The sequence below is a fragment of the Nicotiana tomentosiformis genome, chromosome 5 (genome assembly GCF_000390325.3).
Source record: "Nicotiana tomentosiformis chromosome 5, ASM39032v3, whole genome shotgun sequence".
Taxonomy (NCBI): domain Eukaryota; kingdom Viridiplantae; phylum Streptophyta; class Magnoliopsida; order Solanales; family Solanaceae; genus Nicotiana; species Nicotiana tomentosiformis.
In genome coordinates, this window is record NC_090816.1 from 18,073,792 (window position 1) to 18,145,880 (window position 72,089).

The 72,089-nt window shown below is 37.0% G+C and overlaps 1 protein-coding gene across 1 annotated transcript; it reads right to left on the reverse strand.

Moving 5' to 3' along the window:
- Positions 1 to 17,904: 17,904 nt before the first annotated feature.
- On the reverse strand, positions 17,905 to 29,540 carry LOC104095485 (putative late blight resistance protein homolog R1A-3). Its single transcript, XM_033655924.2, has 3 exons — positions 29,329 to 29,540; positions 27,924 to 28,056; positions 17,905 to 21,796 (listed from the first exon to the last, which is right to left on the reverse strand). The coding sequence occupies exons 2-3, from the start codon at positions 27,981 to 27,983 to the stop codon at positions 18,101 to 18,103; spliced, it is 3,756 nt and encodes a 1,251-aa protein (XP_033511815.2). The 5' UTR covers positions 27,984 to 28,056; positions 29,329 to 29,540; the 3' UTR covers positions 17,905 to 18,100.
- Positions 29,541 to 72,089: the final 42,549 nt, after the last annotated feature.

Here is a 72,089-nt window from a genome sequence, read left to right on the forward strand (position 1 = left end):
CCGCCAAAGAGATAAACAAACGAATCGTCTCCATGCTGGTAATAGGGGCATAGACTTCTTCATAGTCAATGCCTTGCCTTTGCTTATAGCCTTTAGCCACAAGTCGTGCCTTGTATCTCTCCACATCTCTATCAGCATTCTTCTTTGTCTTGTATACCCATTTTACTCCAATTGCGCGATGACCCTTGGGAAGAGTTATTAACTCCCAAGTGTTGCTCTTCTCTATTGAATCGATCTCCTTCTTCATGGCTTGTCTCCACATTTTATCTGTAACATTTATAAAAGTTCGTTGGTTCACTTTCAGTAAAGAGACAATATAAAAAATCAAAATTAGCAACTTCTTTTGTGTCCTCTTGAATACTCCTTGTCCTTTGCGGCTATTCATTTGAACTTTCTTGAGAAGAGGGAGATGCAACATTGGTTGGAGAAGGAGATGGAGTTGTATCTTGCATAGGTTCCACGGTCTCTGGTTCTTCTTCATCACCAAAGTATGGAAGAAAATCATATGAAGTTTCTTCTTGAGCTTCCAATTCCATGCCAATTCTTCATCAAATTCAACATCACGTCTTATCACCACCTTGTCGCTACTTGGGTTGTATAGCTTGTAGCCTTTAAACCAATATCATAGCCAACAAGCACATGCTTGACACTTCGATCGTCAAGTTTTGCTATCCCTTGATGTGGCACATGAGCATAGGCTATGCTCCCAAAGATTCTCAAGTGCTTGATACTTGGATTTCTTCCACTCCATGCTTCTTGAGGGGTTTGATCTCTAACATTCCTTTTTAGAGACCTGTTGTTCAAATAAACTGCACAAAACATAACTTCGGCCCAAAGTTCCTTGGGCATACTTTTAGCTTTCAACATACATCTAGCCATATTAAGAATTGTTCGATTCTTTCTCTCTGCAACTCCATTTTGTTGGGGTGAATAAGGTACTGTTAGAGGGCGACGAATTCCATGAGACTGACAGAAGTCATTAAATTCCTTTGAAGTGAATTCACTTCCTCTATCAGACTTTAAAGCTTTTATTTCATAGCCACTTCCTTTCTCCACCAGTACTTAAAAAAATTTAAAAGCAGCAAAAGCTACAGATTTTTGGTTCAAGAAATAAACCCAAGTCTTTCTACTAAAGTCATCAATGAAAAGTAGAAAGTATTTATTTTTACCAAAGGAAGGTGGATTGATTGGCCCACACACATCAGTGTGAACAAGCTGGAGCGGTTGGTTGATCTTGACATGTCTTCCTTTGGAAAACTCCTCCTTGTATGTTTTTCAAGAAGACAAGCTTCACACAATTGATTGGTATGGTTGATTGATGGTATCCCATGCACCACGTTCTTTTCTCCCATTGATTTGAGCGCTTCAAAATTTAAGTTCCCAAATCGCATGTTCTAACACCATGATTCATCTTGCACACTAGCCTTCAAACACTTTGCATCAATTGTTTTAAGATTTAGAGAAAATAATCTATTCTTTTTCATATGCACTTTAGCAATTAGAATTCCACCAGAATCTCTAAGCCAAAGATGCATATTTTTCATGTGGATGTCATATTCCTTTTCAAGAAGTTGGCCCAAACTCAAAATATTATATTTTAATTTTGGGACATAATAAACATCTTGAATTAACTTGTGGTCACCATTTTTACAGGAGATCAGAATCGTACATATTCCTTCGATTTGAATATTTGAGGTATCTCCAAAGGACACATTACCTCTCACCATTTTATTGATCTTCACAAACTTCTCTTTGCATCTACACATATGATTGCTTGCTCCATTGTCCAAATACTACGAGCTGCAATCATCCTTGTCTTCTTCCTTGAGAACAACGTTGACTCATATTCTTCTTTCTTCCCGTCAAGAAGGTTAGCTTTTTCTTCAACATTGCTATGACATTCCCAAGAGTAATGGCCAAATTTATGAAAATTATAACACTAAATTTTTGATTTGTCATACATTTATCCATTATTTTCTTGGCAGTAGCCACGTCCTCTTTCTCCTTTATGTCCACGACCACGACCTTTAAATGTTTGGTGGATTTTAACTTCATTGTTGAAGTTGTTACCGTTACTTCTTCCTCTACCAAGACCGCCACGGCCTCGTCCTCGTCAATTCTCTCGACAACTCTTCTCACCTTCATAATTCTTAAAATATGTCTGAGTTTTAAGAAGCTTCTCCAATTGCACTTCTTGTCTCTTCTTGATCTTTTCTTCATGGGCCTGTAAAGAGCCCTCCAATTGCCCTACCATCATAGAGTTTATATCTTTAGACTCCTTAATAGCACACACCACAAAATCAAATTTAGGTGTTAAAGTGCGAAGGATCTTTTTTACCACACGGACATCTACTATGTCTTCCCCGTATCTTCGTAGTTGATTTACAATAACCTTCACTTTTGAACAATAATCTGAAATGCATTCGGATTCTTTCATTTTTAATACTTCAAAGTCAATCCTTAGAGTTTGAAGTTTTACCTTCCTCACCTTGTCAACTCCTTGAAGAGAAATTTGTAAAATATCCCAAACTTCCTTTTAGGTGGTAGCATCTGCCACCTTCTCAAATATGGCATCATCCAAACATTGGTGGATGAGCGTGAGAGCTTGTTGATCCTTCTTCCTTGCCTTCGCCAAGACATCTTTTTTTATTTTAAGGCAGAGCTTCTTTATTATCGGGTTTTGCATACCCTCTATCTATGATTTGCCACACATCCTGGGAGCCAAGAATGGCTTTCATACGTAGACATCATTTCTTATAATTATCTTTTGTGAGGCGAGGGTACTGAAAAGACAACATACCATTATTTGCCATGGCTCTGATACTACATTGTTAGTAAAATAAATATATCCCGCCCAGGAATAATATTCACGAATAATAATAATAATACAAGAGAGTAATAATAATACCAAATCTTTTAACAAGGTAAAATATAATACTCGAGCGGAGCAATATTATCACTATAATATTATAACTTAGTAGTGTCAAGAGACTACTACAACTTCGAAAGAAATAACATTCTTTATTTAAAACACCTCACTACAATATTACTCACTCATTATTTATCTCACAGACTACAATCTGTGGATTAATCTCTCTAACTTCTATTGTTTCTCTCTTATTTTTGGTGTGCTTACAATGAGGAGGAAGCATCTGTATTTATAGAGTCTTGTTGCTCACCAAAACCAATTAAAATTGGTTCGGCTACTTTGCAGATTTGCAAGATTGAAAAGTTGGTCTTGCTCCACCGAGCAAGCATCAAATCAAACCAATTTGATTTTTGCTTCCTTTTTTTAATTTCTTTTTATTCAAATGGGCCCACAAATTGCATTTCTTTTGCTTTTTCTTTTGCTTTTCCTTTCCGGTTTCTAAATCATTTTATTTATTTTCTTTATTTCTTTTTTATTTAAATAGGTCCCACACAAATTACATCATATAGTACTCTGTTTTGCTGTTTTTTGGCTAGTCACTACACTTAAATGTCGTCGTTATCGCAGCCAGAGCATGCATGACATTATATTGAGTCATTGAGTACACTTTTGAAGAATCAAACACATTCATAATTGGGATTTTTTTCGTATATATATATATATGAGATTTTAAACTTATTTTTCCAAGTTATCTCAGTATTCTTATTTACAGAAAGTAAATAAAATTTTTTACAAAGTATATACAAATACGATCAAAAACTACAATTTAGATACAATTTATATAGAATTTTATTAGTTGTATATATTTTTTATGCTATTGCTACAACCGACATACAAAATATATACAATTTGTTTATGTTTTTTTTCTTCGAGTTTCAATATAAATGGAAATGGTCTTTGGCCCATTCTATGGAGATGTTGTGTGCATGGAATTTGGGGAAAATAAAGATGTCGAAAAGCAGATGTAGATCTAGAATTTTAATTCTCTAGGTTCAACCTTTAAAGGTTTTAGCATTGAGCTCGTATATTTTTAAAGTTGGAGGTTCATAACTCCATATATACTATTTATTAGAATTTTAATAATTTTTAAACATAAATTTATGTTCATCGTCGAAAGTACGGGATTCAATTGGACGGTAACTATGTTTCATCCGCAACTACCGAAAAGTGTGGAAAGGCCACGCTGTCTGATAGTTTAAGATAACACTTTTTGGGTGTGGTGATAGTAGGCTATAATTATGTAGTATAGCCACTATTTCCACTCTACATTGGCTATACTTTATTGATGTTTGAGCGTTAAATGATAATAAATTGCTCTGATTGAGAACTTTATGCTTTGCAGGAGCAATTCCGGGCTATGATGACGTTAAAGAGCATTTTGGAGCTAATATGGAGCATTGAAGGCCAATTTAAAGCTTATGGAATAAATTGGGAACCCATTGGAGGATCGAAGGAGGTTAGCGCGCTTAAAAAGAAGAACGAAGAAGACTGCAGGAAATTGGCCAGGTGCGCGGTCGCGCGCGTGCTTCCGAGAAAAAATATTCCAAGGCTAAATTTGTAATTCCAGAGGCGACCAACCTTGATCTATATGAGCCCAGCTCGCCCAAAAAGAGGGTATCTCTATTTTTAGAAGAACTTGGGAGGTAAGAACATGCAAGGAGCGAGACGGAAGATTCGGAAACAAGTTTTATCTTTCTTTCTCCCTTGTTTATCATTGATGATGAATTCTTATGCTGTGATTGTGAAAACAATTATGAATAGCTAAATTCTTTATTTTAGGGTTTGATGGAACCACTTGGAGGATGAATCTTTGTTGTGTATGATATAAATTTGCCATTGAATTTTCTCTCTACTTGTACAACTACGTGATTATTGTGGTTGATTGAAGGGCCCTCAATCGGCTGTGCCTATTTAATGTGTATTACTTAGAAAAGGGTACATGTTTAGGTAGTTGTTGAATAACATCACTCCTAACATATATGAGGGATCAATACAGAGGATTTAAAGGTGGGTTTAGGAATAACGAAACCTTAGTGCGAGTGTAGTGAGCGGTAAAATAGTGCTACCTAGCGTAATTCAGAAGAATATGTTTAGTAAATTATTATATTTACTCAGAAGATAAGTACGACACCTAAAGTGGTCATAATCGGTAGAGAGTATTTAGGCGAATTTGTAGTAGACACACCAGGGGGATTCCGATAAGAGGGAAAGTCATAACTCTAGATCTTCCTAATGTTGTCTACAACAGTTGCTTTGTTAGTAAATGAATTATAGTTTTAAATACCATGTTATTAGTTAGTAAACACTCGAGTTATTATTCAATCTTGTTGGAAGTTGATTATTTGGATTCTTGCTGAATTAAAAGTTATGAGAAGTACGTTAATTCCATGTGGGATTCGACTCCGGACTTGTAAACCGGATTATATTTACAACGACCGCTTAGTCCTTTTTATAAGGCATAGTTGGGTGTGATCAAATTTTGGCGCCATAGCCGGGGACTTAACGGTGTTATTAATTGCAGCAAAAGAAGAGCTAGAATTCTTAGTGTAGTCAATTTTCTTCATCTTAAACTAAATACATTGAATTTCTAATGTTTGTAGTCTTGGGTGTTACAGGTGCATGCCTAGAAACTTCTCAAGAACTAGTGAATTGCTCGACGCATTATCAGATCATAAGAAAGTTTTCAAGGCATTGAATCATGCGAACAAGAAAGACAAACAACAACAAAATTCAACAGAACAAATCAAACCAGAAATAGATTATGGAATAGAAAATCCAAACAACAACAGAAACAATGCGAATGAACCAAACAATCAGGGTATGGTGCCTCTTATACCAGAAGTAGCCTTGTATGATTGGGCATAACCCACCACCGAAAATCTGGCAACATCAATTGCAGTCCCTCGGATACAAGCGAAATCATTCCAAATCATGAACAACATGCTACATTTGTTACAGAACAAGGGACTGTTCTCGGGGTCGTACATTGAAGATCATTAGCAGCATCTGAAAACTTTCCTATCGATATGTGTCACGCAAAGGCAACCAAATGTTACACCTGAAGAAATACAATAATGGTAACAATCTTGGAACCATGAGACCACATGGTCAAGTTGTGCCGTACCAAAGACAACAGGGCTACAATCAACAAAATCAGCAGCTAGCTTATCAATAGCCTCAACAACAACAGATTGTGAGACAAGATGATGGGTTTGCTGAACTTAAGGGAATGCTGGACATCAACAATAGAATGTTGTAACATCTGATTGGGTCCACTGGAAAAATTCAAGAGAGAGTAGACTCACATGAATCAACGATAAATGGTATTGAGATTCAGTTAGGGCAGATCTCTATGGCTCTAAACAATCATCCCCAAGGGACGCTACCTGCAGACACACAAGTCAATCCAAAAGAACAGGGCCCGAAGCAGCTTATGGAGGTGAGTTTAAGAAATGGTAGGGATCTTGATCTAGAGCAAGAAATTGCTCGCGAAAGCCGACCAATAGAAACACTTATACCAGTACCAATCGATATAGATGATTCGACAGGGTTAATAGAGGTGACGGTACAATATGCACTAGCTGAATCTAGCAAAGAAAAAGATATTGCGAAGGAAACTGAGTTAGTGAAAGAGAAGGCAGTCGAAACAGAGCCCGAGCAGGTTCAAACTCAAACCACAGGAAAGAAGCGGCATCCAACACCCTTCCCCCAGAGATTGTCCAAATATCAGAAAGATGAGCAGTATAAGAAATTCATGGAGATGTTGAAGCAAATCCAGGTGAACATCCCTTTGATTGACGTCTTGAAGGAAATGCCTGGTTATACTAAAATGATGAAGGACTTGATGTCTCGTAAGTTTGACTGTCAAGACTTGGACACAGTTACACTAACTTATACATATAGTGTTGTTGTGATGAGACTCATAGCTGAGAAGCTGTCGGACCCCAGGAGTTTCACAATTCCATGCACAATAAGCAATTATGCTTTTGTTAAGGCACTTTGTGATTTGGGGGCGAGCATAAACCTGATGCCCTTGGCTATTTATAAAAGGTTAGGCATTGTTAGAGCAAGACCCACATCCATGTTACTACAGCTAGCTGACTGAACTATGAAGAGTACCTCAGGTATACTTGATGATATGCTGGTGTAGGTTGGAAAGTTTGTGTTTCCGGCAGATTAAGTCATTCTGGACTGCCGGGTTGACGAGAAGATTCCCATAATTTTGGGGAGTCCATTCATGGCCATTGGAAGAGCCCTAATTGATTGTGAAACTGGGGAGTTAAAGATGAGACTGAACGATGAAGAGGTAATGTTTAATGTGCAGAAATCTATGCGGCGACCCAGTGAGTTTGCTAACTGCTCTCTGATAGAGATTGTGGATGTGATTTTGGAGGAGGAAGATGAGACTCTGAACGCAAAAGACCCTCGAGCAGCATGCCTCATGAACTTAGAAGAAATGGATGGCGAGGACTTGGCACAGTGGGTATTTGCCCTTGAAGGGCGAGGGTACTGGAAAAGAGATCTCGAATTCGAGCCCTTACACTTAGAATAAAGAAAAACACCTCCAGCTAAGCCATCAATTGAAGAGACACCACAGTTGGAGCTAAAACCGTTACCGTCTCACCTCAGGTATGCTTTCTTGGGACCTAAAGCCACTTTACCTGTTATTATCTCATCCAGTTTATTAGATGTGCAGGCAGAACAACTTTTGCAGGTGTTAATGAAATGCAAGACTGTAATTGGCCGGACCATTGCAGATATTAAGAGAATCAACCCGGCATTTTGTATGCATAAGATTCTACTGGAAGATGGGCACAAACCTTCTAGAGAACATCAAAGAAGGCAGAACCCTAATATGAAAGAAGTGGTGAAGAAAGAAGTGATCAAGTGGTTAGATGCGGGAATCATCTTCCCCATCTCTGACAGTAACAGGGTCAGCCCAGTTCAGTGTGTGCCAAAGAAGGGTGGAATGATTGTAGTGAAAAATGAGAATAATGAGTTGATCTCGACTCGTACAGTTACGGGTTGGCAAATTTGCATGGATTATAGAAAACGGAACACGGCCACCCGGAAAGACCATTTTACCTTGCCATTCATTGACCAAATGTTGGATAGATTGGCAGGGAGGTCTCACTTTTGCTTTTTGGATGGATATTAGAGGTACAATTAGATTTCAATAGCCCTTGAGAATAGATAGAAAACGTCATTTACTTGTCTGTATGGCATCTTTGCCTTTCGGAGAATGCCGTTTGGCCTATGCAATGCACCGACCACCTTTCAGAGGTGTATGATAGCCATTTTTACTGATATGGTTGAAGATAATATGGAAGTATTTATTGATGATTTCTCAGTGGTGGGGGATTCACTCGAAGACTGTCCTCACAATTTAAGAAGAGTGTTGAAAAGGTGTGTGGAAACAAATTTAGTGTTAAATTAGGAGAAGTGCCATTTTATGGTACAAGAAGGTATAATGTTGGGGCATCGAGTGTCCAGTAAGGGTATTGGGGTTGACCATGCTAAGGTTGACGTGATTGAGAAGTTTCCACCGCCTACTACGGTCAAGGCAGTAAGAAGTTTCCTTGGGCACGCTGGTTTCCACAGGCGATTTATAAAGGATTTCTCTAAAATTGCTAACCCTTATGTAAACTCCTTGAAAAGGATCATTCCTTTGTGTTTTCTGATGACTGTAGGTTAGCATTTGAGGAGTTAAAGAAGAAATTGGTGATTGCAACAATCATCGTTCCACCCAACTGGGAGAAACCGTTTGAGCTCATGGGTGATGCGAGTGACTATGCTGTATGAGCAGTTTTGGGGCGGCGAAAGGACAAACTGGTGCACCCAATTTAGTATGCAAGTAGAACGCTAAGCGGTGCACAACTCAATTATACCGTGACTAAGAAGGAGATGTTGGCTATGGTGTTTGATTTGATTAGATCAAAAGTGATTGTTTATACTGACTATGCAGCACTTAGGTACCTGATAGCAAAGAAGGAGTCAAAGCCATGCTTGATCCATTGGGTTCTTTTTCTACAAGAATTCGATTTGGAGATCCGCAATAGAAAAGGGGCAGAGAACCAAGTGGCAGACCACCTTTCAAGGTTGGAGGGAGTTGAAAAGAAAGTAGAGGTAGAAGATATAACTGATACATTCCCGGATGAACAATTTCTACCAGTGGCAATGGAGGAGGCACCATAGTATGCAGACATTGCAAACTACCTGGCGAGTGGTATTGTCCCCTATGACCTTTCCTCTATCCAAAAGAAAAAGTTCTTTCGTGATTGTCGCATATATTATTGGGATGAGCATTATCTGTTTAGGATTTGTGTTGATAACATGATCCGGAGATGTATCCCCGAGATAGACCAATCTTCTATTTTGCAGGCTTTCCACGCATCATCATATGGTGGCCATTTTGGGGGAGTAAGGACAGCTGCGAAAGTGCTGGAGTCGGGCTTCTACTGGCCAACATTGTTCAAAGATGCACACTTAGGGGTGAAGGGGTGTGATGAATGCCAACGAACCAAGAATATTTTCCGCTGACATGAGATGCCTATGAACCCAATTCAAGATGTAGAAGTGTTTGACGTCTGGGGAATTGACTTCATGGGGCCTTTCGTCAGCTTATATAGCAACAAGTACATACTCGTAGCGGTGGACTACGTGTCAAAATGGGTGGAGGATGCAGCGCTCCCTACAAATGATGCAAAGTGAGTAATTGGTTTTTAAAGAAAGAACATATTCACCCGATTTGGCACCCCAATGGCAATAATCAGTGACGGAGGCACGTACTTCTGTAATCGTACCTTCGCCAAGTTATTAGAAAAGGATGGTGTGCGCCACAAGGTTTTCACCCCTTATCATCCCCAAACGAGTGGGCAAGTGGAAGTGTCGAACAGAGAAATAAAGAGCATTTTGACAAAGACTGTGAATGCCACAAGAACAGATTGGGCGAGAAAGTTAGATGATGCACTATGGGCTTATCGTACCGCTTTCAAAACTCCGATTGGTATGTCACCATAAAATTTGGTGTTTAGGAAGGCGTGTCATCTACCATTGGAGATGGATCATAGAGACTTGTGGGCATTGAGGCAGTTAAATCTCGACATAGAAGAAGCGGGTACAAGCAGAGTCACTGAGTTGCACTAGCTTGATGAGTTTCGCTACCAGGCTTTTGAGAGTGCAAGAATATATAAGGAGAGAATAAAGATGATGCACGACAATGATATTATTGATCAGAACTCTAAACGTGGAGATATGGTGTTGCTGTACAACTCAAGATTGAGGTTGTTTCCAGGCAAGCTGAAGTCAAGATGGTCGGGACCATTTCGTGTGATAGAGACGCATCCAACTGGAGCTGTTGAGATTGCTTCGGAAGATGGTGCTCGCAAGTTAAAAGTTAATGGACAAAGATTAAAACATTACCAGGGCATGGTTGAGGACGATAAAATGATCTCGACAATGTACTTTAAAGGTCCCTGATAAGGGATAACCCGCGTCATGCCGCGATATTAAATCAGGCGCTTTTTGGGAGGCAACCCAATATTTTTTGTATTTCTTATTTTTCGTGTTTGATTTTGAACTCTGGAAGTGTTGACAGGTCTATCAATGTGAAGGGATGAATTTGTGCACGCTGGAATGACTCGGGGTGAAGAAATCAATCCGGAGAAGGGCGAAAAGTGGCTCACGTGGAAAATTTTGGAAAGCCAAACGTGTGCGGCCGCGCATTTTTGGACCCCCACTGTCATACATGCGTGACCGCGCACTGACCATGCATTTTTGGTCCCCCACTATCACACATGCGCGGCCGCGCATTTTTTGACCTTCACTGCCACACGTGCGCGGTCGCACATCAACCGCGCACTGTGCATCGTTTTGTAGGTTATTTAATTGGTGTATTTTTTTTCTTTATTCTGTATTTGTTTTTCTTTTATTAATACCCGACCCCCCCCCCCCCCTCCTCTCCTAAAACAGAAAACCCTCCCTCTAAGAACAAACGCCCAAACCCTCCCTTCTACCCAATTTCAAAAGCAAAAACCTACATCTTTTCCCTCATCTCCCCCACTCAATCACTTCCCATCCCAAATCCTCACAAACTTCTTCAGGTAAGTGTCATGGCTTATCTCTCCCTTTTACTTCAGTTAGTTTTTTTTTTATTTTTTTTTATTTTTTTTCTTCTTCTCATTTATTTGTATGGTAGTAGAAGTCATTGTTGTTCTTTTTTTGTCTTTGTATTACTAGTATACTTGTTGGTATGTGAGGTGATAGTTGAATTTCATCTTATTGGGTTGGATTAGACATGGGTATGTTTGTGGTGGAATTGAGGTTATAATTGGGTGTTTGGGGAGTGTGGGGTAAACTTGCACATCAAGTGTTTATTTAAATGCCACAGTGAGTTCGTGTATGTAATTTTGTGACTAATTATCCTTGTGAAGTCTGAGTAATCGCTATTGGTTCATACATCCTGCCTTTTTACTGATAGTGGTATTTGTTTTGCAGGTACTATGACGCCCTCAAAGAAAAGATGAACCACAGGTGCCTCTTCTAGTGGTCATGCAGGCTCATCCCGGGTGCGAGCCTCGACCAATGCGCCTTAGTTTGATAGCACAAGTTTTGTATCAAGCTCAGCCCAGGAACGCTTTAGTCAGATGGCTCCTAAGAAACCCATACCGGAACGGGGTATTGATAGGGGGTCCCTCCAGAATGATTGCCCCAATATGTATCGGGAATTTGTTCGGCGCGGGCTGGGTATTTTCTTTGATGAACCTGATGAGAGCAACTTAATGGATGTACGGGAGTTCTACGCGAATTGCTATAAACATGAGGACCATGTCTGCATTGTATGACAGAAGAGTGTTGATGCATATATCGACGCCATTAGGAGGGCGTACCGGTTGCCAGTATTTGGTGGGGGCGGAGGACTATTATGATACCTATAGCAGAGAACCAACCTTGTAGAACTCGTTTTTTAGAACAATCTGTGTGCAAACAAAGACATAGTGTGGGTTATGCCGGGGCGGAAGTTTCACTCGGCCTCACTCACCTTTGAAGGGAAGTGTTTCCTTTATATCATCAATAGACGCATGATTCCTTCTTCCAACACTACTGAGGTGAATGGTCCCCGAGCTGCACTGATCTGGTGCTTTATCAATGGACACGATTTTAATGTGGCTAAGGTTATCCATGACGAGATGTTCATTCGTTTTCCAGTGCAGCAGTATGGGTTCTTCTTCCCTTCCCTAGTCACTAGATTATGACGGTTAGCATGGGTGCCGGAGAACAAGAACTTTGATGGAAAAGTTAAAAAAGAACAGAAGTTCCGAGCGGATAAAGTGACCATTGGGAAGGATCCTGTGGTACCTGTCATTGCAAATAGTGATGAGTCTAATACGCCAGAAGAGGGAGACGAAGGGCAGGCTAAGGTTGTGGCCGAGTCACCCCCACACGATCAGGTTGCTGAGGCTGAGGGAACATCTGTGGTCAGATGGGACACGAGGATGACGACCTTAGAGCATAAGATGGCAGGGTTACGTACTTCTGTCATAGACTTGGGGGCTAGAGTTGATGCAATGGCTACCCAAAATGCAAAATATGAGAAGAAGATCATGGCATGGCTGCGTGCACTTGGCAGGGCTTGCCATCTCGACCCCGGCACTGCCTTCGACCAGGACTGATGTTACCATGGAAGTTTTTTTTACCTTGCATTTTCTTCTTTGTGTGGCATGGGGTCATGCCACCATTTTAAGTGTGGGGCGGGGGATATTCTATATGTATGTTGTATTTATAGAGTAATGTAGAGTAGTGTAGTTTCGTTGGTTAATTGAATATATATATATATATATATATATATATATATATATATATATAATAAAAAAAATAAAAAATTTACAAGTTTCAATTTGTCACGACGATGGATATCATTCGACGGGTTTCTTGAGGGATTAAAGTCGAAGAACAAAAATAGATTTTATTTTGTTAGGAGTGTATCAATTCCCCCTTGGTTTTTCTTTGGGCCACGGTTCTTTTTCAAGGGTTTCGTTTGAACCGGGTATAGTTAGTTTTTTTTATTTTTTTAGAAATAGGAACCCGTGGGCTATGGGCTGAAATGGAAACATGGTCTCTTAACTTCGTTATGCCTTGAATATAGCGGGTACTTTAGTGTGATGCTTAGGCTCAATTATTGATTCTTGTAGAAGTGCCTTAAATTGTATGTTCTTAACTTGGCTTAAGTACCCTGACTAGAGTATTTTGATGATCCAATCTGAAGTGAGTCATGTGCCATGTGGGTGTGAGGTTTGTTGTATTCTGTGCATCGCATGTGATGCCTAGAACTTGCCATGTGTGTCTGCAAAGCGAAATAGTAGTTTTGTTCGGTCTTGGAAATGATATTTCTTTATTGAGCCAAATATGTATATTTTACCCACCTAATTATTATTATCGTATTTAACCTCTTTTAGCCATAATCTTGTTTCTTTGGCAATCACATTACAAGCCTTACCCCTTTGTTTGAATTAGCTATCTATTTGAACCCTTTAACCTCGCATAAACACGTGAATAGTTATGAACTTTGTAAAAGTTAAAGTGTGGGGTGGTTGGTTTGGCTTTTGAGTGGAACTAATGAAATAAGGGGAAAGGTGTAGTGTTTTGAAAAAGTAAGAGTCACTTGAATTGAAAAAAAAAGATATATATAGTCGTTGATAAGTGGTGACTCTGATGTAAGTGTACTTAAATAATGGGGAGTTAATGTATAGTGATTTGAAGATGGAGTATGGTTTGACATAAGTGTGAGGTTCTGACTGCTAAAGTGTATGTATTAAAATGCTTAGGGAGGTTGAGTCACTATTTTATACAAATGTATCCTACCCATTCCGCAGCCTACATTACAACCAGTTAAAAGCCCTACCTGATCCTTGACTGAATGAACTCGATTAGTAGAGTAGTACACTACGGGCAAGACTATGAAGCATCTTTTGTAGCACAAGAATATCATTTCTGAGAGTTAGTGAATTCTGTCTATTTTGAAGTTCCTCATTGTTCGTGAATTTGATTAATTGTGGAACGAGTCTCTTTTGTTGTGAGCAGGCACTTGATTTATGAAGGAAAGTTAATTCTTGACATCTGCGTTAGAGTAAGTGAGTAAGTTGGAAATAATGCGTGGTGCTTGTGAGTCAACTCTTGAGGTGAAGATGCTACACTACTATGCTATCTATGTAAAATATTCTTGGTGTGAGGAGTTAGGAAAGTCTCTTAGTGAAGTTATGCCTCTGTAGAGTGTGGTTTGATTGCTTGAGGACGAGCAATAGTTTAATTGTGGGGTATTGATAGTAGGCTATAATTATGTAGTTTAGCCACTATTTGCACTCTAAATTGACTGCACTTTATTGATGTTTGAGAATTAAATGATAATAAATTGCTCTAATTGAGAACTTTATGCTTTACAGGAGCAATTCCGGGCTATGATGACGTTAAAGAGCGTTTTAGAGCTAATATGGAGCATAGAAGGCCAATTAAAAGCTAATGGAATAAATTGGGAACCCATTGGAGGATCGAAGGAGGTTAGCGCGCTTAAAAAGAAGAACGAAGAAGACTGTAGGAAATTGGCCAGGTGCGCGGTCGCGCGCGTGCTTCCAAGAAAAAATATTCCAAGGCTAAATTTGTAATTCCAGAGGCGACCAACCTTGATCTATATGAAGCCCAGCTCGCCCAAAAAGAGGGTATCTCTATTTTTAGAAGAACTTGGGAGGTAAGAACAGGCAAGGAGCGAGACGGAAGATTCGGAAACGAGTTTTATCTTTCTTTCTCCCTTGTTTATCATTGATGATGAATTCTTATGCTATGATTGTGAAAACAATTATGACTAGCTAAATTCTTTGTTCTAGGGTTTGATGGAACCTCTTAGAGGATGAATCTTTGTTGTGTTTGATATAAATTTTTCATTTAATTTTCTCTCTAGTTGTTCAACTACGTGATTATTGTGGTTGATTGAAGGGCCCTCCTATTTAATGTGTATTACTTGGAAAAGGGTACATGTTTAGTTAGTTGTTGAATAACATCACTCCTAACGTATATGAGGGATCAATACGGAGGGTTTAAAGGTGGGTTTATGAATAACGAAACCTTGGTGCGAGTGTAGTGAGCGGTAAAATAGTACTAGCTAGCGTAATTCGGAAGAATACGTTTAGTAAATTATTGTATTTACTCGGAAGAGAAGTACGACACCTAAAGTGCTCATAATCGGTAGAGAGTATTTAGGCAAATTTGTAGCAGACACAGCAGGGAGGATTCCGATAAGAGGGGAAGTCGTTTCTCTAGATCTTCCTAATCTTGTCTACAACAGTTGCTTTGTTAGTAAATGAATTATAGTTTTAATTATCTTGTTATTAGTTAGTAAACACTCAAGTCATTATTCAATCTTGTTGGAAGTTGATTATTTGGATTCTTGCTGAATTAAAAGTTGTAATTAGTATGTTAATTCCTTGTGGGATTCGACTCCAAAATTGTAAACCGGATTATATTTGCAACGACCGTTTTGTCCTTCTTATAAGGCATAGTTGGGCGTATCATAGTGTCCGAGTAAATTTAACCACATCACGAGAGACATAGTTTGAATGGTCACACCACCAAAGTACGGAGTAACTTTGCAAAACCTCAATTTTCAGAATTCTGCTAAGCAAGTTAAGTTCAACAACTTTCTACTGTTTCCCAAGTTGTCATTATTAGTGCTCTTAATACACCTATTTAATTCTATACACTAGCATTACCATTATATGCGCACCTATCCAAGTTAGGCTTGTGAATCTGTCGAACTCAATGGCTAGAAATGACTAATAAAAGCTAATTACCAGAGTGCTTGTTGTTAGTATTTGAAATAAGCATCTGCTAATAGAAGATGCGATTGGAATCTTGCTACTTTCATGCTTTGCTGTAACTGAAGATTACAGCTGCAACATAAGAGTTACAAGCTTAATTTAGAAAAATCTAAGTACATCAGAAGTTCTCAACAGAAAAGTAATGGGTGAAATTCAAAAATAGCCAGATTTACAACTGGTAATTGAAAAATAGTCACAGTTTCAAAAGTAATCGAAATTTAGTCAATTTTCATGTAAAGATAAAATCTGAACAAAACTACTGTTAAAAATCCGGGAATATTCCAGCATAATATGCAGGAGCTCGAATTCTTTACATATGAGCTTCCAACATAATATGCTGGAATTTTATTATGTGCGGAATTCCATCATAATATGCATATGTTGCTCTGACTCTCCAAAAGTGATCTCGTACCCGTGTCGGATCCTCCAAAAATGTACTAATTTTGGAGGATCCAACACGCACCCAACAACATTTTTGAAGAGTCCGAGTAACATAGTAATATGCTATGAAGTTTATATGCAGGAGCTCCATAATCCCGCATATTATGCTGGAACTTTCCGTGTCCTGGAGTTCCAACATAATATGTTGGATGTTTAGACGCATGAGCTCCATAATCCCGCATATTATGCTGGAACTTTTCGTGTTTCAGCAAAATAGTGGCTATTTTTCTATGACTCCGTAAACGCTGGTTATTTTTCGATTACCAGTCCGAAAAATGGCTAGCCCGTACTATTTTGACGAAAGTAATGTGGCTGTTTAGTCAGTTTTACATTCCTCTTGCATTTAAATTTTTCTTTTAAAATGTATAGAAGAGCAAAAAATAGTAGGCATAATATTTCAAGACTACCTACCAGCAATTGCTTCCGCCGGTTTGTGACACTTGCAAATCTTACTTCACATGCTAGTAATGTGAGGACAAGGTCTATAAGTTTCCAAAATAAATAACTAAATAGCTTAGTCCAAAAATTTTCCAGAGTTCTGAACAACACTGAAACAGGCCCACTTTACATCATTTGAGAAAACAGAATTGTGAATTCAAAAGGGAGGTTTGGCATCACTGTAGTGCCAATCAAAGTGTAATCTTGAATGTTGAAAAGTATGTATAACGGTGAGGACAGGTTTTTGAAAAATTCACTTCATTGATTTATTCATACCACCTCTCTTTTTCTACGATAGTATCTATCGGTACTTTCACACTAAGGAGGAATAACTCTATTTCTTTCCATTCATTCTCCGTGGTCCTTTTCCCCCTAATTTTCATTCTACCTACCAATGAATTCTACATAATAATTCGTAAATATTACTAGGAAAATTGCATTGTACATCTAGTATAGTCCTAAGAAGACATGATCCCAGGCTCATACTTGACATGTACTCTCTTCTCCAGGTCCATCACGAGGAAAAGCATCCAATCCATCGAAAAGAGGGTCAAAAAAATTCCCTTGAGACTTTTCCTCCGTGGAAGAGGGGCGTACCATGAGAGAAATAAGGACGTCAACCTCTTTCAAATATACGATATTAATTTCTTGAAATGTATAAATATTTGAAGGAGCAACTTTCATCCCATCGAGCATTTAGTCAAAGCATTTGAATTTCAAGCTCAGATAGCGCATTTCTGATTTATGCTACTGAGAAATATATTTATTCCAATATTCATGTGTTGGAAATATAATCAAGCAGTGTCAAATTGATGGATGTGCAAAATTTAGCTGTAGCACTCCCTTTGTGTTTGAGTAGCTCTCTGCATCTCCTTAGTGCATCACTAGGATCTTGTGTGGATTTATGATAAAATTGTTAACATTTTTACTTTTTCTTTATTCTGATTTATCTAAAAGATGGATGTTTTTCCGAATGATCAAAGAAACTTGCAGCTACAATTAAAGAAATGAGTGGACAAAAGGTGAGTATTTAAAATCTGATTGATTTTCTTGTTTCTCGTAATTTATGCCACGGACTCACGGTACAAAATGCTGATTTGACATATGTGACCATTCTTATATCAAAGATTGGTTAATATGTCGTTTCAAAAAAGCATCAAACGGTTCAAAACTACATGGGAAGAAGCCTGATTTGAGATTCTCTGAATTCTAAAGTGACAAAAAAAGACATTAATAGAAGAGTCACATGCAGAGCTATATATGTTACTTTTAAGAAGGAAATAGAACAAATTTGGGACATATAAGATACTTGTTTTTAGGATAATTTTGCTGTCTCTTAGCAGGTTTACTCACCAAAAAGAAAAAAAGAAGAAATTAAACAGAAATCCCAGTAACACTTGACAATCAGTTTTGTGCAGATAAGGACCTAAAAGGACTCCTTTAACTCAAGCTTGTCTTCTCCCGTCATTTCTGAAATATATTCCTTAATCCTTAGGGCTGAATCTTCAAGTTGAGGGTTGCTTTCCAGTGTAATAGACTTCAGTGAAGTAATATCCCCGAAACTGTCTGGGATCTCCGTAAGCTCAGTACAATATCGTAATTGTAATTCCTCGAGCACAGGAAACGATTCCTCTCCAACCTGCCATTCAGAAAAAGACACCCATGCCAACTTTAGCAATCTGAGACTTTGAAAGGTGACTTGTTCCGCGTTCCATTCTTTCCCTTGGATGGTTAAGCTGTGTAGACATAGTTGTTGAAGGTTGGGTAATCTCGCAATTCTTGATAGTGAATTGGATGTCAGATCAAACCCTCTCAGCTCCAATTTTTTCAAGTTCGAAGGGAAGTGAAAATCCCACTGATGTGCATTGTGCCAATTGAAGCCAAAATATGCAGAAACTTCTTCAAGTTCATTAAGGACATCCAATCTTGGAAAACAAATCTGCTCTTTTATTGCATCTGATCTGAAATTCCTTGGTATGCTAATGCTGAATTTAAGGCTTCGAAGATTGGGAAACCTTTTGAATATCTCCTTTCTGTCTTCCAAACAGAAAATGGTGGGATTATGTAATATTCTCAAATTCTCTAACTTCAACTCCTCTTCTAACACTGTTGGTTTGTCGATGGTCGGTTCAAAGAGAAAAAAACTATCCATGCTCACATGTCGTAGCTTTGGAAGACTCCAAATACTTGGTGATATTACCATTGTTGATTGACCATTATCCACCACCAGAGTTTCCAGATTCAAGAGGTTTGCAAATGATGGAGGGAAAGCTCTTGCCTCTGTTCGAATGTTTAAGCACCTCAAATGAACAAGCATGCCTATTTCATTCAGCAAAGAATCTGTCAAAGTAATGCGCAGCAGCTCCAACCTTTTAAGAAGCCTCAAATGTCTTAGGTGACAGTTTTCGGAAAGTTTGTTGGGCTTCCCATATTCATCCATGTCTACCTTCAAAGAGAGGAGATGTTTAACATAAGGATTCTTCTTTTCTGGATTGAACAGGACAACACTTTCATCCGGATGATCATAATGAATGGTCATTCCCCGTGGCATCAGATCTGAAGAAGAGGATGGATCACTTGAACTTACAAAGCCAAACAACTTTTCCTTTTCAGCTTTTCTCGAACAAAAATCATGCACAAGATCATGAATTTTGATACTCGGGTACCTGATACCTCTCTCATTGAAAAGTATTACCAAGCTACTAGAAATTAACTCATCCACATAAGACTCCTGTACTTCTTCCACACACTTCATGTCATTTTGTTCCACAAACCCTTCGGCACTCCATAAGTCTTTCAGTTGAGAGATTTGAATATCTTCGTCCTTTGGGTAGCTTGCAAGGTAGAGCAAGCATGGCTTTAGGTGATCTGATAAATGGTCATAACTTAACTCTATAACCTCCATCACCTCCCCTTCATTCTTAAAGGATTTCAAATTATTTAAAACTTCCAGCCACAAATCCTCTTTCTTTTCCATCTTCGCAATGACTCCACCAATCAGATCAAGTGCCAAAGGAAGACCTTCACACTTTAGGGCTATTTCTTCTCCAACATCCTTTAGTTCATCAGGGCAACTTTCTTCTCCGAATACCTTTTTCTCTAATAACTCCCAACTTTCTTCTTGTCTTAGCAATCGAAGGTTAAGAGGATCACTGTGACATTTTTCATGCAAAGCCACTTTCTTTTCTCGACTTGTTAAAATAATTCTACTTCCTTTCTGAAAGTCCTGAAAAGGCATTGTTAGCTCGTCCCATGCTTTAGTATCCCACAAGTCATCCAAAACAATAAGGTACCTCCTACTGTGCAGCTTTTTTCGAAGCTCATCATAAACATCAAAATCCTCAGTAAATTTCGCATCCAAACCAGTGACTTGATTAAAAATTTTATGCAACACCTTTTGGCTGTCATACTCTTGGTCGACTGTGCACCATGCACGAATATCGAAATGACTAGTAACTGACATATCATTGAATACTCTGTGCGCAAGAGTAGTTTTACCTGCACCAGGCATGCCAATGATCGAAATAACATCTAGCTCTGCTAGTCGATTGATAAGCTGTGAAATTATCAGATTTTTCTCCTCCTCAAAGCCTACAATTATTTGCCCAACTTGCTTTCTTGTTGACTTTCTTTCAACTGGTTTGTTGGGAGAGTTTACAACAATAAGACTCATGTTTTCCTGTATCTCTTTCTTGATAAGCTTGATCTTTTCTACAATATCAGGTAGTAAGAAAATAAGCTGCAAGAGACCATGATCTCTGACAAGAATTGAATTGATGACATATTCTGCCTCATATGCCACATCTAGAACACGAGTCCAAAGATTCCTATTCAATTCTTGCTCAACATTCCCAAAGAACGATCTTATGAACTGTAGGTATTCTTTCACCAACCCAATTTCTTCCTTTATCAAAGCAACTGCATAAGCATTGGAATTGAGCAAACCATCTAAGTTTATGAGTAGAAGATTCATGAAGAGTGATCCGTCACTCTTGGGGAAGCAGAGTTGATATGAGTCTTCAGGGGCTTTTAAGAAAACATGTTTGAGATCTTTCTTCAGGAATTCAATATTTCCTAGCAAATCTAGACCTGCACAACTTGTTTCATTCATGTTCTCTTCATTCCTTGAGTTCTCTTCTGAGTTGCGAACAAGAATTGATACCTCCCTGGTAAGAGCTACAACACGTGACAAGAATACAAACAGTTTGTCGTGATAAATAATGTCTTTGGGCACATCTGTAAGAATAATCAATAGAAACTCTATCATGAAATGAATGTTTTGAGCTGAAGTGCCAAGAGTAATAACATTAACCCTATGCTCTTGTAGATGAATTAGATACTCTCTAAGAATGTCTGGAGAGGCTTCTAAGAGCTGCTTATTGAAGTGTCCAACTTCTGCTGATTTTGAAGCTTTCAAATTTGTACAACATATGTGCATAACCTCCAGTTGAACAGGAACAATCTCCAGAAGCAGATGAGCTAGCTTTACTTGAGGGACGTCAGCTATCATATCAAACTGATAAGCCAAAAAGGCAAAACAGAAGTGTTTTACTCTCTCAGCCATAAGTTGCAACTGAGGTAAGACATATTCAATTGTCTCATACTCAACGTAATTATTTACTTTTAGCCCATGGAAATCTCTTAAATTACCACATACATTCTGAAGAACCTCATATTCAGTCTTTAATGGGCAAATGAACTCAGCAAGCAACTTGGATTGATCATGGAGATACATGGGGAGGACGTCCAAAAGTTCAACCAACTGATCCTCAGTCATAGTGGCACTTGGTTCAGAATTATGATATGAGCTCAGACAACTTTCCAATTTTTTCAGGAGGCAAGGAGCGACATCATCCGTCAACTTATGCAGCATGTCATCTCCACTCTGATGAAAAAGTGACTGAACCAGATCATGAAGCTCAAATAATACGCAAGATATTTCGGCATCAAAACCACCGGGAATGAAATAAAAAAGCTGAAAAAATGACGACATAAACTTCAGCCACATTGTCAGATTTTCAATTTCATCTGTGTCAAGAGCAATTTGATCTCGTCCATTCTTTAGCCTCTCTATGAAATCCAGAAGATTATCAATGTCCTTTTGGAATACAGCAGATGTCACCTGCCAAAAGACCAAATGTGTATCAAATTTTCAATGCCACATATTCACCATGATAAATTTTACTCTAAATTAACAGGCAACTAACATAAGTGCAGAGGGCCTGCTTCAAAATAGCCTACTGGATAAGCTAAATGTTTGTCTTGTAGTTATAGCTTATATCACAAAGCAAGCATGTTAAAGAAATATGGTTTACTTTATAATCTCTTCATTCCAATTTATATGAACCAATTTGACTGGGCACGGAGTTTAAAAAAGAAGCGAAAGACTTTTAAAATTTATAATCCTAAACAAGACATAATATTTGTGTGGCTATAATTCTTTTGAAACTTGTGGTGTTAAACATGCCAGAGTATTTGTGTGGCTATAAAAGTTTTTCATTGAGGGTAGAATTGAACGTTTAAGTTAAATTATTAGCACTAGCGTGGATGGGTAAGGCCATGGCAATTTTGTATACATGTTAAATAAATGAGAACAAGAATATTATTTTTTTTTATAAGTAAAGGCTTTTATTAGAATATGCCTACTAATGTAAAGAAGGATGATAAATTTACTCCTAGAGATGTGCCGTACAGTGTCCTCGGCTATTCATCTGTTGGGAAACGTGTCAGGCTAATAGAAGGGAAAAATATTTGAAAGAGAAAAGCAATAAATTGCACAAGACAAGACAAGATTTACGTGGTTTGGCAATTTTGCCTACTCCACGGCCACACAAAGAATAACTCTTTATTAATTGAAGAGAGAAAGAAGAAGTTGAGGGATGATTTGCAAATGAAAATGCATATCACCCCCTTTTATAGGCATTTGAATGCCCTGCCGAGGTAAGCTCTTACATCATAGGAATGTCGATGTAAGCGCATACATCATACGAAAGCCGATGTAAGCCTTACATCATAAGTTCATCTCTTTTTGACTTTTCTTTCTTTTGTTTTGTCTACTTTTCTTTCTTTCATATACAACAACAAATTTGGTATTATCAATCTCCTCCTCAAACCTATGTTACATCAAGAAAGAAATTTAAAAAAAAAGATTTTCTATTCTCTCGTGGCGCCTTCATGCTATCAGTCTTGAAGGCTAACTGAGGTCGTGCACAGCCTCAGTTTGTCAACACCGACAACTTTGATCAACATGTCTGACGGGTTCTTTGATCTTGGTATCTTCTGTAGGGAAATAGTTTCTTCACTTATCAACTCTCGGATATGATAATACCTCAACTGGATATGCTTCGATCTTGCATGAAACACTGGATTCATGGCAAGATGAATTGCACTCTGGCTATCGCTAAAGAGTTCACAATTGTCTTCTTTACCTAGCTCTTTAAGAAAATTCTTGAGCCAAATCATCTCTTTTTCTGCTTCTGAGATTGCCATATACTCTGCTTCAGTGGTAGATAGAGCAACACTTTTCTGAACTCTAGACATCCAGCTAACAACAGTACCATCCAAGGTGAACACGTAGTTTGTGGTACTTTTTCGTCTATCCAGATCGCCTCCTAAATTTGCATCAGCAAAACCTTGTAAGATAATATTTCTCCTTTTAAAACAAAGTGTCATACCTGAGGTGACTTTGAGATATCGCAATATCCATTTTACACCTTCCCAATGCTCTTTTCCTAGATTTGACATGTATCTACTAACAACTCCAACTGCATAGGCTATGTCAGGTCTAGTGCAAATCATAGCATACATCAAACTTCCTACTGCTGAAGCATATGGAACTTTGGACATGTACTTCCTTTCTTCATCTATCTTAGGTAATTGGTCCTTCGACAGATTAAGATGGCTTCCGAGTGGAGTGCTTCTAGTTTTTGCATCATGAAGACTGAACCTGCTTAGTACCTTTTGTATGTACTTTTCTTGAGACAATTTTAAGGTTCCTTTAGACCTGTTTCTGCTAAACCTTATCCCAAGCATTTGCTTAGCTGGTCCTAAGTCTTTCATTTCAAACTCCTCCGCCAGTTGTTGCTTAACCCTATTGATCTCATTTATGCTAGATCATTCAATTAGCATATCATCAACGTACAACAGTAAAATAATATAAGATTTATCAAGATTTTTGATATAACAGTAATGGTCAATCTCACATCGTGTGAAAATATTATTATGTATGAATCCATCAAATTTCTTGTACCATTGTCAGGGTGCTTGTTTCAAACCATACAAACTCTTCTGCAATTTACACACAAGGTTTTCTTTACCAAAAACTTGAAAACCTTCATGTTGCTTCATGTAGATGTCTTCTTCAAGGTCACCATGCAAGAAAGCAGTTTTAACATCTAGCTGCTCCAAATGCAAATTTTCTATAGCTACGATACTTAGCACCAACCTGATAGTAGTTAATTTGATTACAGGAAAGAAGATCTCGGTGTAATCAATCCCTTCCTTCTGTTGAAAGCCTTTTACTACTAATAGTGCTTTGTATCTCATCTTACCATTATGCTCTTCCTTGACCCTGTACACCCACTTGTTTTGCAATGCCTTTTTTCCTTTTGGTAACTCTGTAAGTATCCATGTTTTATTCTTTTGAAGAGAAATCATCTCTTTTTTCATGGCTAGATTCCATTTATCAGAGCTTATCACCTGCATTGATTCAACAAAATGCTCTGGTTCTCCAGCATCAGTCAGAAGTAAATAGTGAAGAGAGAGAGTTAACTTATCTGGAGCATTCGTGATTCTTTTAGATCTCCTTCATGTAGGTTTAGGATTAACTGATCCCGAATTTGATTCAAGTCCTGACTCCAGATCTGGTTCTCCATCTGATTCTATCTCTAGTTCTGGTTCTGATTCTAATACAGATTCAGCTTCTGGTTCGGCATCTTCAATTTAAGATCTAGTTGTAGTCTCTCTAGCCACTTTATTTTCTGAGATTTCTTCTAACTCAACTGTTTCATATGTCTGTCTACTGGTGCTGGTTGGTTCTACTTCAAGCTTGTCTTCGTACATCACATTTTCATTAAATGTGACATTCCTGTGTCTTAGGATCTTTCTATTCTGATCATCCAAAAAGCTATAAACAAAATTATCATCACCATAGCCAATAAAGGAACATTTCTTGGCCTTATGATCAAACTTATCTCTATCATTAAAGTTTACATGCATATAAATAACACAACCAAAAAAATTTAGATGTGAGAGAGTTACCTCATTTCATGTCCATACCTCCTCAGGAATTTCAAAATCCAGTGGTACAGAGGGTCCCCTGTTTATGAGGTAAGCTGTCGTGTTAACAACCTCAGTCCAAAAATACTTCGGCAATCCAGAATGTATTCTCATACTTCTGGCTCGTTCATTGAGGGTTCTGTTCATCCTCTCAGCAACGCCATTTTGTTCCGGTATTTCAGGAACTATCTTGATCATTCTGATCCCATTCCGAGAGCAAAATGCTTTAAACTCTTGACTATCATACTCTCCTCCATTGTCATACTTCAGACATTTTAACTTTAGACTTGTCTGATTTTCAACTCCAGCTTTCCATCTTTTAAAGGTAACAAACACATCAGATTTATTTTTCAGAAAATAAACCCATACCTTTCTTGTGGAACCATCAATGAAGGTGACATAATAGCGTGAGCCTCCCAGAGAAGTTACAGGTGCTGGTCCCCACACATCTGTATGCACTAGTTCCAGCTTCTCTTTCTTTGGCGTCCTTCCCACCTTTGAGAAACTAACTCTCTTTTGGTTCCCGTAAATGCAATCATCGCACAAACCTAATTCAACATGCTTTAGGTTTGACAACTTTTCTTTGGATGCCAACATTCCCTTCTCACTCATATGCTCGAGCCTACGGTTCCACAATGTTTTATCACGACCATGATCAACTATTGCTATAGTATCTCTCTGTATTGCATTTGCATACAGTGTTTCCTTCTTGAAGCCTCGTGCCACAACCAAATTTCTTTTGGTTATCTTCCACGATCCGTTACCGAATGTTGTTGTATATCCTTCACTGTCAATTTGACCCATAGATATCAATTTTTTCTTGAGGCTAGGAACATGACGGACATTTTGCAATTTCCATAGCGTGCCTTGTGAAGATTCGACTGGACTGTCTGCACAATGTCCAGAGGCTCGCCGTTTCCTAGATAAACTTTCTCAAATTTTCTAGCAATATAATTATGCAATAATGTTTTGCATGATATAGAGTAAAATGATGCACCTGAGTCGAGAATCCAAGATTCGATCGGACTGTCTGCACTACAAATTAGTGCATCACCGACTTATTCAGCAATTGCATTTGCTGAATTATTATCCTTGTATTGATCGTTCTTCTTCTTCTTTGGATCTCTACATTGACTACTGTAGTGACCTTTTTATCGCAATTCCAACACGTAATGTCTTTGCGATTTTTGGATTGCCCTCTTCTCCTTGACTTTGATCTGCCACGACCATGACTTTGTCCTTTTTGGCTGCTTCTCCCCCTGCTTTCGATATTAAAAGCAGATCTTGGGGAATCACTTGATTTTCTTCGATGAATATCTTCACTTAGAACCAAGTCTCTAATATTATCCAATTTGAGTTTGGTACTTCCCGATGAACTGCTAACTGCAGTTACTGTTGCAGACCAACTCTCAGGTAGAGATGATAGTAGAATCAATGCCCTTACTTCGTCATCGAATGTTATATTAAAAGAACTCAACTGAGTTAATATTACATTAAACCCATTGATATGTTCCGTAACAGATCCACCTTCTGTCATCTTTAAGTTGAACAATCGACGCATCAAATAGACTTTATTTGAAGCAGATGGCTTCTCGTACATATTTGATAACGCCTTCATCAGGCCCGCAATGGTCTTCTCGTTAATGATGTTAAACGCCATATTTCGTATTAGCGTCAAACGAATCACACTAAGAGCTTGGCGATCTAATAGATCTCAATCTGCTTTGGTCGTAGTCTCTGGTTTTACCTCGGTCAGAGGTAAGTTTAATTTTTTCTGATACAAATAATCTCTATTTGCATTTTTCAGAATCCAAAATCTTTTCCATTGAACTTGTCAATCTTAACCTTCCCTTCTTTCGATGCCATTTTTCACAACAAAAAAAAAATTATGTGAATAGTGCTTGTGAATAGTAAGGATGATCAATAGTGTCGCACTATTCTTGTGAATAGTATTTGCACCAGTACCGTACTTTTCTACCAGAATTATACTGTCTGTGCTCTGATACCAGTTTTTGGAAAATGTGTCAGGCTAATAGAAGGAAAAAATATTTGAAAGAGAAAAGCAATAAATTGCACAAGACAAGATAAAATATACGTGGTTCGGCAATTTTGCCTACTCCACGGCCACACAAAAAATAACTCTTTATTAATTAAAGAGAGAAAGAAGAAGTTGAGGGATGATTTGCAAATGAAAATGCATACCACCCCCTTTTATAGGCATTTGAATGCCCTGCCGAGGTAAGCGCTTACATCATAGGAATGTCGATATAAGCGCATACATCATACGAAAGTCAATGTAAGCGCGCTTACATTATAAGTTCATCTCTTTTTGACTTTTCTTTCTTTTGTTTTGTCTACTTTTCTTTCTTTCACATACAACAACAGGTTTGCTACTAGCATCATCAACACATAAGGCATATAGTATATGGCATTCACTCCTAGAGTTGTACTTAGCTATATAAATAAGCTTATTTCCATGAAGATGTATGTTTAAGAATGTGTTATGAACTTATTTCCTAATGCTTTTGAAAAGATTCATATTGGGACAAAATCGGTTTTAGTGCTTGAGCTACTTTAATCCCAATCAATAAGCCAAACTGGCTCTAAATTACCAGCGTTTTAGGCAAGTAATACTGCTTTTGAGAGTCTTATTATCATAAAAAATATTTTCGAAAGAGTACTGATTTCATCTTACAATAATTTTTAAAATCATTGTTAGATGGTGGTATGCTTATTTGTTACTACTTACGTCATCATGATGTTAATATTCTAAAATATGTTATTCCAGATATCAACCGAATAACTATTTTACGCCTTAGAAAGTAAACATTCTACAAAGAAAATGCCATGATCAGATTATGAACTTTTGAACAACAATTTCCAAAAGATATGAATAACATTATACTGTCTTAAGGATTACTTGGATAATCATGTAAGTTAGTTTTAATACGTATAAATATTGTATGGCATACCGATGAGTTGTTTGCTTCCCCTTTCTCTCTTTCTCCTTCATTTTCTTTTCCTTTTTCCATGTATGTAATTCTCACTAGTCAAACCAAAAGTAACTTTTCCTTCCCTTCCTCTAATGTTCTCAAGATCTGATGTCTGAAAAGTACATAAACCTTTATTAGGAGGAAGAAGTAGAAGAAAGAACACAAGAATCTGAAGGAAGAAGCATAAAGCATATATCAGATGACATTTTACTGCACATATAGCCAGACACCTCAAACAAAAAAAAAGGTGCATTGACCATAGCTTTTCCAACCCAATTACCAAAATAATATGGAGATATCTACTGAACAAAGCGGATATATGGGCTACAAAAACAATGGAAGTACTGTACTTCAGCTTGAGCCTATGGCAGCAAACAGATCCATAAAATCCTAATCAAAACATTAAACAGATCAAAGCATTGTTGAGGTTTTTTTGTTTTTAAGATGAAATAGTCTGAGGGTGAATGGGAAATTGAGGGAAAATGAAATTTTTGAGTAAAATTTTAAGTTTTCCCCTCTTGACAATGAGACATTGTCCCATATTGGAAGAGGAAAAGATTTTTGGTGGGTATATATATAATTGCTCTTCTTGTAGCTCTTAAAGAGTTAAGAAGAAAGTAAGCCTCGCGTCGTCGTCGTCGTCGCTCGGCTTCGGCTTCGGTCAAATGATTGATTAATTGATTAATTTTTTGGACCAAATTTATTTGTTAATAGTAAATAGTAAATATTAACGTAAGATTATCCGCATTTGTAACGGATATTTTTCAATACGTGTATTGACCACCAGCTGCAATAGCAGCCGCCTAATAATCTTTCCACCATGAATGTGCTTGCTCCACAAATAAGTACTTGCTCCACAAACAAGCTAATGCTTGCTCCACCATGGAGGGTGGACGATTATTCTTCTTCAACACTGGCTGCTATATATATGTGCAGCAGCTGTTGAAGAAAGACACACACAACACACAATACACAAGACTGAAATCGCTCAACAGATTTGGCTATACATTGCACTCCTTCCTCTCAGTATTTCCATATGATTTTCTGAGTTTCTACTCCTTCGCTCTGCATTGTTTTTAACTTCAAACAAAGCAACTGTAAGTGTGATTTGCTACCGAACTTTGTGTTCGCTGAAACACTGGGGTTTGAAGTACCACTATACCAGTGTGTGATTCGTTCTATCCTGGGAGGAAATAATCCATAACCTTGGGTACTAGGAGGGGATTAAATTCCTTAAGGAAACACTGTCAATTCAGTGGGCTCGAATTAATTACTGTTTCATTACGATAACTTATATTTTACAAAATTATTATTTACAAATACAACAATATTGGCGGGACTAACAAGCATAACCTAAAGAAAGGAGGCAAATAAGAAAACAAACCTGAGCAGCTTTGTAGAATGTAGGCAGTGAGAGCTCTCAGCAACCTCTTAATTATGTTCAGCACCAGTCTTGAACTCAGCCATATCTCCTTTGAATTTTTTCGCGTTCAAAACACTAATTAGAATCACCAGAGGGAATTCAGAAAGTAAGCACTGGGATTCAGAAAGAAAGCTATGTGAAAGAATTTGAAGTGATTGGCTAAAGACAACTTGGAAGGACACCAAACCAATAGAAAGAAGAATCAAACAATTCCAAGATTTAAATACAATTCATTGACTTCTGAAGTCTTTTTTAATACCCATCATCATTTTAGTCTTTGTAATTAATTGTGAAAATTATATACATGTCCCTTGTTTTGAGTTCTGTCTATAATATTATATATACTCCACTTGTCTTGAGATTTGTTTAAACATTTAACACCAAATCACCAGCAAAACATATTAACTATTTCAATAGTTATATAGATGTCAATCAATTGAATCAAAATTAAATTGAACAAGACTTATAGTTAGTTAGTACATACATGAACAGAAAACTTATGTTTCTTTTTTCAACTCATGATGAGATATATACATTACACGTAGAATGAAATATTTTTACCTTTTTCGATTTATAAATCAAATCAAACCAACGTAAAGACAATCTTTTCAATTTTTTTTATTTTATTTTTCCAATCACGGCATGTTTTACGTGAAGTTCCTAAACTATATTGAGACATAAGTGAAGAATGGAGAACAAAGTACGCGCTGGAATTCAGAAATATATGTGAGAGAAGTTGAAGTAATTGGCTAAAGACAACTTGAAACAACAACAAAAAGTTCCATGATTAACATGCAATTCATTGACTTCTGAATTGAAGTCTTTTTATTACTGATAGTTATCTTAGTCTTTGTAATCAATTCGGAATATTATATACATGTTCCTTGATTTGAGATCTGGCCTATAATATTATATATATACTCCACTTTACTTGAGATTATGTTATTTGTGGCTTGAATTATATTTTTTGTATTTTTATAGAACTCATAATCCCTATAGGTTTGGGAAACCCCATTGTTCTAATAGATTTGGGAAAGGAAAATATATTGTCCTGTGAGGATTGGTCTTCGCGATCGCAGTGTATCAGCGCGGTCGCATAGAATCGAGAAGGAGAACTGGCAGCTGATGGATCCTTAATCGCGTTTTGGCTTATGTCATATCTCGTTCGCGGAGCTTTGGTATGTTTGGGAATCGCGTTCGCATGGTCCTTATCGCGAACGCGTAAGGCATTTTTTTGGGCAGTAGAGTTTGTCCTTCGCGATCGCGAAAAGAAAGTCCCGCGATCGCGATGGGTATGTCAGTTCAGTGAATTATAAGTACTCTATTTTTGAAGGTTTATGACATTTTAGCATATTTTGAGTTGAGTACCTCGGATTGAGGCGATGTTTGAGACAATTTTTACCATATGGATTGGGGTAAGCATTCTTGACTTGGCTTTGATTATATTTTATGAATCTATCTTCGTTTTTGGCATTTGATTAATGATTTTAAAAGAGAAATTATGGGGTTTTGTCTAAACTTTTCTAAAGTAAATTTTTGAGGTTTGAACATCGATTCGGAGTCGGATTTGAATCAAGTTAGTATGGTTGGACTCATAATTGAGTGGGTTTGTCGGAAATTATAAGTTTTGTCGGGTTTTGAGGTGCGGGCTCGGTTTGACCTTTTGGTTAACTTCGAGTTATTGATTAAAGATGCGACCTTTATCATTTGGGATTGTTTCCTTGGGCATTATTTGATGTTTTTGAGTTGCTTTTGGCTAGTTTCAAGCCTCTCGGAGGTTGATACGCGCAGGGTGGCATTTCTAGAGTATTGTTTGGCTTGCTCGGTATTGTTTTAGCTTGTTTAAAGTAAGTATCTTCTCTAAACCTTGTTGAGGCACTAGTTGCCTGAATTATTTGTGATAGCTACGTGCTATGAGTGTGGACATGTGTGGGGTTTCAACCCATGTGCTAACACTGGGAGTATTTATCGATGCTCGGGTTGTGCTTAGGCTATGATAAGCCTAGAATTTACTGTTAAGCTTTAAGCTATGATATTTCTCATATTTGTAACATTGTGTAAACTATTTAAGTTATGTTTGAGGCTACATAGAGGTTTAATCCCTGAATGAACTTGATAAATGCTATTCTGTGATGAAATTGCTGATTTGAGCTATGATAGCACACTTTGCACATGCTACACTTTAGCATGTTATTATACTAGTCCACAAGCATGAAAACTAATAATTATTCATCATATATATATATATATATATATATATATATATATGTGTGTGTGTGTGTGTGTGTGTGTGTTCTTGTATACATGCTTCTGTGTGATATGATTTGGACTGGATGCCTGTAACCACGTCGAGTGGATTGTGTTGTTATGCATGTGATCATTCCGGGCAGATTGTGTTGTTATGCCTGTCACCACGTGATGAGCGCAAAACACAATACGAAGTTAATGCTCGCTAGCCAAAGATAGTATGGTTTAATTATCATCTCCACAAGGATTGGATTTAAATAATTCAGTATGATCAAAACTTGATTGGATTAATTTCGAACTATGATTAACTACTAAAGTAAAGCAATTGATAATTCACTACAAAGAACTAGCGATTAACAGAGTTGGTTTCTTATCAATGTGAGAAATAAGGGCTTTGACATGACAGGTGCAAGATTGTTATTCTGGATATGATACTGTTATATTTCACTTCTTGAGATTCTATTGATTCTCACGAATTCAATAGGTGATTAGCTTATACTTCCGATTCAGACTCCTCTCTTGATTAAATATAAATCTTTAAAATAAACTAATGTGAAGTGCGGTGAAACATGCAAGAATCTATTGGTAGGCATGATCAAAGAGAAACTTCTCGCGAATATTTTTCAATCTTAATTTAAACGGTAACTCAAAAATCTCTCTCGATTACTTCGAAGAATCACCAAAACAAACTAAGGCATACACTGCAATAATATTCAATAAGATGTTCCTCTTTCGATTAAACACAGAAAGAATAAAATCACAACTATAGTAAAGCTCATCCAATAAATTCAAGCAATTAAGTAGTAGTCGAATCCATAAACAACAATCAAGTCACCAAATCATGTCAAACCCTAAGGCAAACTACTCCATAACTATGGAGGAAGTCATCACAAATATAATTAAAGAGTGAGAAAGTATCAATCTAACGTTACAATCCAAACTACCGTATTGAATTGATGGAAAGATGATGAAATCTTGTGTCGTATAGCCTTCAATGCTCTCCAAAAGCTTCCAATGTGAAAAGTCTTCTAAAAGTCGTATTTTTAGTATATTTATACTATATAGGAACGGGTCGGACGAAACTATCCTTTCCAAGATGAAGTAGGAGAAATACTCTGTAAAAGTTGCACATGCACGGCACATGGCATGCCGCCCCATGCGGTGCGTCTGCAGAGAAGTTCAGAGAGTTGATTTTTACACTCTGCAGGAACTTTGCACTAGCGCCCCGCGGCGCATGGCGCAGCGCAGTAGTGCACTTTTCCCAGAGTAATTTTTTTTCTCACTTTTTGACTTTCAGACTAGGTCCTCGACCCCCGAACATGATCCCGGCTTAATATCTTGGGCTTCTACTTAGACTTCAAAGTCCCAAGTCATCCATTTTAACTCCAAACTTGTTTCTCCACTCTATTCGGAGTAGGATTTGAGTGAAGTTAGTATGGTTGACTGAGCAGAATACTATAAAATAAAGAATTATGAGCATCAAAGTGGTTTTACCTGAGATTTCATTATTTGATCATATATCTGTTCTATACTTATTGAAATTATGAACTGCATAGGTGTTAATGAGTATCATCTATAGTTCTTGGTTCATTTGCCTCGCCGAGGTTAGTTAGGATACTTATTGAGTACATGGTGTCGGTTGTACTCATACTACAGTACTTCTGCATCTTGCATGTAGATCTTGGAGTTGTTGCTGCTGTGCATGGCGGGAGCTAGCATTAATGATGTATCTGTATTCCATTTATGGCTATCACTTGTCCTTGGTTGCTTTAGACTTGAATTCTATTCATGTACAATCCAAACAAATATTGTAATTATTCAGTTCAGGTTTTTGTAAAATCTAAGTCTTAGTGGCTCATGACTTATACTACTAATCCTTAGGTTGTTGTATAAAAGTTTAGTTATTTCATCATTTATTTCTCATTAATTTCATTTGGAATATGCTGACTGTTAATTGGCTTACCTAGTGGGTTGGGTTAGGTGTCATCACGACTAGTGGATTTTGGGTAGTGACAAGTTGGTATTAGAACTCTAGGTTCATAGGTTCTACGAGTCATGAGTGAGTGTTTAGTAGAGTCTTACGGATCGGTATGATAACGTCCATACCTATCTTCGAGAGGTTACATGGCATTTAGGATAAACATCTCATCTTTCTTTCCTTATCGTGCGCCATTGATTCAGGTTGAAGCATTTCTCTTTGAATTCCTTCCACTCACTCGTATGTTATGTGAGCGCTCGGTATCGGCCATGCACCAACGGCTTGTGATTCCATAGATGGGGTGCGAGACTGTAATAATCCGACATTTTAAGAGTGAACTTTTTAAAATTATTTCTTTAATTATAATTCACTTAATTTTAGCGGTTTACATATTGAAGCGAGTAATTATAGAATATATTTTTGGGAATATTAGTTACATCATACTATACTAAAAGTGGGAACACCCTATCTTCAAAGTTAAATTACTAATATATCCTTTTTAAAAAGTTTGTCAGTCTTCCTAGCAACGAGCATATCGGCTACTATCTGAGAGTCAATCTCCAGATAGAAGTCATTATACCCCTGTTGTATACACCATTGAACTGCTACTTTAGCGGCCATTGTTTCAGTGCTATTGTTGGTGTTGCTTCGGACCGGCAAGGAGAAGGCCATTATCAGATCACCTTATTCATTTCTTACTATGCCTCCTACTCCAGCTTTTCTCGTTTCTTTTAAATAGCTTCCATCGGTATTGACTTTATCTTCCAGTAAATAAATACTTTTGTTACTTTTAACCGGGTGAATATGGAGAACTATTCAATCAGTTTCGTTGGCAGACATTTTGTGAGTTTAATTGTCTTAATTATTCATTGATTGTTTGCTTGTTTATCTTCCACGGTTATAATATTGCACTACGAAGAGCCACACCCCTTCATTAGTCCTCTTAAAACACCTCCATCTTGCATCTTCCTCTTAGTTTTTACTGATCGAATAATTATTATGTGCTTTGGCTAAAACTTAAAAGCCGCATAATCCTTTCCTATTCATCATCGTCTTTCTATGTATCATCTTAATTACGCCTCCTCTATTCTTAAGAATGAAGAGACTGAGTGTGTTTAGTTGTGAAGATCTCCTTTTGAAGTTTATTACGGTATTTGCTGGACATACATGTTTCTTTTTTACTCTCTAAACTTTTGGCATTTTCTCCCTTACTTTTGTTTCATTTGCCAAAATATAGAATACTTCTTATGCAAATGATAATTGTGGATGTGTTTATTCATTCTTCACAGCTACATCTTTTTTTTAAAGATAATATGTTATAATAGTAAAATACTATCCTTTTCTTTCTTCTTTGATGTGGCATCGTTATTATTCGCTTGTTTCATTTTTATTATACTGACTTTGTAGCCAGTCAGCTTGTAAATTAAACTTATTTTAATTATTCAACTTTGATTGTTATTTTCTTTACATAATGTGGAATACTTTGTGCACCCGACTGAATTTTTTATTGTTAGTTTCTTTCATCTTTAATGGTTGTAATATTTTTACATTCCAGCCTTTCTTTATCACACTCTATAAAGGTGCACAACAAAATGCCTATATAGTGGCAAACTTGAGTACAGACGAAACAATCGTGGTTCATGCTTTAGGCAAAAACTCTTCTTTTCTACTTCAGTTAGGCTTCTGATCTATTATTTCGTTTAATTAGTTTAGACAGATTTGATTGGTTACGATTAATACTTACATGACTATGTTTATTACTTTTTGTTTTTAATTTGAGTCACATGCAGTCATTAGTATTCTTTCTATGTTCGTTATAATTTATTTATCATATTTTTTAAAGGTATCAATTTAATTAATTTTTAGCAAGGTGAACTAAAGTAACTCATTCTTTTGGAACTAATTTTATGAATATTAGAAAAAACTGCAGGACAGCTCGATAAGCAAAATATAATGTGTACCCAAATATATTTATATCCATTCCGGAGAAAGCAGAAGTGGGAAAGGAATTTAAAGCATAAGAGCCGGGGTAGAGATAGAGGTGATTAAAGACATACGTTCAAGGTGTTAGCTAGAAGCCTGGTTTTTCTTTTGTTGTTATGCTGAACATAATCTTAAGTACGAGTATTAGAAAAAAATAATGCAAGCATTAGCTCTATACATTATTAATGGTTTGTTTGGTATATTTTTTCTAACATGTGTATAATTAATACTTGTATTAGTTATACAATCATACTTGACATTATCCTATGTACAAGTAATGCATAGAAAACTATGGCATTAGTAATACCAAGGCTATTAATGCATGCATTAGCATGGTTAAAGACAAAATTGTCCTTAAAGTCCCTTAAAGCTAGAGAATATGGAGGGCATTTTTGTAAACAACTATTTTTCTTAAAAATTATGCAACACATTATAATTTTAATACAACACACCAAACAGTAGATAAGAAATAATATAAATATAACTAGTGCTATGCATTACTAATCCATGCATTACTAATATACTTTATTCCGCACTATTTTTATACACCTGTCAAACGATCCCGAAAAGAGTCGAAGCCAAAAAGACAAATTTAAACTAATTCATTGGTATGCTTTTCTTTCTTTCTTTCCGTTCTATTCTTTTTGTGATGAATGAAGTATACTGCGTGCACTTTCACTTGTAGATAATCATCGACATAATAAATACATTACTAATGTAATGAAGTGTATAGTGCTTCTTGAGAGTTCACTGAAATGATCTAAACGGCATAGAGATGTTGTAATTAACCTTTTTGTTAGGATTTAGATTACCCACTTGGTTCACTTTTGGTGAAAGAGTACTTAAAAACAGGAAAAAGATATATGTAAAGTTTCTTAATTTGTTGATAGGTGTGTATAGTTCCTATCCAGTAAGACTTCACGTGGCAGATGCTTTTGGAGGAGAAATAGGTGTACTAGGTTATGGTATTTAAAAGGAGAAACATCAAATTAAAGAGTGACTAGGGAAGCTACGCACCGTCAATAAAATTCCTTCTCCCAAAATTTGTTGTCTTTCAACTTCAGTAAGTAATTCGCTTTGTTCCTATGAATGCCTCTTTTCATGTGAGATTTTAATTCAAACCTTTAATGTTTCGATCAATTGATTTTCATACTCGCTTCATATTATTCATAGATAATTGGGAATGATTATTTCTTTATTAATTATGCAGCACATCATTTTTTTAAATGTAAAAAACAAATAAAATATTAACGAATTAATTGGGTATTACGAATTGGCATTAGGTATAGTAATTGTTATCTTTCAAGAAAAATAATTTTATTACTTATATAATTAACCTGTTGGAATTTTACTGTATTGAACAAGAAGCCAGATCAGTTAATCCGATCTACGGAGGGGCTAACGTTGATATTTGAGAATTAATTGTCACGTAGTTTATAGTTTAGAAAAGAGCAAGGTTTGAGATGCAATATACTTTAAACTTTATATGAAATCTAATTGAGGAGGACACGAACTCACTATGTGATGCCTTTGTAATCTATATAAAACATAATAATAGCTTGGTTGAAGCCTAGTTATGTGAACCTAGTTTAACTACAAATATATGTGAAGCCTAGTTATGTGAACCTAGTTTAACTACAAATATGTGTAACAGCTCGCTCAGTCGTTTTGAGAATTTACACTTCGCTCGGTAGTTTGTGGGCATGAGTAGCTCTGTATGATATATTATGAATTGTGGGGCATCGTCGCATTTGGTTTTCAGGTGATTCGAAATTAGTTTGGAAGAATGCATTTCATGTTTAAAGCTTTAAGTAGGAAGAGTTATCAAATTTGACTTTTTAGTATTTAATATCGGATCGGAGTTTTGATGGTTCTGTTAGGTCCAGATGGTGATTTGTGACTTGGGCATATGCCCGGATTTGTATTTGAATATTTCTAGAAAGTTTCGGCACTATTTGATATTGCCAAAAGTTGGAAATTTGAAGATTTGGAATGTTCATAAGTTTGATCGGGAGTTGATTTTGATGATATCATGTTCGGATTATGGTTCCGGAAATTGGAATAGTTTCGTTATGTCATTTGGGACTTGTGTACAAAATTTGAGGCCATTTCGAGTTGATTTGATATGGTTCGGCACGAGTTTCGGAAGTTGAAAGTTCATTAAGTTCGATTTGAGATGCGATTCGTGGTTTTGATATTTTTATGCGTGATTTGATCCCTCAAATAAGTCCGTGTTATGATATGGCACTTGTTGGTATGTTCGAACGGGGTCCCTAGGGGCTCAGGTGAGTTTCGGATAGGTTTGAGTTGTGTTGTGCTCGTTTTTTATGTTTCGACATTGTTTATTCAAGTATAAATTGTACCATATTAAGAAAATGAGCTCCAATTTCTGTTTTGATTGAAGCATTAGATCCGTATCTTAATTACGGAGCTATAGCAAAAATAATCATCGAATTCAGACATCGTATGAGGGAGTTATGCCCATTTTAGTGTCGGAGAAGAAAGTTGGTGCTTCGCAGATGTGAAGTTAGGTCCGCATCTGAGACCCCGCAGGTGCAAAACATGGACAGCAAATACGGAAATTACAGCTGGCAGACCGCAGGTGCGGATTTTGAGCGCAGAAGCGAATTTTCCCGTGTATTAAAAAAATTAGACTGCGTTTATTTAGTATTTTGAGCATATCTTGAGTTCTAAAGCTCCTTTTGAGAGGATTTTTGCGGCGTTATTCTCATTTTTCCATGGTGGTCAGTATCTAACCTCAGATTTCATATTGTAACATTATTATTCTAGTTCATTTATGAATTAACCCATATTTTAATTGGAAATTTGTGGGTTTTATCCTAAAACTTAAGGGGGTGAAATTTATGAATTTAGAGGTCGATTTGAAGTCAGATTTGAATTGAGATAGGTATTTTTGACTTGAATTTGATTATTTGACATGATTCCATCTTTGATTTTGGTATTTAAATGGTGAATCTAAAAGAGAAATTGGGAGTTTTGTCTAAACATTTTTATAAAGTGGATTTTTGAATTTTGAATATCGATTCACACTCGGATTAGAGTAAAATTAGCATGGTTGGAATCGTATTCGAATGAGTTGTCAGAATTTGTGAGTTGAGTCAGTTTTCGAGGTGCAGGCCCGGGTTTTCCTTTTTGGTTGACATTCATGATTTCATGTGCACACTGATATATAGGCATAGAGAAGTACTTTCCTCATGCAATCTGATAATGAAAGATCTTATTTATTGTTGAAAGATTTTGGAAAAAATCACAGTTTTTCTGACTCACTCATATTTTGGTGATTTCGGTGAAGGATTTGAGTTTTACTGTTATACCTGAAAAGCATGTCTATTTTTTCGTAACTGTTAACGAGCTGAGCTGAGCATCTCTAAGTTATTTCTTTTACCATTTTTATTATATTGTTATGAACTGTTGTTGGCTATTGGTGTTGGACTCCGACCTTGTCCCAGCTCGTCACTACTTTCAACCTAAGGTTAGGTTTGTTACTTATTGAGTACATGGGGTTGGTTGTACTCATACTACACTTATGCACCTTGCGTGCAGAGTTTTTATGTTAATATTGCTGTGTATGGTGGGAGCTGGCAATGAAGACGTACCTGCGTTCCAGACGTTGCTACATTTTGTTCTTGGTTGCTTTAGAAAGTTTCAATCTATTCATGTATATTTCAAACAAATGATGTATTTATTTCATACTAGCTTTGTAAACTCTAAATCTTAGAAGCTCATGATTTATACTACCAGTACTTGGAAATTCTTTGTATAAAAGCACAGTTGTATTATCATTACTTCTCTTAATGAATCTCATTGGAATTGATTTATTATTAATTTGCTTACCTAGCGGGTTGGGGTTAGGTGCCATCACGACTAGTTGGATTGTGGGTCGTGACAAGTTGTTATTAGAGCTCTAGGTTTATAGGTTCTACGAGTCATGAGAAAATATCTAGTAGAGTCTTGCAGATTGGTATGATGACATCCATACCTATCTTCGAGAGGTTATATGGCATTTAGGATAAACTTTTCATCTTTCTTTCCTTATCGTGCATCATTGATTCAACGTGAAACGTATCACTTTGAATTCATTCCACTCACTCGTATGCGTACGTAAGCACTCGGTATCAGTTGTACATAGACGGCTTATGGATCCCATAGATGAGGTACGGGATTTATTTTTTGTGTTTTGGTGATGGGCTAGTCTGGAGAACTTGAGGCCAGGTTTAGATCGCAGCTTCGGCTCGGTAGTTTCAGTTGTGTGAGTATATGCTTTTGGACTTATATGTCCGGTACTATCCCTATGAGTGGAATTTGTGGCTCGATGAGTGGTTGGATGGCTATATGATTAAGTATGATGTTACTGTGGGATGTGTTCAGATTGTTTGAACGTGATGAGAAGAGTTTGCTTGAGATGTAAAAAGGACTATTAAGTGTTTGATTTCAGTCTTAATGTGTTGTATAGTCTCGAGTTATGATTGTAATGCGGAATCTTTCATGCTGTTTATTTGCGGAACGAAGTAGATTTTCATGTCTTGTTGATGAGTTCAGACTCAGGAAGATTAAGGGACTGTGTATTAGTCGTGGCTGTGAAAGGGTATAGAGAGATGTCAGTTTGAGACTGCGCATGTGGGTTATCACCTGCGGGGTAATCTACGGACATTGTGATCCTTATGATGTTATGTTGAGGCTTTTTTTTCCTATGAGTAGGTCATATTCGTGCGATTTGATTTTGATCGATTATAATAGTTGACTTGACCGTCGTGAGGATGCATGCGAGATTTATAGATGATTTGAGGTATTAGATGGTTTGTGTTACATGAGCTTATGAAGGATTGAGTTTAATTTTGGTGAGATTATGGCAGTAATAGAGTATGGGTATTATGAGTTATCGAGTGTTTTATTCTATGGCTTTGAGCTAAGTGGGGGAGTATGCTAGCGTCGATTCAATTGCATAGTTATGTGTTGTACTGGTCTCGGTTTGAGGCAAGCTTGTGAATCAGATGTGACTTGCGGAGGTTGAGATCGAGGGTGACTCGAGTAAAGAAATTTCTGGATACTTTTTATGTTATACTTTATAGGTATATGGGAATCATATAAAGATTGAGTTGTTATTCGTGAAGGATGTAGTGCGCAAGAGTAGGAAATTACTCGGTTACTTAAAGGTGTGGATTACTTCTTTGAGTGTTGTCGTGCTAATGGGGCACATGTCGTTCGACCCATTTGGCCGGTGAAATTGAGATTTGAATAGAGTAGATGACTCTCGAGAAGGTTCTAATGGATTCATAAATTATATGTAGCAATTGAGAATTTTGCGAATTTGTATATGGCTAGAATCTGAGATTTACATTGGATGGTGTCGAGAATCGTTGTATTTCTTTATCATTATGGATTCTACATCACAGTATCAGGAAGGTGAAAGAAACAACTTTAGATTCATATAAGGTCTCTTCAGAGTGGGTGTCTCGATTGTGATACTTTTGGGGTGCTTAAGAGGGAATACGATGGCTAATGGGCTTTAGGGCAGTGTGGTTTTATGCTAGGATCTCTTGTGGTGAGCTTTGGGTAAGGGTCATGGTGTTCTGGCAAGGAGAAGTGTCAACTTGAGGGTAATTCAGAAATAACTCGGAGAAATAGGACATCTTGGTAGTAGGTTGGATCAGCACGATAATAGATATGATCGGTTCTTTAGGTACTTATGATGTGGTGAGTTTCTACTGGTATTTTGTGGCAGTACTATTGGGTTTGGTGACTTGTGTGGCTTGGTTGAGCTATAGAGATTCAGTTCTGATGGCTTGGTTATGCGCAAATGGGTTTCGAAGAGTTCTCGATGGTTTTTACCACGGTTTGAGATGGATATTTCCAATCGGCGCGATGAGCATATTGCGTATTGTGATTTTCTCCTAGATGGGATCAAATTGAAGGTTTCTGACTGATCGGGTATGTATTTTGCTGGTGACTCATAGTTGATTTTGAGATTCTCGTACTTTTCAAATGATGACAGGATAGATGCGGTGTGTTGTATGAGATTGAGGTTTGCATGTGCAAGGTTATGGTTCACTTTTGAAGGGAAGGTCACAAAGTTTTAGACAACATGGACGGTTCCAGATAAATAGATAAATGGTATTACTACTTGGTATTGCTTGAGAATGGTACACATTTCATAAGGCGCACTGTGTTTTGACTTGCGGATGCTTCATGGTTATTGCGGTAATTGCCTGGTTGATCGACTGCTGACGTTCAGATTTTGCTATGTGGCATGGAAGAATGTTAGAAGTATTTCTCGTGGAGATGATTTTGTATGATAGATGGGTTAGCCATTCGAGTAGCGGAGTTGGAATCGACTATGGCGATTCATGTGTTCCATGGAATTGGAGGTCGGAAGTTCTCAAAAGCAAATTGTTTCGTGGTTATGGACTATGTAGATGTGGCCAAAGTTAGCCAACTAGTAGTATGTGTTACAGTTAGGTTATTGTAGACTTTTGGAGGGTTATTTATCTATCTGTGGATGACCAAGGTTGATTTGGGGGCTCATTGATAGGCCTAATGAGGATGTGTATCCTACACCGGGTCGGATTTGTTGATTCGACACTGTATTGCTGAAAGATATGTCATTCGGTTAGAATTGATCTTATGCGTATCCGATGTGTTATATATGTTACTCTTTTATGCTACAAGGGGCTGTGATTTGTTGGTTATATCATATGATTACATCTTGGGTTATGGATATGACTTGATACAACTTGTTCAGACTTATACAGTGTGTAGGTGTGAGATTCAAGTCTTGTAAGGAATTCTGGATGTTGGAAATTAGGTTCCAAGGTTTATGGGCTAAAGTTGAATTAAGGATCTTCAGTTAGGTTGTGTCGTCAGGCTTATATGGATTAGGGTGACATGGTATCACCCCCGGGTATGTGCATGGTAAGATAACACGACGATTTGAAGGCTTTGGAATGACTCTAGGCACGTTCGAGGACGAACGTATGTTTAACTGGGGAGAATGTAACGACCAAAACCGGTCATTTTGAGCATTTGCACTTCACTCGGTTGTTTGAGGGCATGAGTAGCTTCGTATTATGTATTATGACTTGTGTGCATCGTCACTTTTGGTTTTCGGGTGATTCGGAATTAGTTTGGAAGAATGAATTTTATGTTTGAAGCTTTAAGTTGGAAGAGTTGACTAAGTTTGAATTTTGAGTATTTGACCCTCGATCGGAGTTTTGATGGTTCCGTTAGGTCCGGATGGTATTTTTTGACTTGGGCATATGCCCAGATTTGCATTTGGATATTTCTAGAAGGTTTCGGCACTATTTGGCGAAAGTTGGAAATTTGAAGTTTTGGAATATTCATGAGTTTGACCGGGAGTTGACTTTGATGATATCAGTTTCGGATTAGAGTTCCGAGAGTTGGAATAGATTCGTTATGTCATTTGGGGCTTGTGTGCAAAATTTGAGGCCATTTCGAGTTGAATTGTTATGGTTCGGCATGAGTTTTGAAAGTGAAAGTTCAAAAGTTTATTAAGTTCGATTTGAGGTGCGATTCATGGTTTTGATATTTTTATGCGTGATTTGAGGCCTCGAGTAAGTCCGTGTTATGATATGGGACTTGTTGGTATGTTCGGACGGGTCCCGAGGGGCTCGGGTGAGTTTCAGATAGGTTTGAGTTGTGTTGTGCTCGTTTTTGATGTTTTGACGTCATTTCTTCAAGCATAGATGGTACCATATTAAGCAAATGAGCTCCAATTTCTATTTTGATTGAAGCATTAGATCTGTATCGTAATTACGGAGCCATAACTAAACTAATCATAGAATTCAGACATCGTATGAGGGGGTTATGTCCATTTTAGTGTCGGAGAAGAAAGCTGGTGCTTCGCAGATTCGGAGTTGGGTCAATTTTCAAGGTGCGGGCCCAGGTTTGCCTTTTTGGTTGACTTTGGGCTTTTGATTAAAGATTCAACCTTTATTAATTGGGTTTGTTTCCTCTAGCATTATATGAGGTTCTTGAATTGCTTTTGGTTAGTTTTGAGCCGTTCGGAGGTCGGTACGCGCGAGATTGTATTTTTGGAGCATCATTTGGCTTACTCGGTATTAGATTTGGCTTGTTCGAGGTAAGTAACACTTCTAAACATGGAGTTGAGGGTATGAACCCCTAAATATACGTGATATATATTTGGTGTTGAGGTGAGACACATGCTAGGTGACAGACGTTTGGGCTTGCACCGTGTGAATTATGACTCGATTGATTCTATGGTACTGTGGAGTGACCTAATCTTATTTCTATTCATGAAATTTCTACATGCTAGGGTAATTAAGTTGTGATCCATGTTAGAAACCATGTCTAGGCTATATGCTTATCCTGTTGAGATCCACCGAGGTCATTTTTGCTGTTGAGTTATTTGCTTACATTGCAATTACATACTCATTCATTTGCATATAATATCTCAGTCTCTGTTGACATTTATTGATACATCATATCATCATTTTTGGGTTGATTTTCATGGCATTTTGAGCCTGAAAGACTAGAGAAATTGATGACTGAGTTAAGGCCTAAGAGCCGGATTATGAGTGATATTGATGGGATCGGGCTGCACGTCGCAACAGGTATTATTGATTCATACCATGATTGGTTTGTTATAGAGCTTGGGCTGGATCTACCCCTCCGGAATCTACACACCCACAGTGAGTTCAGTTTATATTGATTCATTTGGGCTGGATGTTCCATGTACAGTGCTGAGTGACTGAGAGTGTTAAGGGCTGGATCTGCCATGTTCACTGTTGAGTGACTGAGTGTGTTGAGTGATTGAGCGTGATGAGTGAAAAGTGTGAGAAAATGAGATTGAGTACTCTAAGAGTGTGAGTATATGAATTCATCATTGTGATGCATTGCATTTGACATGCATACTTGACATACATGCATATAGATGCATTCCCTCATGCTACGCGGTTTTGGTGACATTCATGATTTCACGTGCACACTGATATGTAGGCATAGAGAAGTACTTTCTTCATGCTATCTGATAATGAAACATCTTATTTATTATTGAAAGGTTTTGGGAAAAATCACAGTTTTTCTGACTTATTCATATTTTGGTGATTTCGGTGAAGGATTTCAATTTTACTGTTATACCTGAAAAGCATGACTATTTTTCCGTAACTGTTAGCGAGCTAAGCATCACATCTATGAATTATTTCTTTTACCACTTTTATTATATTGTTATGAACTATTGTTGGCTATTGGTGTTGGACTCCGACCTTTGTCCCAACTAGTCACTACTTTCAACCTAAGGTTATGTTTGTTACTTATTGAGTACATAGGATCAGTTGTACCCATACTAAACTTCTACACCTTGTGTGCAAATTCTTTATGTTGATATTGATGTGTATGGTGGGAGCTGGCAATGAAGACGTACCTGCGTTTCGGACGTTACTGCCTTTTGTTCTTGGTAGCTTTTGAAAGTTTCAATCTGTTCATGTATATTTCAAACAAATATGTATTTATTTCATACCAGCTTTGTGAACTCTAAATCTTAGAAGCTCATGATTTATACTACCAGTCCTTGGAAATTCTTTGTATAAAAGTTCAGTTATATTATCATTATTTCTCTCAGTAAATCTTATTTGAAGTGCATTGTTGTTGTTTGGCTTGCCTAGCGGGTTGAGTTATGTATCATCACGGCTAGTTGAATTTTGGGTCGTGAAAGGACGTGGGCAGGACATACAAGGAAGTAAATCCTTGTGTATTAAATAAGATATAAGAAAATGAAAGAGCTTTGCTCTAGGTCGCGGAAGTAATCACGTAAAGGAATTTCTTGAGGAAAGGATCATTTGGCAATTATAAACAGGCATTATACTTGTTAATTCAATCTCCTGTAATGGGTAATTCAATAGTGATAAAGGTATGATTGCTCTGCTGTATCAATAGTGAAGAATATGATTTTGGTGAATTCAAATAAGGCGACCATGTTATTGGAACAGTGACGAAAAAGGAAGGAGCTCGCAACACCATTTTTCGGTATCTTGAGATGCGGTTGGACTTATTGCGGATCGATTCTCTTTGGGTGGAGTGAGGTCATTGGACGTCGTTTGGTGTTTTAGACGATAAGAGATTGGGAAATTTGGTATTAACGAGGTAACGAGACTTTACGCTTTAAGATGCTTGATTTTATAAAATTTATTTTGAAAATGTGTTTTCTTTGCCTGGTCCATGCATTGGGAAAAGTATGCGCTTTGCAGAATCGGTGGTCTTAGACTAGCCGCAAATATATTATTTTATGAAAAATATAAAAAAAATATTTTATAAGTTGTTTGATGGCATGATACGGCTGTGAGCCATGATGTTGAGTTTGATACTTTGATACGGTTGTGACCCATGGTGTTGAGTTTGATACTTTGATACAGCTGTGAACCATGTTATTGGGGCATTGTGTATGCCTTTGTACATCACTCGAGCATTGTGTATGTTTCTTGATATATTTGGGGCACTGTGTATGCTTCAGTGAGCATTGTGTATGCTCTATTACATATTTGAGGCATTGTGGTGCCGTTGTGGTTTTATAGAGGTGTTGGTTAATTTCTTTCATTGCAGTTATGACTAGTCCATAGTGTGTAGTGGGTTGAAATATGTGTATTCTTGTTAGTTAATTGTTGTTAACTCTGTTAATACCTATATATTGTGTTATGGTATAATTATCGTGTTTAGTATATTATTCTTGTTGTGGTGTGTTTGTATTTTCTAACACTTATTTCAGAGGTATTTAGAGTGGCAGGTCGAGGATCTTACTAGGTTATATTTACGTATAACCCACTCCTTACCTGTATGTCTATGCAGATACTATAGGTAAAGATGGAGCTAGTAGTTGACGAGTTCGCTAGAGTTGATTCAGTTATTGAGGTGAGCCGTCGCATTGTTCGTGGAGGTTGCCAAAAGAGTCATTATCATTTATTCATATGATATCTTTTTTAATTCTCTTATATGCTTCATGGTCTAGTGTGAGATTTGAGCTAAAATTTTAAATTTAATATTCGAGATATTATTATTCGTAATTAATAATCAAATTATCTGGATTCTCGTTTAATTAATGAAATGCTGCAAATTAATGGCTAAGGTATGAAAGTATGGTTCGCCTAGCGGGTGGTGTGTGATGGGTGCCAGCCGCGTCTAAGGGGTAGTTTGGGACGTGACAGAGACGTGCTTTCTGTGTTTTGGGTAATAGGTGAGTCTGGAGGACTTGAGACCGGGTTTTGACCGTAACTTGGGCTTGGTGATTTTAGTTGTGTGAGTATGTGCTTTTGGACTTATATGTCTGTAGTGCCCCTATGAGTGTAACTTATGGATCGATGAGAGGTTGGATGGCTATGTGATGAGTATGACATGATTGCGGTATGCGTTCAGATGGTTTGGACGTGGCGACAAGAGTTTTCTTGGTCTGTAGAAAGGACTATTGGATGCTTGAATTCCGCCTTGATGTGTTGTACAATCTCAAGTTATGATCGTGTTGCAAGTAAAGAATAGTTTTAAAGATTGACAAAGGAACTCAGGGATGAACCAGGTCCATCACTGGTAGGCATAGACACAGGCATATTCAAAGCACGTGAGATGCACATGCAGGAGATAAACGAAATCTCGCATAATAATAGATATCTTTTGATCAAAAAGATTGCATAATTGATAAGGAGAAGGACTCCTTACTCAACGAGAACATTATCCAAGATAAGGAAGGAGTTAGGAGTTGAGATTAACTAGAACTCTTCCACCAAGGAAGAGTAGCATTAGAACTCTAATTATTTTCTACTCTATTAACTCTATAAATCGCAGGATGTTTTCATTCTACATGTAACGCACAAAAGCAGAAGTTAAACGTGAATTGAGAGCAAAAGAGCAAGGCATTTTGCAAGCAGTTCGTGTGTGATTCAAGTGTGCGAACCTGAAGCTATATGAACTAGATAGAAGAACCAACTCCAAGTGTCTGTCTTTTATTCTAGTTCAATTGTAGTAGGTGTTTTCATATTTTACCTTTCATCTTTATCTAGAGGCAATTGTAATAGGTACTCAGAGTATTTAAGTTAGAGTTAACTTGAAGTTGTCGCAACAGTTAGAGGCTGGTTGCCACAACGGGATTAGAGTTATTCCTAGGTTTACAAAAGTATTTTGTAAATGCAGTTTTTGGCTCAGTGATTTAGTGGAGAGTTTGGAAAAATCCTACTGGGAAGTAGGTCATGATTTTTGCACCTTTTGAGCTACGTGTTTTCCACGTAAAATAATTGTGTTCTTTAATTTTTTCATTTATTATTCCGCAACAATAGAATAAGAACACATAGAAGAACCAGGTTCTTTTATAATCTGTGCACGCTAAAAATTAGACACCACACAAATCACCCCCTCCCTCTTGTGTGGTATTGAAGTTAAAACATCATGAGGGATCTTTCATGTTGTTTATTTGTAGAACGAAGTAGATTGTTATGCCTTGTTGATGAGTTCAGACTCGGGAAGATTAAGTGATTGCATAGTAGTTGTGGCTGCGAAAGGGTATAGAGAGATATCAGTTTGAGGCTAAGCAAGTGGATCATCACCTGTAGGGTAATCTATGGATGTTTGATCCTTATTATGTTGTGTGGAGAGTTTCCTTCTACCAGTAGGTTATATGTATTGCGATTTGAGTTTGGATCGGTTGTGAAAGTTGACCTAACTGTCACGAGGATAAATGCAAGCTTACCAGATGATTTGAGGCATTTTATGGGTTGTGTTGTAGGAGCTTGTGAAGGATTTAGTTGAGTCTCATTGTGGGATTATGGCAGTAATAGAGTATGGGTATTGTGAGTTATCGAATGTTTTATTCTATGGCTTGGAGCCAAGTGGTGGATTCTACCATTAACGATTTGATTGCAAGGTTATGTGTTGGCAGTAATAGAGTATGGGTATTGTCAGTTATGGTTTGCAGAGGTTGAGATCGAGGATAATTTAAGTAAGAAAATTTCTGGATACGGGTTATATTACACTTTATGAGTATATGGAAATCATGGAATGATTTGAGTTGTTATTTGTGATGTATGTAGTGCGCATGGGATGGGAATTTACTCGGTTGCTTAAAGGTATGGATTACTTCTTTGGATGTTATTGTGCTAATGGGGCACAAGTTGTTTGACCCGTTTGGGAGGTGCAATTGAGATTTGAGTAGAGTGGATGACTCTCGAGAAGGTTCTAAAGAGTTTAAGATTCATATATGGCATTTGAGGATTTTCCATATTTGTATATGGATACAATCTGAGATTTGAATTGGATGGTGTCGGTACTCGCGATATTTCTGTATCATTATTGATTATATATTTCGGTATCAGAGAGATTAAAGAAACGTCTCTAGATTCACATATGGTCTCTATATCTCAGGTGCGGTTTTTTGGGTGCTTACGAGGGGATACAATAGTTTATGGGCTTCAGGGCGTCATGGTTTCATGCTAGAATCTCTTGTGGTAAGTTTTCGTTAAGGGTCATACTGTTCTGGCAAGGAGAAGTATTAACTTGAAGGCAATTCAGAAGAAACTCAGAGGAAATAATACAGCTTGGCAGTAGGTTGGATCAGTATGGTAACGATTTGCTCGGTTCTTTTGGTTCTTACGATGTGATGAGGCTTTACAGGTGTTTTGTGGCAATACTCTTGGGTTTGGAGACCTACATGACTTGGTTGTCTTAGAGTGATTCATTTTTGATGGCTTGGTTATGTGCATATGGGTTTCGAAGTATTCTCGATGATCTCTTCAACAACTTGAGATGGATATTATCTACAGGTATGGGGGTATGTGGCATGTTATGATTTTCTCCTAGATGAGATCAAGTGGAAGGTTTTTGATCGATCAGGTATGTAATCTACTTGTGAATTAGAGTTGATAATGAGATTCTCATGCTTTTCACATGATGGCATGATAGATGCAGTGCGTCCTGTAAGATTGAGAATTGCATGTACAAGGTGACGGTTCAGTTTTGGAGGGAAGGTCATGAATTTTGAACAATATGGACGGTTTTCAAATGTTTAGATAAATGCTACTACTATTTGGTATTGCCTGAGAATGGTGCACATTTCAGAAGGTGCACTGTATTTTGACTTACAGATGCTTCATTAGTATTGCGGTACTCGCCTGGTTGAGCGACAACTGATGTTCAGATTTTTCCATGTGGCGTGTGATAATTATAGAAGTATTTCACATAGGATGATTGTGTATGAGAGATGTGTTAGTCATTCGAGTGATGGAATTGGGATCGACTATGGTGGTTCATGTGTTTTATAGATTTGGAGACTGGGAGTTCTCATAAACAAATTATTTCGTGGTTGTGGACTGTGAAATTATGGACAAAGTTAGCCAAATGGTAGTATGTGTTATGTTTAGGTCATTGTGGACTTTTGAAGGGATATTTATCCGTTTGGGGATAATCGAAGTTGATTTGGGGGCCCATTTGTAGGCCCAATGAGGATATGTGCTCTACACCGGGTCGAATTTGTTGACTCAAAACTGTTAGTGTTGAAGGGTGTGTCATTCGGTTAGAGTTGAGCTTGTTCATGTTATGATATGTTCTATATGTTACTCTTTTATGCTACGAGGGATTGTGATTTATTGGTTATATGCACACATGATGCGGTTCTATTTGGACCTTGTAGCGGTAATTCAAGCGAGATGGTTATTGGGGTGTTGAATGGTTGACTGCGCCTTGGTTATGGTCTTTCTGGGCGGTGGTATATTTTGTTATTCGCTTCTCCATGGTTATGGTCATGCACTTCATGTATTTGATGTCGAATTGCGTGTGGTTGTTGATTTTGAGCATTGTGGCTTGAGGTATTTCATATGAACTAGTGTTTGGATGGGGTCATGCATTGCAGCTAGGTTATGTTGGGATATGGTCCTTTGTGATATATTCGTGTGTTTCGGTTCTACTATGTCTGATGGGTTCATAGCATTGCGTTTTTGGTGGTACTCGTTGAGCTTACGGGACGATTCTCTCATTTTAGGCATTTTCCATGTTTGAGTACATTTGAATTTGGGTACATGTGCTTATTGGTGCACGGATTGCACGGTTTGTGGGCTTAGGTTGTATTGGTATGGCGTGTCGATAGAATAATTATGTTTGATGAGATGAGGTCATTGGACCTAGACTGGTGCTATCGAATTTGCTTACGGTATGGTTGGAAGAACAATATAGGAAGCCGGCATAGAATTTGACTTTGATTTTGCCGGACGAGAGAGAGCTCCATGACTTGTTGATCTGATGAGTGGTTATGAGTTTCTGCATGTTTCATTCACCATTGGCAGTGTACGAAGTGTTGGAATAAGGTTTTAGTTGATATGAGGTTTGTTATCGGTGTCAACCTTGTTTTTGGGAAGCTAATTTGGTCAGAAGTTACTGTTGTGGGTATGCGAGTTATGTGGTATATCATGTGATTACATCTTGGGTTATGGTTATGTCTTGATACAGCTTGTTCAGACTTATACATTGTGTAGATGCGAGATTCGGGTCTTGTAAGGAATTCTGAATGTTGGAAATTGGGTTCCAAGGTTTATGGACTAAGGTTGAATGAAGAATCTTTGGTTATGTTGACTTGACGGACTTATATGGATTGGGGTGACGTGGGATCACCCCCGGGTATGCGCATGGTAAGGTTACATAGTGATTTGACGGCTTTGGAACAACTCTTGGCACGTTCAAAGACGAACATATGTTTAAGTGGGGGAGAATGTAACGACCTAACAGTCGTTTTGAGGATTTGCATTCCGTTCAACTTTTTAAAGTCTTGAGTAACTTCGTATGATGTATTATGACTTGTGTAAACCGTCGGTTTTGGTTTTTAGGTGATTCGGAATTGATTTGAAAAAATGATTCTCAACTAGAAAGCTTTATGTTGGAAGAGTTGACCAAGTTTGACTTTTGTATATTTGACCCTAGATCAGAGTTTTGATGATTCTGTTAGGTTCAGTTGGTGATTTTGAACTTGTCCGTATGCCCGGATTTGCATTTGGATATTTCTAGAAGGTTTCGGCACTAATAGGTAAAAGTTGGCAATTTGAAGGGTTGGAATGTTCAGAAGGTTGATCAGGAGTTGACTTTGATGATATCAGGTTTGGATTATAGTTCAGTGAATTTGAATAGCTTTGTTATGTGTCGACACGCATTTTGGAAGTTGAAAGTTTAAAAGTTCATTAAGTTCGATTTGAGGTGCGATTCGTGGTTTTGATGTTGTTATGGGTGATTTGAGGCCTCGAGTAGGTCCGTATTATATTTTGGTACTTGTTGGTATGTTCGGACGGGGTCCCGAGGGGCTCGGGTGAGTTTTGTATCGAATTCGGACCATTTCCTTTCATTTTGAACATCTAGTTTTCTGATATTTCCGATGGTCTTCGTGATCGCGATATTTTGGAAGCAATCACGATGTGTAATCTGGAGCTAAGTAATTTCTTCATCATGTTCGCGGACTTACTGTCGCGTTCGCGTATCTCTGTGAGGATTGGTCTTCGCGGTCTTAGTGTATCAACGCATTCGCATAGAATCACGAAGGAGAGTTGGCAGCTGATTCCTTAATCGCATTCGCGTATGTCATGTCACGTTCGCGGAGCTTTGGTATGTTTGGGAATCGTGTTCGCTTGGTCCTTATCGCGAACGCATAAGGCATTTTTTTGGGCAGTAGAGTTTGTTCTTCGCGGTCGCAAAGGAAGTCCCGCGATCGCGATGGGTATGTCTGTTAAGTGAATTTTAAGTACTCTATTTTCGAAGGTTTATGACATTTTAGCATATTTTGAGTTGAGGACCTCGGATTGAAGCGATTGTTTAGGCAATTTTCACCACATGGATTGGGTAAGCATTCTTGACTTGCTTTTGATTATATTTTATGAATCTATCTTCGTTTTTGGCATTTGATTAACGATTACAAAAGATAAATTAGGGGGTTTTGTCTAAGATTTCTTAAAGTAATTTTTGAGGTTTGAACATCAATTCGGAGTCGAATTTGAGTAAAGTTAGTATGGTTGGACTCGTAATTGTGTGTGTTGTCAGAAATTGTAAGTTTTGTCAGGTTCTGAGGTGCGAGCCCGCATTTGACCTTTTGGTTGATTTAGAATTATTGATTAAATATTAGACCTTTATCATTTGGGATTGTTTCCTTGAGCATTATTTGATGTTTTTGAGTTCATTTTTGCTAGTTTTGAGACGCTCGGAGGTTGATACGCGTGGGATGGCATTTCTAAAGTATTGTTGGCTTGCTCGGTATTGTTTTTGCTTGTTTGAGGTATGTATCTTACCTAAACTTGGTTGAGGCACTAGTTTCCTGAATTATTTGTGATAGCTACGTGCTATGAGTGCGCACGTGTGTGGGGTTTGAGCCCATGTGCTAACACCGGGGGTATTTATTCATGCTCGGGTTGTGCTTAGGCTATGATAAGCCTAGAATTTACTGTTAAGCTTTAAGCTATGATGTTTCTCATATTTGTAACATTGTGTAACTATTTGAGTCAGGTTTGAGGCTACATAGAGGTTTAATATCTAAATGAACTTGATAGATGCTATTTTTTTTATGAAATTGTTGATTTGAGCTATGATAGCACACTTTGCACATACCTACACTTTAGCATGTTATATACCAGTCCAAAAGCATGAAATCTGGTAATTATTCATCATATACATGTGTTCTTGTATACTTGCTTCTGTGTGATATGATTTGGACTGGATGTATGTGACCACGTCGGGCGGATTGTGTTGTTATGACTTTGATCATTCCGGGCGGATTATGTTGTTATGCATGTGACCACGTGACGAGCGCAAAACACAATACGAAGTTAATGCTCGCTAGCTAAAGATAGTATGGTTTAATTATCGTCTACACAAGGATTGAATTTAAACAATACTTTAGTAATTTCTGGTTTAACTACTATTCAGGATGATCAAAACTTGATTGGAATGATTATGAACTATGATTAACTACTAAAGTAAAGCAATTGACGATTGACTGCAAAGAACTAGCGATTAGCAGAGTTGGTTTCTTATCAATTGAGAAATAAGGGCTTTGACATGACAGGTGCAAGATTGTTATTCTAGATATAATACTGTTATATTTTACTTCTTTAGGTTCTATTTATTCTCACAAATTCAATAGGTGATTAGCTTTTACTTCCGATTCAAAATCCTCTCTCGATTAAATCTAAATCTTTAAAATAAACTAATGTGGAGTGCGGTGAAACATGCAAGAATTTATTGGTAAGAATGATCTAAGAGAAACTTCTCGCGAATATTTTTCAATCTTAATTTAAACGGTAACTCAAAAAGCTCTCTCGATTACTTCAAAGAATCACCAAAACAAACTTAGGCATACACTGCAATAATATTCAATAAGATGTTCCTCTTTCGATTAAACACTATAAAGAATAAAATCACAACTATAGTAAAGCTCCTCCAATAAATTCAAGTAATTAAGCAGTAGTCAAATCCATAAACAACAATCAAGTGACAAATCATGTCGAACCCTAAGGTAAACTACTCCATAATTATGGAGGAAGTCATCACAAATATAATTAAGGAGTGAGATAGCATCAATCTAACGTTACAATCCAAACTTCCCTATTGAATTGATGGAAAGATGATGAAATCTTATGTCTTGTAGTCTCCAATGCTCTCCAAAAGCTTCCAAGGTGAAAAGTCCTCTAAAAATTGTGTTTTTAGTATATTTATACCATTTAGGAACTGGCCCGACAAAACTATCCTTTCCAAGCCGAAGTAGGAGAAATACTCTGTAAAATTTGCACATGTGCGGCGCATGGAGCGCTGCCCTATGCGGTGCACCTGCAGAGAAGTTCAGAGAGTTGATTTTTACACTTTGCAGGAATTTTGCACTAACGACCTGCGGCGCATGGCGCAACGCGTTAGTGCATTTTTTCTAAAGTAATCGTTTTTCTCACATTTATTCTTTCGGACTTGGTCCTCGACCCCCCGAATGTGATCCCGGCTTAATATCTTGGGTTTCTACTCATACTTCAAAGCTCCAAATCATCCATTTTAACCTCAAACTTGTTTCTCTAATCGAAATCACATCCTACACAGCATAACACACGTAATAAGTATAAAGTATTAGCAATTCGGCTCAAATACAATCAAATTGTAGTAACTAGAGTGCAAAATGTATCTAAAACACGAGCTCCTGGCCTACCATCAATACCCTATACTTAAACCATTATTCGTCCTCAAGCAATCAAACTACACCTCATATAGAGACGACCTTTTTATCAAACAACTTCCCTAACCCATCATGTCAAGAATATTTAAAGCAAACCAAGTACCCTATCATAACATCCTAGACTCAAGACTCAACTCAAAGCACCACATATTTTTCAAAAAACCGCTCACTTACTCTAACATAGAGGCCAAAGACATTACCTTTCCTTTGCAAATAATGGTCCCTCACACCAAATATAGAGAGTAAGTTCACACACCATAAAATTCAGGAACAAATAGGAACTCAAAATAGAAAGAATTAACTCACTCAGAGAAATTGAATTCATGCGCCACAGAAAATATACCATAGGCTTGCCCGTAGTGTGGTACTCTACTAATTTGAGCTCATTCGGTCAAGGATCAAGTAGGACTTTAATTGGTTGTAATGTAGGTTGCGGGACAGGTAGGATACATATAGATAATAGTAACTACACCTCCCTAAGCACTTTAATAGATATACATTAACAATTCAAACCTCACACTTATGCGGAACCAAACCCCAACCTTCACACATAATAGTATCAAGCACTCAATATCTTTAAGTGCAAACAAGATGAGAACTGCCACTAACAAGGAATCAATTTTTTTCTTCTCTAAGTTCTGATTGTTTATTCAAGTAAACTCACTCCTTTTTTTTCTTTCAATTCCCCACAAGCGGCTCTCACAATGTTTCAAACAATGCACCTTTCTCCTTTTTCAATAGTTCCACTCAAAAAGCCGACCATACCTGAACTTAGATTTTACAAGTTCATAACAAATTCAAGTGCTCAAGAGAGGCAAAAGGTTGAAACAGATGGTCAATTCAAACAAAGGGGTCAGGCTTGTAGTATGGTTGCCAAAGAAATAGGATTACATGCTCACAGAGACTAACTAAGATACACATTAATTAGGTGGGTCATAGACAAATATCTGGCTAAACAAAGAAATGCCTATATTAGTTCCTAGCCTAAACAAGACTTCTATTTCACTTTGCAAATACACAAGGCAAGTTCTAGACATCACTGACATGCACAAAATATCAACAACAACCTCACACACACATTGGCACATAACTCACTCAGGATCGGATCTATATCGATTTTTTAGTCAAATTAGTTAAGCAAAGTCAAAATCAAACAATTTAAGGCACTTATAGACGAGTTAAAAACATAGCCTAGGCGTCACAACCATGGCACTCACCTCTCTCAAAGCATAACAGAGTTAAGACAAGTTATCTCTAATTAACACCATACCACAAGACTTCTCTATTCCTAAAAACATCTAACCACACATGGTTCAAGTAAAAACCCTTGGAAAAGAATCGTGGCACAAATAAAAAGCAAGGGGGAATTGTTATTATACCTAAGAAAACAAAACAAAAATAAACGGCTAAAAATATTTCTTTGACTTTAATCCCTCAAGAAAACAGTCGAGGAAATCCATCGTTGGGGAAAGTCAATTTTTTTTGCTTCAAACTAACGAACAAAATAAAAAAACATCATACGTATACATATTCATATCCCTACCCCACACTTTAAATTGTACCATGTTCCCATGACACACAAGTAAAAAAGCAAGAGGTAAAGAAAACTCACCTGAATTTTTTCCGTTTTCGAGAACTTATGAACTCCACCCCTAATTCTAAATTCATTTCTCATTTTCTCTCCTTGGGATTATTTATGGAGCTCATTAAGCCAAAGTCTTCTGAGGATATATGCAAGACTCACTCTTTTCTTTCTTGCTTGGCCTCTTTTTGAGCGATAGATTCTTCTTGCAGGATAATTATTAATTTGTTCATGCATTCTTGTACAAGATCACTCCATGCATCTTCCTGTAAATCCTCAAACATAAAATCCACATTATCAATGTTAGAATATGAAGATAAAGAAGAAAGGTTATGTGAATATTACTCCAAGACCCTTTGTTTCTCATTCTCTTATACTAAAGGTGGTAAATGTGGAAAGGTTGATGGAGGTTTGAACTCTTCTTTTATTGCTTCACAATCAACCAAAGGCTCATCTTCAGTCATCTCAATTGAATAAGAGTGTTCTTGCAGAGTGGCAGATTTTCTCTATGGATGCTCATCCTCTTAGGTAGGCTCATTCTCACATGGTATTTCCCCCATATATTCACCATCACAACACAATGAGCTTTCTGAAAATATACTTACTATTTGACTAACTTGCATTGCTAGGTTTTTAATGGCTTCATCATTTTGTATAAATCTCTCTTCAACATTGTTCATGAACTTATACATAAGCTCTTCTAAACTATCATTCTCCTCTTGAGGTGGTTGTCTCACTTCACTTTCATTCCAGTCATAATCAGAGTATTCATTCTATCAAGAGTTAAGATTGTGTCCATATGAAACCTCATACATGTAAGGACTAGAAACAATGTGAGACTTTTCAAAAGATGAACCATAGGAAGAATACTTACCTACTTGACAGTCAACCCATAGATGATTGCCCCTATATTTAAAACAAATAGCAGACTTAAGATAATGTTCAGCTGCTAACTCTTCAACTGTTTCTTAGGCTGGTTGTACTCCATCTTCAATAATAATTAGAGTTCAATATCAAGAATAATTCTTCAAGCTTTATCCCTAGCACTTGTCCGGTACTACAAAAGAAATCTTGAAGATAAGTTAACTAAAAAATAAAATAAAATAAAAAATTAATTCCCTAATTAGTACCAAAAGTTATTTTAAACACCATTAATTACCAATCCCCGGCAACGGCACAACAATTTGACGAGCGCAAAATACAATACGAAACTATTGCTCGCTAGCCAAAAATAGTATAGTTTAATTATCGTCTCCACAAAGATTGAATTTAAACAATGCTCTAGTAATTTCCAGTTTAACTGCTTTTCAGGATGATCAAAACTTGATTGGAATGATTACGATGATTAACTACTAAAGTAAAGCAATTGACAATTGACTGCAAATAACTAGCGATTAGCAGAGTTGGTTTCTTATCAATGTGAGAAATAAGGGCTTTAACATAACAGGTACAAGATTGTTATTCTGGATATGATACTGTTATATTTCACTTCTTGAGTTTCTATCGATTCTCACGAATTCAATAAGTGATTAGCTTATACTTCTGATTCTGACTTCTCTCTCGATTAAATCTAAATCTTTCAAATAAACTAATTTGAAGTACGGTGAAACATGCAAGAATCTATTGGTAGGAATGATCTAAGAGAAACTTCTCGCAAAATTTTTCTAACTTATTTTAAACAATAACTCGAAAAGCTCTCTAGATTACTTCGAAGAATCTCCAAAACAAACTAAGGCATACACTGCAATAATATTCAATAAGAAGTTCCTCTTTCGATTAAACACTATAAAGAATAAAATCACAACTATATTAAAGCTCCTCCAATAAATTCAAGTAATTAAGCAGTAGTCAAATCCATAAACAACAATCAAGTCATCAAATCATGTCAAACCCTAAAGTAAACTACTCCATAATTATAGAGGAAGTCATCATAAATATAATTAAAGCTTGAAAAGGCATCAATCTAACGTTATAATCCAAACTCCTGTATTGAATTGATGAAACTATGATAAAATCTCATGTCTTGTAGCCTCCAATGCTCTCCAAAATATTCCAAGTTCAAAAGTCCTCTAAAAATCGTATTTTTGGTGTATAGCATGTGACCACGCCGGGGCGGATTGTGATATAGCATGTGACCACGCCGGATGAATCCATCACATTGAGCATGTGACCACGCCGGGCGGATTATGTTATTGAGCATGTGACTATGCCGGGCTAGTAGCACGTTGGATTGGCCGTGCTTGCGTGTGGATAAGGACCCATCCCCCCATGGTCACCCTCTCATGTTTCTCTCTTGATGGTGTACACGTAGATTGTGAGAAACCGACTGGTTTCTGGTTGATGTGAGCTCTGGGAGAGTTGGTTACTGTTATTAGATCGGGTTGCGCGCCGCAATAGGCTGATATTTGATTATTGCATTTCATCTTTACTTGCAATTTTCTTGATTGTTTACCTGATTTTACTTGCATATCTTCCTTATATTCTAGATTGTTGACTGAGAAAAACACCTTTTAAAATAAAGAATTATGAGCATCAAAGTGGTTTTACCTAAGATTTCTTGATTTGATCATATATATGTTCTATACTTGTTAAAATTATGAATTGCACAGGTGTTAGTTAGTATCATCTATAGTTCTTGCTTCTTTTACCTCGCCGAGATTAGTTAAGATACTTATTGAATATATGGAGTCGGTTGTACTCATACGACACTTTTACACCTTGCGTGCAGATCTTGGAGTTGTTGCTGCTATGTATGGTGGGAGTTGACAGTGAAGATGTACCCGCATTTTAGATATGGCTATCACTTGTACTTGGTAGCTTTAGATTCAAATTCTGTCCATGTACAATCCAAAAAGATGTTGTAATTATTTCATTTCATTATTTTCTAAAATCTACGTCTTATTGACTCATGACTTGTACTACCAGTCCTTGGGTTGTTGTATAAAAGTTCAGTTATTTCATCATTTATTTCTCATTAATCTCATTTTGAATATGTTGACTGTTAATTGGCTTACCTAGAAGGTTGGGCTAGGTTCCATCACGACTAATGGATTTTGGATCGTGATATTTTATGGTGTTTTTCTTCTCATTCATATTGAAAAACGCTCTCTGCTTCTGCCCCGAGGATTAGGCTTAGCTGAACCTCGTTAAATTCTTGTATTTATTTTTCTTCTCTATTTGCTTTATATGTGACTGTGTACTAGTTAACCTACGATTTTTCTCAACAATTGGTATCAGAGCAAGGTTCGGGTTTCTAGACATAATCTAGGGTTAAGATGTCTTCTTCATCTTCAACAAAGTATGAAGTAGAGAAATTCGAAGGAGATTCTAGTTTCAGTCTATGGAAGATTAGGATGAAATCGTCCATGATATTACAAGGGTTATGGAAGGCAATTGATGAGGATTTTCCTGAAGAGATGAAAGAAACAGAAAAGGCATACCTGAAGGAGAGGGATTTGAGTGCGATCTTCATGAGCATTACAGATAGCGTTCTTTAGGAAATTACTGAAGAACCTTCTGCAGCAATGGCATGGAAGAAGCTGGAAGATTTGTATTCTAGGAAATTGCTAACAAACTGCCTCCACTTGAAGAAGCTGGAAGATTTGTATTCTAGGAAATTGCTAACAAACTGCCTCCACTTGAAAAGAGGGTTATGCAATCTTCGTATGAAAGAAGGTACACCTATTAAAACTCACCTTGATGTATTTAATTCAATTTCAATGGACCTGAAGAACATGAATATCAAAATTGAGAGTTATAAGAATAAGAGAAGCACAAAAAGCTGATATGTTTATTGAATCAAAGCAGCCTTTAAATAAAAGAGTGAAAAACTAATTCCCTAAACTGATTCCTCTGGAAGAGGAGGACTAAACTACTTGTTGAACAACCCCTTGAATTAGGAGATTTATTTTAGAAAATAAAGGACTAACAAAATCCTAACTACTAGCTAAAGAAGTAGTTAAAGCAATAAACTAGTAGATGGTTAACTTGTGCTCTAATACGCCCCCCTCAAGGTGGGCAGTGTGTCACAATGCCTAGCTTGAATAAGTGTCTGTCAAAGGATGTATTTGGTAGCGCTTTGGTGAGAGTATCCGCGAGTTGATCCGCAATATGAATATGAACAATGCGAACTTGATTCTGCTGGACTTGCTTGCGAATAAAGTGAAAGTCCACAGCAATATGTTTCATGCGGCTATGGAATACTGGATATTCGCACAGATAAATTGCACTAACATTACAGTAAATGGTTGGTGCTTGTGTAAGTAAAACATGTAGTTCTTTTAGTAGATTCGTCACCCAATTTGTTTCAGAAAGTGCACTTGCAACCGCTCTATACTCTACTTTGGTTGATAAGCGAACAACTGTTCTTTGTTTCCTGGATGACCAGCTCACAAGATTTTGGCCAAAAACCAGTATGTAACTAGTAGTGAAGGCTCAATCACTTGCATCTCCAGCCCAATCCGCATTGGAATACATGTGTAGATTGAAATCATTATCTCTTTGAATGAGAAGACCAAACTGAATTGTTCCTTGAAGATACCTGAGTACTCGTTTGAGAGATTTCCAGTGTACTTCAGATGTGGAGTGCATAAATTGAGACAATCTTTTCACAGAGAAACTTATGTCTGAACGAGTAGTACTGGAGTTTTCCAAGAACTCTCCTGTAGCGAGTGGCATCAGTTGGTTCCGCTCCATCATTTTGTTGAAGCACTTCACTAGAACTCATTGGATTTTTTGCTAGATTGTATTCTTTTATATTTTCTTCAAAGAGGATTTCACTGATGTGATTGGACTGTGATAAAGTAACTCCATTTGCAACACGAAGCACCTCAACACTGAGAAACAAATTAAGGTTTCTGAGATCCTTAATGGAAAAATGGCTAGCAAGACAAAAGATAGCCTGATTTACATATGAGATATGGCTCCCGGTGATGATAATATCGTCGACATAAAATAGAACATACAACACGTTGTTTGACACTTTATGAATGAAAAGCGACGCATCAGATTCTGACTTGAAAAATCCCAAATAAGGAAGGAACATCTTAAGTTCATTGTACTAGGCCCGAGGAGCTTGCTTGAGTCCGTATATAACTTTTTTTAGGTGACATATATGTGAGGGGAACTGATCGTCTTCAAAACCCGGAGGTTGGACCAGGTAGACTTCTTTTTCTAAGTGACCCTACAAGAACGCATTGTTGACATCAAACTGACGTGTGGGCCAATTCTGCTGGACAGCAATCGAAAACACCAAACGCACAATAGTTTGTTTGACAATCAGACTAAATGTGGAGAGAAAGTCAATTCCAGGGTATTGTGTAAACCCCTTAGCAACAAGACGAGCCTTGTAACAATCGATTATCCCATCAGCTTTTCTCTTTAACCTGTATAACCACTTGCAAGAAATAATATTTTTGTGGGGTTATATGGTACCAATTCTCATGTCTTATTATTCAATAATGCATCAAATTCACTTTCATTGCTCTCTGCCACTCTGGGTGTTTGTTAGCTTGTTTAAAACTATTAGGGATGATGGTGGGGATAAGTGGTCTATGAAGTCAATGATGGTTTTCAGTTTGTGAATGTTGTTCTGTGAACGAATCACAACACAATTTGGATGAGGTAGAGAAGGTTGTTGTGGTTCTGCAACTGGAACAGGTTCAGGAGAAGGTTATGGTGGCTGCGGAGTTAAGGCAGTGGTACGAGAAACATAGGTTTGGCATGTAGATGTCATTTTTGTCGTTCTGCGACTGTATACAATTAGAAAAGATGGTGATTAAGGATATGGGACTGAGGTGAATGGTTGTCGAGAATACATAGGTATTGAGGAAGGGAGTGGTGATAATGTACGTAGTGATTGTGGAGGGATGCGACATTTGAATTTCTTTGATAACTGATGGAAACGGGGAATAAGATTGGGTATCATTAAGTTCAGGAGGAACAACAGAATTTATAGGAGGAGAAGTAAAAAACGTACCTGTAGTTGCAGATTCTGTTGGAGCGCAGGCAGAGGAGATGATGTCTTTGTGAGTGTTGGTTTTTTCTGTATTTGGGATAAGTATAGGGTTGGGTAATTCACTGATTATGGGAGCATAAAAAGTAGGAAATTTCGTTGGGTTAGTTTCAGTTAGGTTTTCCCACGCAAGTGTTTTAAAATTTAAGGAAATATTTAAAATATATTCTAAAAAGGAAAATTATTTTCAAAATTTTTTACATCTCGAGATAAATATATGTTAGAAGATTTCGGATCAAAACATTGATGAAAATAATGATTTAAATAATAACCCAAATAAACACAAGGTGTTGACTGTGGCTCTAATTTATTTTTTGAATAGGGTTTAAGCTAGGGATAACAGAGACACCTGAATATTTTTAAAGAATTATAATCTGGATCGTTACTAAACAATATTTGGAAAGGTGATTTATTTTGTAAAATTGAGGTAGGCAAACGATTTATAAGATAAACCGCATGTTGACAAGCAAAAGACCAAAGAGTCAGGTGGATGTGAAGCTTCATGAAGTAAAGTTTTTACCTTTTCAATAATATGTTTGTGATGTCTTTCGGCAAGAGCGACTCTTTGAGGGGTGTATGGGGGAGATAAAAGATTTTCAATACCCTGAGAACTTAGGTATGGATCTGACTATTATATTCGTCACCGCCATCTGTATAGATAGAAATAATTTTTATATTTAAACGATGTTCCATTAATGCTTGATAATTTTTGAAAAGGTCTTTAACTGCACTTTTATTTTTTATTGTATAGCCAAGTATATTTGGTGTATTGATCAACAAAAATGCAATAGTATGATTTTTTATCAATCGATAAAACCGGAGAAAGATCCCATAAATCACTAAATATTGTTTGAAACGGTTTGGTACTTCATAAAGTAAAATGCTGAAAAGGATAGCGATGAGCCTCATTTGATGTACAGGAATTACAAACTAAAAATTGGTCTCGCGAGCAAGGTAGCGAGAATTTATTCAAAATAAAATTTAAAACTCTTGCGTGGGGATTACCCAATCGACGATGCCAGGTGAAGATGTATGTGTTGGTGGAGGCTAAATGCGCTTTAGGAGAAGATATGGAAGGTGAGATTGGCCACTCATAGAGACCGTCTCTACTCTGACCGTGCACCAACGGAGTCCGTGTTTCTAGGTCCTTCACAGAAAAATAAAAAGGAAAGAATTCAATAGTGGTTAGGTTATCTTGACAATATTTATGGAGAGTAAGTTGCGTTTAATGCTAGGAGCACAGAGAGTGTTAAAGAGTTTGATAGCATTATTTGATGCATGTAATTGAGTTAAACTCGTATGACTCTTCATGTCTAAGGAAAAGCTCATGATCAAGAAGTTTCTCATAGAGTTCTTCATATGTAATAGTGGAGTCACGAGCACAAATTGTAACAGAGATCTCACGAAACTCTGGTCCTATACCACTCAGGATCTTTACAATGAGTTTAGATTTTGTGACTGGGGCGCCAACAGTAGAGAGTTCGTAAGCCATGGATTGAATATTTTGCAAATATCACTGACTGGTTTGGAGTCTTTTGTGAGTCTCACAAGTCGATCGCGAAGACTGAAAATTCTGATTTGGGACTTGTTCGAGTATGCAGTGTGCAATGTATCCCATGTGTTTTTTGCTGAATCAGCAGCTGCAGCAGTAGTGGCAATTGTTGGTTCAACAAATGCCATAAATGTATTTTGAATGAGTCGGTCTTGACGAAATCAAAGAGCAAATGTAGGATTGGCACTAAGGACTGTGCTAGTTGTGATAGTACGAGATGGAGCAGGAGTAGACCCATCTAGATAACCACAAAGATCATGACCATGCATAAGCATGGAAATTTAAGCCTTCCAAGTTGCAAAGTTTTGGTTGCCTTGTATTTATTAGCAATTGTAACGCGGGATTAAATTGGACGACCATCACACCACTATTGTTATCAACATTAAAGACTCTAGTAGTGTTGGCCATTTGTGGAGGGTGGGTGGGAGAGAAAAAATATACGATCTTACTCGTTAGAGTTTATTGAGGCTCTTGATACCATATAGGAACAAGAGAAATACAAAAGGCTGATATTTATTAAATCCAAGCAGCCTTTAGATACAAGAGTGGAAAACCAGTTCCCTAAACTAACTCCTCTGAAGAGGAGGACTAAACTACTTGCTGAATGAATTCCTTGAATAAGGAGATTTATGTGAGAAAATAAAGGAATAACAAAATTCTAACTACAAGCTAAAGAAGTGGTTAAAGCGGTAAACTAGTAGGTGCTTAACTTGTGCTATAATAAGAGTGAGGATCAGGCCTTCCCTTCATTTCGAGTTCTCGAGATCTGATGTACAAAAAATACATAAACCTTTATTAAGAGAAAGTAGTAGCAAAATGAGCACAAGAACTTGAAGGAATAAAGAAGCATGAAGCATATAACTTGAAACAAGTTACTATGGGACTTACAGGCAGAAATGATACTAGGTACTATTTAGGAATTAGTCACCGCGTTCTGAATTTCAAATTTTTAGTTCAATTTTTTGGGACAAAAATGTCTTGAGTTGTCCTGAAGTTAAGATTTTTAATTTAAAATTTCAGGATAAAATAAGTACTGGTTAATCTCTAAATAGCATCTTTAAAAATGACTATCTGTCCACTTGCCCCAACGTACAGAGTAGATGGGCTACAAAACAATAGAAATACTAGTATTGTACTTCAATCTTTGAGTCTGTTAGAAAATTGTTATTGGGTAAGGTCCACCCATAAGGGGTGCTAATTAGCTCGTTAACCTATTAGCTAGTCCTCCTCCTAAAATCCTAGTATTAGCCTATATAAGCACCACTACAGGTGTTGAAAGGAAGGTTTTTCACTATACTAGATACGGCTAGGGTTAGTTCTCTGCATACTTAGGGATAATTAGGCTGTGAAAATATTAGGTCTGTATGCCATGAGGATTTCCAACGACCAGTAATTCGAGTAGTGATTACTACAGACAATCCATCCGCAAGAAGAAACCAGTAAGTCTCCTATACTCCCAACGACGATTTCCAACGACCAGTAATTCGAGTTGTGGTTACTACAGACTGTCCGCTTCTGCAAAGAGAAACCGGTAAGTCTCCTATACTTCCAACGACTAGTAATCCGAGTAGTGATTACTACGAACAATCCGCTTCCACAAGGAGAAACCCATAAGTCTCCTATACTCATTAAATATTACAGAGTCATAATGAAAATCCTCCTAGATTTCCATTAGAAGACACAGAGAACACCAAAAACAGGAAATTAAATAAGAGATGTTCAACATAAGCATACCTTTTGACCTCTTAAAGTTTAACAAAACCAAGATTATAGGTGTTAGAAACTTTTGTTTGAGAAATAGGTGAAGAGTGCTGAAGAAAGTAAGCTCTGGAATTCAAAAAAATATGTGAGAGATGTTGAAGTAACATATTGTAAGGTCGCCAATAGTAGGGGTGGGCATTCGGTCGGTTCAGTTCAGTTTGAAGAAATTCGGTTCGCGGTTATTTGGTTTTCGGTTTTGTAAAAGTAGTAACCGAACTGAATTATGTTCGGTTCAGTTCGATTTTCTAATTTCGGTTCGATTTATTTCTAATCGATTTTCGATTTGAACATTATCATATTGGGCTCTCTCTATATAATAATTGGACTGACGAATTTGTTGGTTTTCTTTCAAAATTTCGGTAAGTTAGAATAAAATGGTAAGTTTGGATTGGGTCTTTGATGGACTTCAAAATATGGCTTATATTATTACCTATGAGCTTAGCCTATATATAACCTAAAGAATCTATATGCTAATAATTCGGTTTTCGGTTAACCGAACCAAATAAATTAATAACCGAAAACCGAACCAAAAACCTGAAATTTTAAAATTTTAAACTGAAACCGACCGAAAAAATCGAATAACTGAAACCAAAATAAAAATATTTTCGGTTCGGTCGATTTCTTCAGTTCGGACCGAAACATGCCCACCCTGGCCAATAGAATGAAAAATCAAATAAAGATTGAGAATTGTAGGCCACTAATTCATTGACTTCTGAATTAAACTCTTTTTCTGATACTGATTGTCATCTTAGTCTTTGTAATCAATTATGAAAATTATGTGCACGACCCTTGTTTTGAGAGCTGGCTTATAATATTATATATACTTCACATGGCACGAGATTAACAATTCCAAGATTAAAATACAATTCACTGACTTCTGAAGCTTTTTTAATACCCGTTATCATCTTAATCTTTGTTATCAACTGTGAAAATTATATACACGTCATTTGTTTTGAGATCTGGCCTATAATATTATATACTCCACCTGTCTTGTTTTGAGTTTTATAGTAATATTTATTCGAAAATCATTGATGATCTGGTTAATGATGTTTGAACAAATATAATAATTAAGTGTACAAAATGTTAATGTTAGGTGTGTTTGTGCTGATGCAACTTCAGTAAATTTCAAGTTTAATTTGATGCCTGAATCAGGAAAGGAGCTAGCCTTGGAAATACGGGTTCGGGTCCTGACTGACTATCTGAAATTATAGGAATAAATTTCATGGGTGGTTATTCAACTTTGTGTTCATTACCCAAAAGTATTTTTCTTTCTTTTGTTACGTAAAAATCATTCAACTTTGTATTCATTACCCAAAAGTCACTTTTCTTTCTTCTGTTACATAAAAATTATTTTACTATGCTCTAGTTATCACAATAATCACTTTGACCATATTTTACAAACCTTTCACCTGAAAAGTCTATTATGCCCTTGACATTATAAATCTTCCAATTTATGTAATATATTCGTACATTTAATTTTTTCAAGATATATAAGTAGCATTATTAAGTTTGTCAGTAACATTATCATGAATGTAAAGTTTCGTAAAATTTTGCCAAAGAATTTAAGATTTTATGGTGTCGAGGTAAGGTGATGTCCACGATACAGACTTTTTGGGTTGAAGAATGCACTGAGAAGTTGATGAAAATTTTTGGCAGAAGAAGACGATTCTGCGGTCAGTTTCGCAACCGCAGAACCACTCCGCGGGTCGCATACCCGTCGCAGAGCTGAGTAGAAAATGGTTGAATTTTGAAGGTCGTTTTGCGGTCCATTCTGCTATCGCATATCCATTTCGCAGTCCGCATTTTTCATCGCAGATTTGACTTGAAACTTTTTGTTGGAGGATTCTGTGGTTCATTCTGCGCCCGCATAAGTGGTCTGCGGACTGTAGACATGTCGCAGACCGGTCCAGACCAGCCCAATTCTTGGCATCATTTTAGCGGTCTATTTTGCGGGCTGCATATCTGTTATGCGGTCCATTCTGCGACCGCAGAACTGAGTTTGGAGTGTCCATTTTTCTATTTATATAATCCGGCCCCATTTTGATAAATAGCCTTAGGGGCTCATGTTGAAGCAAATGTATGATGATTTTAGAGAGAGGTAAGAGTATTTTAGAGAGATAAAGGGGAAGGCCTAGCATTCTAAGCACTCATTCTTGCACCAATCTTCAAGAATCAAGGAAGCCACTCACTAGACCACCATCTATCTGGGTAAGTTCTTGTCCTATACCACCCATACAAGTTATTTTACGGTCTAAGTATATTGTGGGATTGGAATTAGGCCATGCATGTGTCAATAGCTTGTAGTATATGTGGTTAATGAACTAGTTTGGATAGTTTCTTGTTGAAATCGGTTGACGGAGGAAGGGATTAATATTGTAGAGCTTTATAGTCTATTTTGCATACTAGGTGTTTGACAACATTCCTAAGAGAGTTACAACATGTGAATCCTTATAATTATTATCTGATTTTTGCTATCTTCCTATATATTGTTATTGTTAGAAGTGTTGGGACGTTGTAGTAACTTAAGAAAAGCTCAAACAAGGTATGTTGACTAAACTACTCTCTTAGAATTAAATTCCATGATGTTGACGTAAGTTTCAAGTATGATTGGCTCAAGTTCCGTATTCTCATGTTTCGACTGGTTCGCAATAAATCTGATTGTCCCGAGTATGTAGAGTGTCGAGAATTATGTATTCAAAAATTCATTCTGATTGTTCCTATCACCTTATGTTGTCCTTCGAGAATTTGTTCAAGAATGATATGTGTATTAAAATGTTATGACTTTGAGTCGTGTTTCAAATGAAAGTCCATTATGCTTAACTTGAAAAGAATACTCCATGCATCTAAAACTCCAATTGTTTATATGTGTACCTCAAATCTTGGTTTGAAACGCCTTGTTGTCGATAATCTATAAGGATGTTTGAAAGTGAAAGAAGTGGGTTGGAGATATAAAGTGTGGCCACCGTGCCAATAATGAAAGTTATACTTGTAGCCAATAGTGCCAAGAAAATAAAATGATGTGAGAAAGGTTATGAAATGAGTCTTTATTCAACTGTTCCAATTGACTTCGAAAGTAGAATCTCCTAAAAGCTTATGTACCCGAGTCATGCCCAAATATGATTGTTTTAACTAATGCTATGCTTTGTAAGTATTTTCAATGTGTTTTGAGCCCTTATATCTTCATGAGTTGAAATTGTGTATTGCCCTTTTTGGAAAAAAGTATTTCAAGAACAAATGATGTATTACACGTTTATGATTTTAACTTGTGGTTCGATTGCCAATCATTTTACTCCATTTCTTGAAAAGAAATCCATTGTGTTTAAAGTCTTCATTACTAACAAACCTATGTTGTGATTTTTGGAATATTCTATTTTTTGATATTTATGATGATGATCCATGAAAGTAAAGAAATAAAAGTGTGAAATCTGAGATGCGGCCACCGTGCCATGAATGAAAATCATACGTATGGCCATTAGAGCCAAGAAAGTAATGATATTGTGAATGGTTGAAAGTACTAAAGAAGTTATATATACAGTGTGAAAGGTTAAAAGGTGAATATAAAATATATTTGTACTTTTGTGTTCCTTGTGTGCAAAGATAAAAAGGTTTTTGGGAGTATCATTGGCAAATCGAGAAAGGGTGGGTCATAAGGTGCATACCCGAAACTACACGTATTGGTGTAGGGGTGGATTGTGATTATTCCCCTTATTTGGGATGAGATTGAAATATTGATGTGATTGTGACTATTCCCCTTAATGGGGATGCTATTGATATTAGCTCTAAATTGGAAAGTCAACCCACACGATATATATGGGAAGTCGGCCTAGCCGATCGGGTGGAGATCGGACGCCATGTTGCGCACATGGTGGTACTACTCTTGGTAACACCTTTTTTGGCATCACATGTCAAACCACATTGTTCGTGGGGAGATGGCCTAGCCGATCGGGCGTGATTGGACTCCGTGCTAAAAATATAGTGGTATATCGGTGCTAATGGTCTCCCAATCAAAAATATATATTATTTTCGTATGTTAAAAATTGTTATGTTTTAACTGGGCATTTGGATATTGTTGATTGTGACTTGATGTTTCTATAGTTTTTCCTTTCTTATATTGGCATTATATTTTGAAAGAGGACATTTAGCTTCACATACTAGTACTATTTCATATGTACTAACGTCCCTTTTGCCGGGGGCGCTGCATCTTCAATGGATGCAGGTGGTTCGTCAGCGGACAGTTTTGATCCTCGTTAGTAGTTACTCTCTATTCAGCAGATTTTGGTGAGGGCTACTATGTTCCGGGTTACATGCATTTGACGTTATACTTTATGTTTTGAGGTATAGCGGGCCTTGTCGCCGGCACTTTCATACTACTCTTTTATTGTACTTAGAGGCTCCGTAGACAGGTTGTGGGTGGTGTTTGATGTTGGGTAATGAACTAAAAGTGTTGGTATGTGGCAAACATATTTTTCATTATACTATAAACTAGTAATATTTTGGAAGTCGTAAATGAATCTCTTTTGAATAATGGAAAAAAAAGGTGGAACACTTAACTCTTCTCATGTCTATCTCTTGTACTGATTCTTATATTGTTGATGGGCAAGGTTGGGTAGAAGGTATCTAGTAGATTTGCTTAATCGGGATATCTCGGTTGAGCATTGATCGCACTCCCCGTGGTCAGGGCGTGACAGTGAACAAATCTTAAGTCCACGTTCTTAATCATGCTTAATGAAATATGTTTAATGAAAATTAAAAAAATCAAAGCTAATTGATTTATCAGCCAAGCCATACCCATTAATTTAATAAATAAAATACCCACATTTAGCAAAATGACACATCAAATTAATACTTTCAAATAAATAATATTAACAGAGAGAACTTTAAAAAACTAAATATTAAACACAAATAACTTTGAAACTATTTTTAAAATTTTTATTGACTATAAAAAACTATCATTTTTATAAAAAATATGTTTTATTATTTTAAATAAGTTTTAAAAAATAAAGATTTTTTATCATTTTTTTATTTAAAACATGTTCATGTTTGAATATGATTAAATAAATTGAGTGCCATGAAAAAATTAAATGCATGGATATATTATAAAACTAATAAATAAATAATTTAAAGTTATTTTAATTATAAGTAAAATACCTAGGTAAAAATATATTATATAGTATATAATACATAATGAATTACATAAACGAGAGGATTAATGTCAAAGACATAATAGACTTTTCAAGTAAAAGTATTATAGAATCTGGCCAAGGTGACTTTTGTGATAACTAGAGCATAGTAAAATAATTTTTGTGTTTTGGAAAGAAAGAAAAGTGTCTTTTGGGTAATGAACACAAAGTTGAATGACTTTTACGTAACAAAAAGAACAAAAGTGACTTTTGCGTAATGAACACAAAGTTGAATGACCACCCATGAAATTTACTCAAATTATAGAGTAAAATCACTTTCTTTTATTTGTAACAAGAAAGTCACTCAATTATCCCTATTGCACTCTCACGATCACTCAACCGAATTTATTGATTTTTTCGGTTGAACTTGGCAGTCCACGTGGAATTTTAAATATTTTTGGACTATATATAATAATCAACACTCAAGCAAAACACAAAAACCCGGCCATACACCTCAATCCGACCCGGCCCATTTATAAAACTATCCACCCAAAAGTCTTACAAAAACGTTGTCCATTTTGCTATTTCTGGGCTAGTGAATGCGTTAAATGTCTTTTTTACTTGAAGTCAGAGCATTTATGGCAATACGTTGAGTAAAAGATTACACTTTTGAAGCAGCAACCACATTCATAATTTCCTTCAGGAAAGTCTTTGGCTCATTCTATTTTCTGCGAAGCAATTTAAGGACTTCCTATTGCTTATGTCTAAGGTGTGAGTACAATAGTATTGGGATAGTTTGAATGGAGGAGTTTGGCCAAATGAACTCTAAATTCATGGAATCAAATCCTTGCACTTTAATTTATCAAAGAAATTTTGAATGCTAGCTTCTCGCTCTTATCAATCAATCTCTTGTCAATACACTTTCCGGCCTTATATATGAGAAGCCAGTTGCTTCGCGAACCATATTCAATGTCCTGGCTTGGATCAAAACAGGCCTTATTGTAGCATGGAACAAGGCAGATTCCTTAACTGGTTACTGAAGACAACACAAATAAGGGTACTGTCTTTTTTTCTTTTTTCATCAAATAATGGTACCGTCTAATGGTTGGATATTCAAAAATGACTTAGCCTTGATTATACTAAACGTTTCATCCTCTGTGAATGCTTACAATCTAATGGTACCGGTGATGGAAACATGTATGCACAGCGGAACAAATAGCCAGGATTACTTGCATGTAATATAGACAACATATAATCACTGATTTTAATCAAACAT

Bases quoted from the DNA above. Each gene is read 5' to 3' on its own strand.
- LOC104095485 (XM_033655924.2), bottom strand. From the start codon at position 27,983: ATGGAAAAAGGAAAAGAAAATGAAGGAGAAAGAGAGAAAGGGGAAGCA. The intron at 21,797-27,923 runs GTATGCCATACA...GTCTTTTGGCAG, and splicing joins GGGAAGCAAACAACTCATCG to GTGACATCTGCTGTATTCCA.